Source organism: Vitis riparia, chromosome 10, assembly GCF_004353265.1.
Source record: "Vitis riparia cultivar Riparia Gloire de Montpellier isolate 1030 chromosome 10, EGFV_Vit.rip_1.0, whole genome shotgun sequence".
In the NCBI taxonomy this organism is placed as follows: Eukaryota; Viridiplantae; Streptophyta; class Magnoliopsida; order Vitales; family Vitaceae; genus Vitis; species Vitis riparia.
The window spans coordinates 2,662,983-2,735,071 of NC_048440.1; the positions used below are offsets into that span (position 1 = coordinate 2,662,983).

Below are 72,089 nucleotides of genomic sequence, written 5' to 3' on the forward strand. Positions count from 1 at the left end.
CATGTTATATTGCTATTCAACCAACCTGTAAAGCTTCCAACAAAAGGAATTTCACCAAGTTATCGTTAAATGAAAAAACCATGAAACGTAAAAACCACAAATCGGGGCATCGCCTTCTCAATCAGAATATCTGCCACAAGACATTTAACTAGTAAATGTGAGAACAAAAGAAGAGTCTACATTCAAAAGGTGCATATTACGAAAGCACCCCCATTAATTACATAGGTTAAACAACATAAATCGTCACTATATGATGACTTTTAGGATAGGACAAACCCCCTCATTGACTCTCAACACCCATTCCAGATTATAACAATTCATGCTTAAGAAAACTCATACAATATTCTGTCTAAAATAGTCTGCTGCTGCTTTTCATCCTAAGATTTATGTAGCCATGTGATCCATGCCTAATTTGCCAATTTTCATTAGCAAAAATGTAAGGACAAAAGAAGAGTCTACACTCAAACAACATATACAGAAACATCCTCGCTCATTACATTAGGTTAAAAAACAAAAACCATTACCAAATAATGACCTTCAGAGTACAACAAACCATCTCCCTCCCCAGTTGACTCTCGATATCCAATCAGAGGTTAACAATCCAAGCTTAATAACAAGTAAAATAAAAAATTAAATCTAGAACAATCCCACTGCTTTCAATCAATCCCAAGTTTTATGCAGCTAGTGATCTATGCCTAATTTTTAAAACATTAAAACAATGCTTCACATCCTAAACTCTGTTGTTAAAAAGGTTCATTCAAATAGTAGATTAAAAGAAAACAGTTTGAAAACACTTTTGCAAAGACAAACCACCAGCTTTCATGTCCCAACTTAATAATGCCAGCTAATACTTCATTTCATTCTTGAAATTTCATAGTTCATCACATCCACACAAATGTGCCAACTTCAATACTTTGGCATATCTGGTTTAAGTTAACTTCACTGATGGATCAAAACCTGCACCACTGGAGTTCCCATTAAATAGAGGAGCCCCCATACAAGGTAGCTCTTTTACATGTCTCTTGAAGACATACTTACCCATGCCCAAACCAAACATAATCCAAAAATCTGTAAGGACCAGGATGGACCTCAGAGATTCCCATCGTCCTTTCTATCACACTCATTAGCACCCTAGTAGGTTCATACACAAGGATGAGGATGGACCTTTCAAAGGTCTCTTCCACCTATATATTGTCTGGTATATAGCTGAGGTGCTTGCTCCCAGTCAATTACAGACGTATCTCTCTTCTGGCATCATATTCTGAACCAATTTGTATCTCAGAGCTACTAGTTGATGGAGGGGCTTTTGTTCTCCTCAACATAGTCTCAATTCAACAATGTTACTCTTTTCAATTTGAAATGTCCAAGTTGCCACCTTAACATCCAAACTAGCAGCCACTACAGATGGCATAACATTCTATCTAAAACATTATCCTCAACATGAATTTAAGTCCTAGACAATCTAGATCAGAATTGCTATTTCTGAGCAATTTAACTCCACCACAGTTCCAAAAATCCCTTCCTCCCTCCTTTCTCAAATCCCCATCCCAACCCCTTGCCACTTGGGCCAAGCCTCAAAGGCACACCCCCCATATAATGCACTCCACCATTTCTTTCAAATTGTAAAGGCAACTGTCTGACTCCTCTTCCACTCATAATGATTGAATAACCAGTGAGAGACAAATCCCAGTACCAGTCATGTGGGATCCTCCCTAAAAAATGTCACGTGGCTCTCTCTCCCTTGCACACGCAGACGGTCCCCCTTGCGACGCGCAGCATAACTCACTCCACCCGGAGAAGAATTCTGTCCGGCCGACGTTCCACCTTCTCCGGATATCTCACATCCGGAATTCTGTCCGGCCGATGTTCCACCTTCTCCGGATATCTCACATCCGGAATTCTGTCCGGCCGACGTTCCACCTTCTCCGGATATCTCACATCCGGCGCCTGACGCCGGATGGGAGAGGAGGGCGATTCAACTTCCCCGGTCAGACATGTCCGGATACTCTGATAGCGCTTACCCGGAGAACATTCGCAGCCGACAATTCAGATTCCCCGGACAACTTGGCTCGTCAGACACTCGCGATTCGCCGGATCCATTTCCGCCACAATAAAAAAGCAAACTGCGATAATACTGACGACCAAGTCTCCTGAACTGTCACTCATCTTTAATGCAAGATACGCTCGACAAGATATTCCCAAATCTTATCAGAGTGCCTGACACATTCCCGATATTTAAAGTCATAAATTGAAGTGACAGTCGCCACCTGGCACCAGAAATGTCATGATTGCTTTGCCACCCTATGAGCCGCAATCATGACGATGGACCCACTAGCACAGCGGGGCCATACTTTCTAACTCATATATAAACTCTAAGGAGACTCTCAGGAGGGTAAGCATCCTTGACGAAAATCACGGAGCATCGCTCCCAAAGGAAAACTCTATTTTCCAACAACTTCCAAAAGATTAACTTAATCATTGGAGGGTGTGTCTGGACAACCCATCCGGACATCTTTTTTGCAGGAGGAAGGAGGAATTACTACTACGAGTTGATCGAGATTCCGTTGCTGGTGACTACTATTGTAGCAGGGGAATTTTGCCATCAACAAGTAATGCACTTTTTCACTTCCAAATCAAATTCAAGGATCGAGTCGCAAATCCTAATCAATACCTTCCCATCAAAGCCTTTTTTACTTCCATGCCAGTACCAGTAAAACACAACCTAGAAAACATAAAAACCCAAACACCCGATACCCACATTCCTTGTAATCTCAAACAAAATCAGTAGCCTAGAAATCTTTTCTTGAAAATGAACTCAAACAAAAGAAACACCCACACAGCTCCTCTAACAGAGCCTAGAAATCCTAAAATTATCTTAAGACCTGCAACACATGAACTCAAAAACCCTAAATAGAGCACTTGCATATGTGAACCAGAATAGAAAATGAGAGTTTTAGAGAGAGAAGTACTGGGAAATGAGACTCGACTGCTCTATTAAAATCCTAAAACTCAAAATAAATTTGGGTTGAGGATTACCTTCAATCAGATCAACAATGTCGAATGAAAGTGGAGCGTCTTTCCAACTATGTAGTCTCGGATGAAGAGCGATGGAGGAGGAGAATGAAGAAATTACCGATGAGGTGAGGGTTGAGGATGCCGATTGTAGAAAGCTACAAGGGATGGGTGGGCTAGGGTCGGGTGTCGGGTTGAAAATCGTATTTGGGGAGGTTTCAAAAATTGGCTTTTTCTATTTAGAAAAAGCCAAATATTTTGGCTTTTTCCATTTAGCCAAAAATTTTAAAAATTTAGTAATAAGTCATTAAAAATTAAAAAAACAAACAACCTAAATTTTGAAAGCAAATTGCTTTAAGCAAAAAGCCAAAAAAACAAACACCACCTTTGGCTCTTCCCTTTTGCCTTTTCCTTATTTCCTAGGAAATGGCAGAAATTTTCAGATTTTCTCCTTGAATGTTTCAGTTAAAAGTTTTTGAGTTTGATTTTTTTTTTTTTTCTTTCTTAGTTTCATTGGGCTTTTTATGCCAATTGCTAACTGGATTTTTGTGCTCCTGGTGCCCTCAACCGATAAAAAATAGTATCAGGTGAGTAGGGCTTCTTTGGTAGCAGGAATTGGTGGGAGAAATGAAAATTATTTTTTTGTTTCCGAAAATGTCAAAAAAATTTGAAGAATCCATGGAGTTTCAGTTAGGGTTGCAAAGACTTAATTTCAGGTTGGGTTGGGCTAATTTGTAGAAATTACACCATTAATTTTAGTAGGGTTTATTACACTTTACCTCCCAACCTATAATATGTTTTGCACATTGCCCCCTGAAGTTCAAAATCGAGCAATGTATCCTCTATCTTTTATAATAGCATGTAATATGTATTTTTTGAGAGGCGAAGTTATTTTTTTGGACAAAAAGGCATGTGCTCTCCACATGATCGAGGGCAAAATGGTAAAGAAAAAAATTTAAAGCCCTAACCAACCCCTCTTCCTTCGTTCTTCTTCTTCTACTTCTCTCTTCACTCTTTCTCTCTCCTCCCCTTTTCCACTGTGATCGATGCTAGATAAGTATTTGGGCATCTCTTTTTCACCTATCAAAAGATACCCACCAACGAAAAGTTTTGGTTTTATTAAGTTTTTCTTAGAAAATTTGCAGAATTGCTAGAATTTCCAAATTCTTGATTTGGGTTTTTCCAAAAAGCTTGATTTTTTTGGATCTTTGGTTGTGAATCGAAGATATTTCAACTCCTCATGGCCATAGACTTGATTTTGTTGAATTGTGAGAGCTATTGGTTCGAATAAAATGGAATTTGGGTTTTTTGTTATTTTTCACATCCTTCCTCAAAGCCTATCTCTGAATACTTACTATAATTGAGGTTTCAAGTTGAAATTTCAAGAAATGCAATCATCCCAATTGGCTTTTTCATCAAAGAGAGGATTGAGGATTGAGGATTAGGGAGGAGAGAGAAACAATGAAGAGAGAAGAAGAAAAACGAAGGAAGAGAGGTTTGGTTAGGGTTTTTAAAATTGACCATTTTGCCCTTGGTCACATGGAGAACACGTACCTTTTCGTCCAAAAAAATAACAGCGCCTTTCAAGAAATGCACATTGCATGTAATTATAGAGGATGAATGGTACATTGCTCGATTTTGAACTCGATGGGAGTAATGTGCAAAACACAATATAGATTAGGGGTAAAATGTAATAAACCCATTTTAGTAATACATTTTTTAAAATGGGTTTTGAAAATTGTTAAAATATGTTTTTAATTATTGTTTTTAAATAATAATAAAATCAATTCTAGAAGTGTTTTTATTACCATAGTCATTGAAAATAATTTATACTAAACCTTGTTTATAAGATTTTAATCATATAAATATGTACTTGTAACTAATGTCGTGTTTACTTTAGTGCTAGGAATGAAATCAACGGGAGATCAATGGGAGTCTTGATAGATTACATTTATGACTTGTTTACTTAATTATAAGGAAAAGGAAGGAAATCATAATGATAGGAAAACTAAATTATACTTAACATTTTCATTAAAGTATGATATCTCATATGAGATAGTAGAGAAAATTTCTGGTACTATATAAGTATGAGTTTCTTTTAATTATGTAGATGTGTTTTAAATCCGTGAGAATCCCTTTGGATTAGAGCAAATAATATTTATACGGTTGGGTACAAGTTATTACCAATGGTATTGATTTAATCCTTATAACCCTAGTGTGGGGATACGTTTGGTTTTATGAAGAGTATTTGTCTATTTAGCCCTGTAATCCTAAGGGACATAATGAGGATGTTGTGTTCGAGTCCAAAGTGGATAATATCTAACGATTAGGTGTTACATAATGTGTTTATAAAATTGTTAAGAAACGAAATGAAAATGAAATAAAAATAATTCCTCCTGGGCTTTACAATTGGTAAGGAATCGAAATATATGCATTTACTGTAATGATTGGTAAGGAATCGAAATGTATGCATTTGCTTTAATGATCTTATATTAAAAAAAAATCGATTTTATTGTATATATTTTTTAAAAAAAAATAGCTCCAATTTAATATTATATAAATATGGTTTTGTCATAATTATTTATTTTTTAATATTTAAACATTTAAATATATAGTAAATGTAGGTTTAATTCCGTTTCGAGGAATGGGAATGACATTCCTCACTTTCAGCAAAGTAAACCCATTATTATTTACTGATTGTCTCTTATCTTTAAGCATAGTTTTAATTTATCCAAATCATATTAAAACTTTACATACCTTTATATAACTTTATATATATAGCAAGCATTTCCCCCTTTTTTTTTCTCCTTTATGCCCTTTTTCCCTATAGCCTTGAAAATGACCCAAAGTGAGGAGTCTTCCCTCAACCACCGGAAGAGTTCAATTGTAATGTTGTAGGAGTTGGAAATATATATTCCACGTCATTCTCATTACAAATGTTTCAAATTCGAAGTCTTCAAAAATTACTTTAAATATAAATGACTGTAAAATCCTCTTTATTTTGAAATTTTTAAAAAACCTGCCAAGTGATTAAGTGAGGGCAAATTTGTAATTTAAAATAAAAAAACCCCAAAACCCTAAACCTCCTTCCATCATCTTCTGTAATTTTTTCAAAGATCTTTTTCCATGACCTAGAACCCAAAAAAGCTCATTGCCCACTACAAATTCCAAGGAATGGAACCCCAAGAAGCCTCCCGCAAAGTCATTGACGACCTCCAAGCCGCCCTCTTTTGAGTCATCTCCTTCAGTTGCGGCAAGAAGGACCAGTTCATAGTGGATGCGTCAGGGAAGCTCGACACAGCCAACGCCCACCTCGCCATTCTCGAGATGAAGCTTGACTCCAAGCCCGGATACCCCCAAACCCTAGCCCTCGGGGTTACTTCCATCGAAATCACCTCCACGTTGCCTCACGTGTTTAGGGCTTTCTCCCAGATTTGGAGTTCTATTAGGAGTGCCAGTAAGTAATTTTGTAATTGCCAAAGTTTTTATTTGGGTTTTGATAACAGTGGATGTGGTGAGGGTTTATGGGCTCTGTTTGGTTTCTGAGAAAAATGCAGGAAAATAGAAGATGTTATTTGGGTATTTACTATAATCCTATTCTTTCATTAGGGGGAAAAAAAAATTAAAAATCAGAAAGAATATGAGCTCTATTTGGTTTACGAGAAACATGCAGTATGAAATTACAAATTTGTCCTCACTTAATCAGTCCACGCAACACATGACCTTCATTAAAGGGTCACACAACAAATATACATTTATAAAGTATATTGCTCAATTTTAAATTTGAAGGGACAATGTGAAAAATACGCTATAGATTGAGGGATAAAGTATAATAAATAAAAAATATATTTAATAAGAGAAATAAATTTATAAAATATGTGAAAAAAGCGTAAAATAAAGAGTTTAGTATTATAAAAGGGCACTTAGAAGAACCCTAATATGAAAGTGGAAGGAAGGATAGCATGTGTTAAATACTTTCAAATAATTCTCCCTTTAATTATTTTACCTTTTTTTAGTTAATAATGTATGTGATAAATCTTAAATATAAATATTTATCCACTACAACTTCAAACGTTTTTTAGAATATAAAACAAAAACTTTAAAAATATGATCATATAAATAAAAATATAATAGAAATTCACAAGATGGAGATTTGGGTTCAACTGCCCAAACTCAAACTCAATTCAACCCTCTCAATCTAAGCTTTGCATTTTGAAAATTAGGCCCACATGGGATTGTTTTCACAACTCAAAATTTATGTCTTCTTAAAATTTCCACTACTTAACATTTTAGAAGTAATTCTTAGAAGATTGTATATACTTTGCTTAGAAAAATTAAACATTTAGCAAAAATCTAAACAATTTTTAAAGACTAAAGAATCATTGGAAATGATTTTCAAACTACAACTTAGAGCCCCTTTGAGCTCTTTTGAAACACTTTATAATACTTGGAAGTTGGAAGCACTCCCTAATAATAATCAATTGAAAGAATCACTTTTAAGTGATTCTTAGATTCTATTTGACAGTTTCTTAAAAAAACATTTCTAACATAAATTTTTTTTGCAAAATTTAAAAAGCACCATTAAAATATGAAAATTAATTATAATACTTTTTTGAGAAATATTTGATAGATGATTTTTCTAAAAATATTTTTAGAGCATCAAAAAATATTTTAATTAAAAATATTTTAAATATTAATACTTTTGCACCGATATTTAGAATCTGTTTAGTAATTATTTTAGAAAGTATTTTTAATATTTTTAACACTTAAAAATTTTTACTTTTCAAGTATTAAAAAGACTAGAAACGCTTTTAAATATTACTATCAAACACACTTGATATCATTTGGGACAATATTTAAGGCATCAACATATTAAATGTGACACTGTTGTCTTTTCAGATTCTATGGTAAGATTGCTTTTTCAAAGCTAAATAGAACTTGAGACTTTGAGAATGAAATGGATAGTCTCTACCATAAACCTAATGTGTTTTGTTGTTATAAATGCATATATATATAAAATGATTCGGACGAAAATTGACAAAAAAAAGTCATAAAAATATTGAAAAAAACTAGTAAATATTGAGTTTTTTTTTTTTTTTTGTCAATTTTCGTCCAATCAATAATTTTTTATAAAAATTTTCATTAATATTTTTTTATATACCTAATATATCCGTAAAAATCAACTATTGATATATTTATGAAAATCGATATCATTTTTTTATTATATAACACATTACTGAAAACACTATCAAAGTGCTTTTGTTTTAATTCAAATACTAAATGATTATCCTTAAGAGTGTTGGTAATGGAATCCATTATAATCATAATCATAATCATGATTATAATCTATTGATAATATTTTATTCAAATTTTTTTTTCAGTGGTAGTGTTTTTTCTAAAAGCATTTTTAACAACAATCACATTCATCACATTCCAAGTGCTCTCCAAAAAACAGTACCATGTTCTTCCCATTTTAAAAGTATTTTTCAAATTTTATCAAACCTGTGTTTTTCTCCAAAAAACACTTTTAATACTAAAAATGTTTTATAAAAACACTGTACTTCGTCCAAATTTTTTAGGGAGAATTACGGTGGGTTGGGCCGGAACAATTACTAGAAAGAGTGGCTTTTCTAATAATTCTTGGGAAGGACTTTAATAGGTTTAAATACCAAAATTGACATTCAATTAAAACTTTTAAAATTCAAAGCATTTAAAGCACTTCACTTGATTTGTCAAGACATTTATGGTGTGTGGGTCCCATATTTATTGTAATTATTAATATTCAAATTTTAAATCAAAATTTTGGGTTTAACCCTTACAATTATATATAATTTGTTATTTAAATTTACTATTTAAAACAAAAATACTTTTAAAAAATATTTTTAAAATATCATTTCTTGTTTTTTTTTCTAATTTTTAATTTTATTAAGAAAAAATGATGTATATATATATATATATATATATAATAATTTTAAATTGATAAATTATGTTTTTGTATTAAATTCAAAGAAGATAAAATGTTTAATTTTTCACTCAGATTATCTAAAAAGAATAAGAAAATGATTGAGAATGTTTAATCATTTTTTATTTTTATAATAAAATAATTTTTAAATTTTATATGATTTTTTTTCCTTTGCATAGTGTTTTTTTTTTTAATTTTCATATATAAAATTTTTTTTTTTTCAATGCATCATCAAGTGGATGATGTTAATATATTTGATATGTTGAATATTAATAAGGTATAAAAAGTGATCCTCAAGATTATTACTTTTATTATAAAATATAGGTACAACAAAAATATGTGATAATTACAATATAAATACACTTATATTACAATACATTACACTAAAACCTAATTAGGAAAATTTTGAAATTTTTTATAAAAATGATAATTTTATATGATCATACCATATTTCACGACATACCTATATCATAAATAATTTCTGAAACCAAATGAAATACTAATTTGAATTCACGAGACTCGTAGTTTATATATATATATATATATATATATATATATATACAAAAATTATTAAATAATTTCAATACACTAGATAAATGTTGTTAATATATTGATACAATGTGTTAATACCAATAAGATATGAATAAACATTTTTAGAATTATTACTTTTGTAATGAAATATAGGTACCACATAAATGCATTATATTTACAATATAAATACACTATCATTACAATATATTACAACATAATTTAATTATTTTTATTTAATTTTTTTCACGTGTTATATTACTCAATGAATAATTGTGAGTTATTTCATTTAATTGGTGTGTGTTAGTCAATTGAATATTTATATATTATTCAATTGATGAGTGCTCGTAAAAAATAATTATTCGTTATATTATGATAACAAAGTTTTTAATTATATGTTCCATATATAAAACGACATAATAACTTTAAGATATAATTTTTATTTATAAGATATTGAAAATTATTTTTTTTACAAGGTTCTTTAAAAAATCTCAATTTTTTTGAGGAAAAAAAAAACAAAATTTTGAACAATCACTTGATTGTTTAAAAGTGAACAACAATTTTTTCGGATTGAGAAATATACTATTGATTACTTATCAACTTGTACTTACCATCATATATGGACCCCACATCATTGACAATCTCAAATTTATTTATAAATAATATATAAAACATATTTAAGGGTAAAATTATCCTCTAAAAATCCTTGAGATGAGTGAATCTTCCTAATAATTATTCTTTCCAACCTACCCTATTGAGTGATTCTCCTTTTTTTTTTTTCTTTTTTTTATGTATTTCATAATAAAAAAACATTGTCAAACACTACAAGTTAAAAAGCGCTTTTACAACAAGTACTCCCGCATCGACCAATACAGGATAATCATACCAATGCGTAAGCTTTTTGAGTCTTGATATCCAACAAAAGGATTGAAACTTACAACAAGCTTGTATATGTTTTCTTTATAATTATGTCATTACACATAAATGGGCATTAAAGCTTCCTCGGCTGCAACATACCTACTTTGGAGGAGGATAACCAGGTCAATGTCTAGGCTTTTTGAGTCTTGATGTCCAACAAAAAGATAAAAACTCACCCTGTACCCTTGAAAATGGCCCAAAGTTACAGGTGCTCACTCAACTACGAGAGCCCACAACCACTTTAGTTATAGCATGTGGCCCATTTATAATCGCCAAGGCCCTCCAAATCTGGGCCAGCAAGCAGCTCTCAAGCAGTTGCAACTTGCAACTTGCCCAATGAAGATGGTCAAAACACAATATTATGACAACTTTTTCACTTTTCACCGTGCTAAGTGTCTTCCAAAGGGGCCCATTTATTAACCATTGGGGACCCATCACTTTTGCTTTCTAAGTGATTAATCCCTCGTTTTTGCAATAATCAACATGTATAAAAGTACAAGACATGTCAAATGATGAATTGGGGGTTTTGGGTTTTGGGTTTTGTGAGCTTTCTCCCCTTTACTAGATTCTAGGTGGCATTAATTGTTCTGCTAAATCAAATCATTCCCCATATTATTGCCTTTCTTGTACTTATTTAAGATAACCCAGTTGAACTAGAATCTGAATTTAGTAGAATTATCACCTATCTCACTAGCATCTTCTTTTTTTTTTTTCTTTTTTTTTTTTTTTTTTTGCCTTAGGATAAGCAAGAACTTTATTGATATGGGAAAAGATTATTATAAGATAAGGCCCTACAAAGGAAAACAACTCCGACCACAAAGTCACAAACACCACAAAACACAGACTAGGAGGCAAGACACACCCACCACTACAAAGATACCATTATGGGCCAACCCCCCTCAATTCACCTTTCTTTTCTCCCCTTTTTCCACTTCTTTCACTGTGTCTCTACTGTGTTCGCCTTAACTAAGTCGTGTCCCTGGGATTTTCTAATTCATACTCATCTCCATCACCAGTTCATCTTCTTCCTCTCCTCCCCTCAGCATATGCCTTTTATGCACACAGGATGGGGTTCAAAACCCGGCCATTTCTCCTGTCAAGGAAGGAAGAGGAGGTGGAGGAGAAGTCATTTTAATGCAAAACCCGAAAGCCCCACAAGGAAGAATAAGGCTCTACAAGAATGAGTTTCCATGAAACCAAACAGAATGGAAAGCATTCCAGTTTTCAAACCACTTATCTGGGTGATCCAGCCAAGTAGAATCAGCTTATGGAGTTTCACCTATTTCTCGGTTTTCATGTCAACTACTTGATCTCAAATCTGTGAAGAAAAAAACACATAAGAAATCAAGGGAACAAAACCAATTGGAGATAGAAAGAAATGGGGCACATATGCAAACTCAAAATTAGGCAGAATAAGCAGTCAATTCAACATTGAGCAAAAACAAAAATGGCAAAGCAAAGGAAAGGGGAAATGAAAGAAACAGATGGGTTTTTTATTCACACCACAGGCACCCGTAAACAATCCACATACATACAAGGAAAACACATTATTTGCACGCTGATAAATCTAAGAAATGGCTAAGAATACAATGAAGATTCAAAACAGAGGGTCTTACAGAGAGGAACCAGAGCATTTTTTTTTTCCCTTACACACACCAGTCTCCTTTGAGATCGCCTAGCAAGAACAAAGTAAAGGGTGAAAGCCAAAGAGTGAGAAAGAAACAACCCCTGCCACAGTCTGCTCTAGCAAGTTGCCCATTTGACCACCCTTCGCAAGCATGAGAGTGCCATCCAATTTGAAGGAGACCGAATTTCCCCAGATTGATCCAAGCTAGATGGCACATAATGCCCTGAATTTCAACCGTTTCAATCATTGCAACTGCACCCAATTATTCAAAAATAGGACGTGCAGAACCCATCATAATTCAACAAATTCTTCATATTCATATCCAACCCCAAAGGTAGTCTTCAACCCCCAGCGTTTGCTTATAGAAGTACCAAGAATTTATCCACTTTCTTTTTCAGGAAAACTTCTGACAATGTCAAATCCAAGCCACTAATTGCAGTAAACCATCTGAATTGCAGAGGAAACCAGCAGAACCTTTCATCATGGGATTGATCAGAAACCCCAATTCTTCAATCTCTCTTCTCTCTCCAACAAAACCCCAAAAACCTAGACAGTAGACCGCTAAAACCCTAATCTTCAACAGGGGAGAATGCAGATGAAACAAAGCTAATTGAATCCATTCGTTCATAACCTAGTCATATAATCATAGTAATAATTCAAATTAGGACAAACCCTAAATTTTTTTTTTCCTCCCCTTCAAAAAAACAACCAAACCCTAAAACCCTAACCCTAGCTTCACTAAAAATTCTCATCTCCACACACACAAAAAGAACAACATACATAAATATCAACACCTATTGAAGATCAACGTGGATCGTCGTCTCTCCTCCCCGACGATGCCGGAGCTCCAGACAACGACGCCAGCAAATTCAGATGTCCCTGCGCGATCGGAAGATAATTCCCAACTCTAGCCGCCGACGCCTCTCCCATCGGCTGCTGCATGAACCTCCCGGAGATCGTCGGCTGCGATGCCATCGTCGGCGCCTGCACCACCATCTCTGGCGGTGCAGCAGCTGCGGCCGCGGCGAAGCTCCACACCTGCCCGAAATCAGGTCTCGCCGGAACCGCCCAGAAACCACCGGCGGCGGCGGCAGCAGCCGCGGCAGCGACCACCTCATCTTTGGCCCCGCCGTCGACGTCGTCGTCGCCCCGTAGACGCTTCCCGAGAATAAACGGCGTCGGGCTGAGCAGCGGCTGCGACGGCTTCTGGTCCAGTGCCGCCGAGCTCGTCGAGCCGCCGCCGCGAACAGAGACAGAAACGCTCGAAAAACTCGCAGGAGTGGTCCCCGTCCCTGTGGCCGCTATGATCGACGGCTCCGCCTGCCGCAGCAGCCACTCGATAGTTTGACCATCAGATTTGTGCCCCAGCTCCCGCGTCAACTGGAAAACCCTGGCGGCGCAGATGATCGGCATCCGGATACGCCTGCCCCGGCCGTCGACTTTGCTGTGGCGGTCCTTGGCCGGCGGCTTCTTTACCGCCAAGGCCCCGTTACCGGGCTGCTGCTGCCTCTGGGAGTCAACAATAGCGCCGTTAGTAACGCCGTTAGCCGCTCCATCTGAGGTAGACATATGTTTTGAAATTCCCTCAAAAAAAAAATTTCTTCTTCCACCAACTGGTTCTCTTCCTTTGCCCGGTGTTTGGTGTTTTTGTTTTGTTGGTAGTATGACTCCGAGTATGAGCTGGTGTTGCGGTAACAAGATGTTTAGAGAGAGAATGAGCAATGAAGCTGGTAGAGAGAGAAAGTTTGTAGAGAAGAGCTCTAATCATTGAGCGGCAGGAGCTGGTGGAGACAGGAGGAGGGCACATGGGTGGCGGGCCCCCCTCCCCCAAACCCACAGCTCACGGCCACTCTCTGCCCTCCTTCCCACGCTCTCCCTCACGCGCTTCATTGTGGTCCACTCTGGAATTTAAAGTGGGGTTGTCAGTGTGGGCCCTCCCTCCCTCCGTACTCGAATTGAAGGCTCAGCTCATCTCCAGCTGGGTCCAATTACTCCCCTTTACCCAATCCCCTTTTGCCACGTCATCATCCCTAACTTAATAGGATCCTTTGTTAGGTGCTTCATTTCCTTGTTTTTTACTCTATTTACTAAAAAGTTTTTTTTTTATTACATTTCTGATCATTTTTAAAGTAATTATTTGTAGGAAATTTTTATTTTCTTTTTTCAAAAATAAAATAATACCATTTCCAATAATTTTAAATAAATACAAAAATCATCCCGATGATTTAAATTAGTAGAAAATTTAAAAAAAGAAAAAAAAACTATAGACCGGAGAAGAGTGATGATGAAAGAAAGGGAGGGAAAAACGTGAAATGCATTGGAGCGTGAGGAGGAGGGGAGGGGAGAGGCGCGTGAAGGGGAAGGAGAGGAGGATATAAAGAAGTGAGAGTGAGTGAGTAAGAGAGTGGTGGAAATTGACACCTGGCCAACTGTTGAATTACGTGTTTTTGCCCCCTTTTTATTCTACACACTATGCCCCCCAAACTCTAACTCAAAACTATTGCTACTGTCATTCCTTCCGCATACATATACATGTATTTTTTTATTTATTCAAAATAAAATAAATGTTGATTTTTGGATACATTTTCTATTTTTCTTAAAAGAAAACAATTATAATAATTAGTATATAAAATATTTTATACAAAAAAAATGTAATTTAATTTATGTTCTCAAAAGTTATTTTTAAATTTTTTTGATTTTGAGGTGATAAAGATTTTCTAATACCTCAAATTTTTTTAAATTTTATCTTTTTAATGTAAAGCATTAAGGTTATGTTTGATTGGGGGTTGTTTGTAAATTTAATGTGATATTTTTACATTATGTTTATATTTAGTTTGTAATGTGAATAAAAAAATAAAACAAAATAAATATTATTTTTTAATGTTTAAAATAAAAATGATGTTGTATTATAATATTTTCTATTTTAAAAAATGAAATTTTCTTTGACCTTTGTCTCAACTTTATCATCATCATCATCATCATATTTTGCAAAGTCCCCGAACCAACCTTTCATTACTCTTATAAATGCTGCAAAATCAAACATACAATTCTCTACTCCAATTGAAACAGTGTTAAAAGAAATATAACTTAAATTAGATAAACTTAATATTAATGGTATTAATCAAAATAATAATCAAATTCAAATTATAACAAAAGATAAATCAAGAATAGAACAATTCAAAATGTCTCCGGATTCAATATTACACCCCCTCAACGGTTAATGCAATATCTAATAATTTTGCGAGTAGAGAACATTATTATTCAAAACCCTCTCTTTCAAATGTACAATTAGAAGAAAGAAATTATCAATTAGATGTTAGTTGTGATGGTAATAGTTTTTATGAATGAAATATAGATCGAATGAGTGAATATCAAATAATTAATTTACTTCATGAAATGACGATGACTGCTAATGTTTATAGAATCAAGACTAGTAATTCTAATTTTCGTGTTATTGGTGTTTTAGTAAATATCTCATCATCCAAACATAGTCTAAGAGTTTCTTCATTTCTTATAAAAAGTCAACACTATTTTTTGTTTTGTAAAAATAAAAAACAAAAGTATAACCAAACAACATCTTAATATCAATTTATACTATTTTTGTTTTCTAAAATAATAGTAAATTTTATATAAGGTATAACAACTTTTGAAATTTTAAATTAGAAAAGTAATTGTTTTAAAAATTATTTAAAAATGTAATTATTTTAAAATTTGTTTAAAAAATGAGATAACCTTAAATTTAAATTTTCTTAAAAATATAAGGTAAATTTATATTTTTTTATGCAAAATATTTTACTTTTATATAGAGATTTCTAAAAAAAATAATTAAGAAATGTATTTGAACAGATACTTTATAAACTAATATGGGAAGCAAATTTCTTTATTTTCATTATAAAAAATCAAAAACTTTATTTTCATTAACAAACTCTTGATAGAAAACCAATAAAGAACAAAAAAATAATATTCTTACTAAAAATCATGTTTAGCAAACTTTTTGATAGAAAATAGGTTTCTAAGAATTCCTTTTTTAAAATATATAATTTTTTTTAGAATAAATTATAGATTCTTTTTAAAAATATAATGAGTAATAATCGAAAATATAGAGAGCACTTTAAAATTTTTTGCCTTACACATAAGTATGTACCAACTTATGAAGAATAAGTCTGAAAAAAATTATTTTTTGTATTTGAGCTTGTAAGCAAAATATTATTGTTTTCAAAATTATTTTTAAGAACCGTTTTTTAGAACATTATCAAATCATTTCTAAGATTTGTATTTTATTCTTTTCATTTTGTTTTCATTTTCCTTTTAAACAAGAGTTTAATCCACGGTTTTGACTACACATACTCTATTAGAAAAACCATCAAAAAATATTTCAAATATATTTTAAAAAACAATCTACTTTTTAAAATAGAAATCATTTTCAAGAGCAGTTTCAAATATACCTCTGGTTTTCCATTTAAAGCGTGAGTAAAATCTTAATATCAATGCAAACATATTATTCAAAGCTTATTAAATTCAAAAATAAACTTGATATAGAAATCTATAATTTATTAAAATTCTACTTTGAAAAGTCTCTAAAACACTAAAAGTGGTATTTGAAAGTCAATTGTTTAAAAACTATTAGAATAAAACTCTTAACATCTATTTTGGTAACTATTTTCAAAAATAATTTTAAAAAATAGTTTTTAACAACAGTTTTTAAAAATAGTTATTTTTTATGTTTTGTAGAATAAAACTTTGTTTGGAAACTTAAAATATTTTTAACATGTTTATAATATTTTAAAATATGTTTTAAAAGTAATTTTTATGTCTACTATTTTATTTTTAATTATTTTATATATTTATATAATTATTTTTCAAAACAATCATTAGAAAATAAGTAAAAACAATAGAAAACCATTAAAAGATATTTTTTGAAAATATCATGTTTTCTATTCTTAAAAACAAAAAATAAAAAACAATTTTTGATTACCAAATATATCTTCCTAGTTTTTTGTTATAGAAAACAAAAAATATTCTTAAAAACCGTTGTCCATCGTATGCTTCATTTTTTTAAGTAATAGAAATACTTCTATTTTTCTCAAACTTGATGCTAGTAAATTTTTTTATTAAAATTTGTATCAATACCAAAATTATCTTCAACTTTAATAAAAGCATTTGTAAAAATATAATTTTTTTAATTTAATCTCAAAATAATTGTGACAACTTTAATTTTCTTCAATTTTTTCTTCAACTTCTAATCAGATAGGTCAAATATCATCACAAACAGAACCTAAAACTACATATGCAAAAAATGCATTATGCCTTAAGAGTCAAATAAAAAAAATTTGCATTTTTAAATCATTAAAGAGTTAAAATAAGTTAAATAGATTTAAAATATTATTTAAAAAAAAATACTCACTTTATATATATAATTTCATTGGTTTTTCTTTTTTCTTTTTTCTTTTTTTCCAATTTTTCCTTTTATTTTATTTCTGAATGAAAAATAAATTCAATTAAAGATTGAGTCATATATTAACATATTGAAGATATTAAAAGAAGCAAAAGTTAAGAAAATCCATTAAAAATGGAGTAATATTGAAAGGAATATAGGAGAGGGAGACGTTCGTATAAGTTATACATAATACATTTTGTATGAATGGCATAGATTTTTGTAGATAACAGAATATATTGGTTATAAGTTTCTAGAGAAGCAATGATAAGCAGGTATGAAGAGAGAGAGAGAGAGAGAGAGAGAGAGAGAGAGAGAGAGAGAGAGATGGCTTAGAATAGAGAAAAATCGCATGACTCATTCCCACTTTCATTTTTTGTATTTGATTGATTTTCGTCTTATTAAAACGAAGTTTCCTTGAAGATTTCTTATTGTTGAGCTCCTTTTTCAAGTATATGTATATTGGATGATTTTATACCACTTTCCCAATAATATTTCCTTCTCTCTTGGGGTGCGTTTGATGAGTAAATTTAGAAATGAGAGTAAAAACAAAAATAAAGACGAGTTATAATATGAAAAGGAGGAAAGAAATCAAAATTCTACGGGGTGTTTGGTGAATGGGGATTGAGAATAAAAATGAATATTTTGTTTTTATTTATATTTTTTATTGAATGAAAATGAATTTGGTGATTTCATTTATAGTGTTAGGATGAAACTAAGAATTCAAGATTAGAATATAATAAATAATGAAAAATAAAATAAATTATATGTTATTATTTCTTATTCTTATGTGTCAAACACAGGTTGGTAATAAATTAATTGGTTAAAACGGATAAAATAAGTAAATCAAACCCTTCTTTGTTTTTACTTGAAAAATAAATTATTTTTGACATAAATACTATTTATCATTTGAAATATGTATATATAATTTAAAAATAAATGTTATTTTTACAATATATATATCAAAATATGACCAAAAAAGAATGATAAAAAGTTAAATTTCCAAATCCGAGTTTTCAATCAACATTTTAATCAAAATAACTCTTGGGTAATTTGAGAACAAAACAAAAGGGAAATGAAAATGAATTACATGAAAAGAATCAAAATCAGACCACTTGGTTCATTTCTTTATCATAATGTTTCAAACATGTTTTTAGATTAAAAATATGATTTAAATAAATAATTATATATATAGTAAATAAGTACTTATTTATAAAACTAGTAACTATTTTCAAAAAATAATTTTAAATTTTTTAGATAGAAAATAGTTTTTAAAATTGTAAAATAAATTTGGTAAATTTTAGACTAAAAACATTTTTTTAAAAGAATTTATTCTTAAAAAAAAACATAATATTATCCTTTAAGTTCTCATTTGTTTTTTTTTTTTTTTTTATGTATTTTTTCAGGAATCAAGACAATATAGAAAAATCATTTTCTCACTTTTTTTTTCTTTTTTGTCATCATCTTTTTCTTGTCTTTCATTTTATTAAAATTTGGTGCAAAACAAATTTTTTTTCTTGAAATTTGATTTTTGAGAAGATAAAAAATGTCATAATTTTTTGAGGTTTAATTGTGATGAAAGAAATGTGAAGAGAATTTTCAATACATTTTATAGAATAATTTATAGTCTACTTTTGTGACTTAAAAACAGTCTTCCTTTTTTAAAAACAAAAAACTATTTTTAAAAATTCATAACATTCTTTGAATGTTGTTCTCTAAGAATAATTTTTAAAAATAAAGTGAAATATATAACAATTTTTAAAGAACAAGTAAAAGTTATTTTCACCGAGTTTTAAAAAAATATAGGTTCGTTTGACCATATTTTTTTAAAACTTGTTTTTAAAAACTATTTTTAAAAACAAAAAACTGTTTTAAAAAAATTCGTAACATTGTTTAGTCATTTTTTGAAAATAATTTTTAAAAATAAAATAAAATAGAGAACAAATTTTAGAAAACAAGTAGAAGTTGTTTTCACCTAATTTTTTTTTTTTTAAACAAAGATTTCGTTTGACTATGTTTTCTTAAACTTGGTTTTAAAAATTATCTTTTGTTCTTTGATTTAAAAACAAATTTTAAAAATAAGATTCAGAAAATATGATCAAACAGACCTGATGTATTTTTGAAGTTTTTGTTTCATATAATAAGTATGAGTAAAAAAATTAAACAAATTTTTATTCTTCGTTTTCTATTTAAGAATTATTAATAGTGAGAATAAAAATTATTTTTTCCCTCCCATTTACTTTGCAAAATATTCATTTTATGTTATTTTCTTTTCTTTTCTTTTCCCTTTTCCCCTTAAATCCAATGTGTTCCTTTCCGTGGAAAGGAAAGTAAAATAGAAAAATGAAAAGAAAGAAAAAAAAGGGGAAAAAATAAAAATATGTTTAATTTGAATTATTATTTTTTATACAAATTTTAAATTTATTTATTTTTCTTCTTTTCTCTTTTGTATAATTTTTTTTATATAAATAATATATAATTTAAAACACGTACATTTTTAAATAATTAATTTTCATAATTTGAGTTTTCTTCATTATTCTCCTAGTAACTAGAAAGAAATCAAATACTTCTTTCTTTTCTTATGGAACCTATGCTTTGTATGATTCAAACAAAAACTAAATTTGAACTAAATTTTTTATAACATGACTAACATTATCGCACTAAGTTATTAATTTTAATCACAATATTGTGTTTGGTAGACCAACTTAATAATTTAATTTAAGAGAGTATTTTTTTTAACTTTTTTTCTAAAAGTAATTTGTTTTCAGACTTTACATTGTTTATTTTTCTACATTTTTCATGACTTATTATACATTTTTTACTAAATAGAAAAAAAAAATATTTGACTTCTTCTCAATGAAAAAAATAATATGTTGATTTTTTTTTAATATTTAATAAAAATAAAATATTATAAAAACAAACAACTTAATACTTAAGAAAACACGGTTTCGTTTTAAATTCTATTTAGAATTAAGTAAAAGAATAAACATCATCTAAGTCAATGTTTGATAAAATAACTTAATACTATAACTTAAAAGTAAAAAAACAATTTAAAATAATAAGTAAAAAATAATTAATTTATTTTTAAGTCCATATTTTTATTTTACCTTTTTACCCTATTTGTCATAATTACCTTCATAATCTCCTTTGCTACTCCACAACTTCCACTGTTACTCAACTTCCTTTGCATTAGTTATAATTTATAACAATAAATATGTTAATGTGATGATTTAAAATAAGTTATAAGTTAATTTTATTAAATAACCTTAAGACTTAAAGTAAGAACTAACTAATAAGTTTTAAGTTAATAACTTAAGTATAATTTAATTTAAAGTCAACTTAAGTCATTAAATAATAAATATTAAGTTTTATCAAAATCTTCTTTACCTAATAATTGAACTTTTTAGGAGATGGATATGTTTGAAACAAAGATATTGATTTGTCTTATTTGGATATTCATAATTACTTTTTTAAATCTTATATCTAAATTTATATAAAGTTATGTACATGTTTTTAAAAATTTTAGGTCTCTTATTCTTTGATTAATCAATGATTAATTTTTAATTTGAAATGGGAAAATTTTCACAATAATTTTGAAAATATATTAAATTATTAATAAAAAACCTAAAAAATACTACTATGAAAATAAAAACAATACAAAAAAAATATTAAAATTAAATGATTGAGTATGATGGGGTAACACTTCATTGGAAATAATATTATTTTGGATTTTCTCTTTGGGTTTCAATATTTTGATTGTCTTATATTGTTGTTGTTACCATTGGAAGGACATAGAAACTACTCTGTAATTTCTTAGTAATAATATTATAATAAATTTAATTTTTTATTCAAATAAGAAGAGAAAAAATTATTTTTTTTCCAAAAAAAAGTAGGAGATTATATAGAATTTTATTTTTCACTTTAGTCTAATTTAACTTTATAGTTAATTATTTTAACAAGCATGTTTGGTTTTCAATCAAACTAAAATTATAGGGCTAATATTGTTCATTTTTCATTTATGCTATTAAATAATGGATTAATATAAAGGAGGGAAAAAATTCTTAGTTTTTTTAATGTTAATATAATTTATAGTTTTTTCAAAAAAAATTAAATATAAATATTACTAGTGATAAATAAATAAATAAGGGAATTAAAATAAAGTGACTTAAAAGAAAAAATTTAAAATGTTCATAATCTTGTACATGGAAACTATGGATGAAACTTGGACGGACCAACTCGATCCAACCTGACCTCAATCCAGCTTTTGGGTGAATTTAAACAATCATTTTCAATACTCGGGTTGAGCTTGAGTTATATTTTTTTCAACTTGAACTCAATTTAGATTGGGCTCGGGCTAAGATTTGGGCAGTCTAAACCTAATCCGAACCCGATTTAATATTTTTATAATATTTATAATGCATCTCATCATATACCATAATATTCATTTTCTTTTTCTATTTTTAAGATAAAAAATCAAATTATATCATATAGTATGTTTTCCATTATTTTTAGAAAATATATAAATTCAATTTATGTTAATTCTTTAATTTGTTGCCATCTTGAAAATTTATCCTATTTAATATTTAAATTTCATATAAATACATTAAAATAATATCTTTAAATTATGCAACCCGATCAATTCGAGTCTAACCCAACCATTCCGAATCTAATTTGAACAATTCGAACTCAACCTGAGTTTAAAAAAACGAGGTTGAGTTGGGCTTGGATTGAGTATCTCGGGTTAGAGTTCAGGTTGATTATTTTTAATTTGGATTGGATTTGAGTTAGTTATAAACCTAACCGATCCACCCAAGTTGTATGTTTAATGCAAACTAATTATGTATAATGTTTGGCAAAAATAAATCATTTTAATTTGATTATTTCATATATTTGATTTTAATTAATTCATATTATTTTTTTTAAAAAATAAAAATTATGAAAAGGTGACATAACTTGATTACATATCAACCCTTGCAGATACTAAAAAAAAATTCATAATGCCTTAACATATCATACTTCCAAAATTTGTATTTTTGAATAATTGAAAATTAATTACAACTAATAATGAGGATTGATTTCAAATAAAGATGAATAAACAAAAATAAAAAAAATTATAATCGTTTTTAAATGATAGAAAATTACAAAAATGTCCCATAAATCAAGTCCAAATATCAAATAAATACTTTTATTAAGACCTTTTTTTATTAGCAATAAATGAAAAAACTCAAGTGATGAACACAATCATAGGAATATTCAATTGATAATTTTTATAATTTAGGAAAAAAAGAAAAAAAGAAAAAAGAGAAGTATATTCAATTGATATTCATTCAAGGCAAAAGTACACCTTAACAAACTAAAAGGAATGTGGTGTTTTGTACGGACACTGTGAACCCAATCAAATCCTCCATTCTAAGAGTTAAAATAAAAAAAAAAAAAAAAAAAGTGTGGGTCCTACTACCTCTTTGGTACACCATTTGTACGCTCATACCAGTTCCAAAGATTTCATTTCACCTTCTTCAATCATGTCTTTATGTCGGCCTTCCATTTCAAACTACATGTGACTTATGATTAAGATTAATCATAATTAACCAAACACTAATTACCAAAATTTATTAAGGTAATTAATTAATATTTCTCTATCCATGCTTGTTTGGTTCATGATTATTCATGATCTTTGATCGACCATAGTTGTTTAATCGATTTTCTTTTCCGAATGTATAGTGATTTATAAGAGTTTTAATTAAAATCAATCATTTACGTTATTTAAATGTGCATTTGTATATTTAAAAGACAAATTAAAATTATACATGTGTAAGATGAGTCACGTGTTCAATATAATGTAATTGCATTTGAATCGTTTTTATAATAATTTTTTATTTGATAGCTCTCGATTGATCGTAAATTTGGACATAGTTTTTGAATTATCATAGATTTTAAAATTACAATCACTATGTTTTTTTTTAGTTTTCATTAAAAAATATATAATATAAATATCAATTGTCTAACTATTCAACCATTCATCATATCTCATGAGACATATAAGAAAGCATATTTTTGATATTATAATAAACATTGAAGTTGTTTCTTCACGGGAGGCCTTCCTACATAGCCCCTCATGAGTCATATAACCTATTATAAATTTTAGGAGCTATTTGAAAATTATTTTTCAAAACCATTTTATGTTTTTTAGAAGAAAAAATCATGTTCAACAAATTTTTAATAAAAAATAATTTTTTTAAAAATAAAAAAATATTTTTAAAGCGAATTCTAGATGTTTTTGCTTCTTACAAAAACTTGTACTCATCATACCTAAATATGTACAATTAAAAATAAGAATAATATTTTGAAAACTTTTTATGCAATATTTTTATTCAAAATAAATAGAAAAAAATGGACTTTTATATTGAATTTTGCAAACAAAATTTTATTTACAAAAGTAGTGAATTTTTTTTTAACGGTTGCCAAATTCTTTTTTTTTTTTATGAATTATTTTTGAAAACATTTTAAAATACTGTCTAACTTACTTTTACAATAATTTGATTAAAAAGGTAATTGAAAAACGAAATTTAATCCTTTATATTTTTTATCACATTTTGATTAAAATATCCTCATTTTTTTTCTGTATAAAAACAATTATTTCTTTTAAATCTATATGTAAATATTTAAAATAATTAAAAGTATTTATATAAAAAATAAATTATTTTTCAATAAAAATATTAAATTCATAAATGTGATCATTATTGTATATTTTAATCGATTTTTATTTTTATAAATACTTAAAAAATGAAAAAGAAAGAAAGAAAGAAAAGAACATGGAAGATTCTAATCATTAGGCCCACTTGGGTGTCGCAACGCGGACGCGAAAATCAAAAAGCACACGGGGCACATATTCCATGTTCTAACTTCTAACAACGCGACTCATGCGTAGAGCTTTGGTCCTAATTAGTAATTACTCAATTATTGTTGTAACCACTACTATAGTCCTAGTCATATACCTCACCAATTATTTAGTCAATGGGTGGTCATTGAAAATAGAGCTCAAGATTTGATGTACTTATGTTTATATTATTTTAAATTGGATGATGGGGACATTCCTTGGCCACCCCCTTTATAATACTTAGATCATGATCTTATTCTTAATTATTTTATAAGTGGATAATCATTTTATATGTCAATCACCCAAATGGGCTCCTATTTGTATCATGTGGGTATTTTTCCTATTCATGCTTGCTTCGTATGTAAGATTATAAAAGAACAAAAAAAAAGAAGGGGCAGTTGGAACACAAGAGGCAAATCAAAACAAACAATACCCAACATATGGAAGTAGAACAAGAATGGGTGTGCATATAGGAAGGGGACATATCCAAATGTGGAGGTTAGAGAACCAAATCATGCCTTAAATCATGCAAATGTTTCATTGGAAGATTTAGGAATCTTTAACCTAACTTTTATTCTTAAATTTTGGTTATCGGCTCATATAGCATCATAATGGGGTATGGTTTTTCAGGTGTCCTTAATGAGATGTGTTTAAAATTTAAATAAATGAGTTGAGGATAGGTTTGAGATTTATTTATTTTTTAAATCCTATACGGGTTCGAATATTGCCTTGTCTCCCCTCATTATATACAAAATTAAATTTTTTATTTTTATTTTTATTTATTTTTAATATGTATAAAATAATAAAAAATTACTTTTCAATAAAATAAGTTATAAAAATTATAATATTTTAATTATTTATAAAATATAATTATTTAATGTAATTATAATTTTTTTTTAATTCTTTTAAAATTTAAAAAAAATTAAAATTTTAAAAATAAATTGAGAATGGAGCAAGTCGAGAATGAGAAATTTGCATACCTACCCGCCCACCCTACCTCACACCATTTGATTTTTGTAATTGAATAGGGATGAAAATTATTTTAAATAAGCGGAATGGGTTAGGATGAGGGTGACATCGTTTTGAACTTACCCCTGTCATCCCTAAACTCATAATCCTCTTTCTTATATATATATATATATGCTAGTGTTATCTTGTATCTAATAGAATGAGTCTAAGATGAAGATAGAAGGGGTTTGAAAAATAATTGCAAAATAAAAATGAAATACTTTTTTGCTTGATGATGGATTGATTTTTTATTTAGCCTATTAGAATACAAAATTCCGTTGTCCATTTAGATGATATAAATTACAAGGAAAGGGAAAAAAAAGTAGAAAAAGAAAAAAAAAAAACCTAAGAATCTTTTATTTGATTCGTTAAAAAATTTTCCAAAAAGAAAATTAAGTATAACGAAAGAAATTTATAATTTATAATTTATATATTTTAAAATTTTTTATATTTTATATAGAATTTGAAAATAGAGAAATAAACTATAAGAAATATGCCAAAAAAATTTATTAAGTCTAAATTACATTTTTTTTATTTATCTTTTTGTCTTTATTTTCATTCATCCCTTTTTATTCTCGTTCCCACTTTCCCTTTTGACTCACTGACACTTTAAGTTTATGAATCTTCAAAAACCTTAAAATCAATCTCCATAATTAAATTTCAACAATCAAGTTTGATTTCGACAAATATCAATTTTAAAATGTCATGGCCTTTATTTTTACTATATTATGTGGAGTAGGCAAAAGAAGTGTGAGCAAAAAACTAAAGGTCTATTTGAGAATATTTTTAAAAATGATTCATAAAAAAAATAATTTTTTAAGAATAATTTAAAAAATAGTTCTTAATTGTTTTCAAGAATAATATTCTATTTGAGAATTCAAATAGGACAATTGTTTTATATATTAGTTATAATGCAAAAGTTTTTGAAATATTCTTATTTTTTTAATTATTGTTCAATACATTCTATAGAAATCAAATGAAAACATAAAAAAAATGTTCTAAAAAAACATGTTTTTAGAAAAAGTGTTGTGACTATGGAGCAAATTCTTTACGCAATCCTAGTATGCTTCTAGGGCAAGTAGGAGTTTGTTACAATTGAGTCCTTAAAAATAAGACATAATGTAACAAAGTTAGACATGAGCTTCCACTTTTCTATCTATCACTTACATTGATATAAATTTGAGCATTTAGACTTTTATTATTTGCATTGTACATGACTTGAGTGCATTAGAAGTTGAACAAAAGATACAAATTATGTGTTCCTTGTTAGATGTTAAATAGTTCATGTTCATTTCACAGATTTGAACAATCCAGTAGAAGTTGTAATGCACCCGTAATAGGATGAATAACTTATCTTAACTGTTAAGATGTGTTTCTTATGATGAGTGCATTAGTGTGAATAACCAATTGCATATGGGATATAACCAGTTGCATTAGTGAATCATGGCGTAAAACTATTGGATTGTCATGATTCACTAAACTATTATATTGTATGGACTCTCAACTTTGAGAGGATGTTGAGTCTATGCTAAAATCAATAAGAGTGTCTCAGTTGAATACATAATAAGAGAATTTATGACTCAAGGATTGGAGAGCTAATCTTGATGGGTTGATAGCACTACCATGTTAAATTATGGACACAAATTTGTGGGGAGTCTGCATGCAATGAATAATATGTCACAGACCCGAACTTTAGTTTATTGTAAGTTCATAAGATACTGGAGTACAATTAATTTTATTTAGTGGAGTTTTGAATTAACTTCATATTTGGATTATGAGGGAGTTAATATATTCCTATGAGTATTAATGGTCCCACTTGACCTCCTAGTTCATGGTGACATGTTGTTTTTGAGGGATTTGAGTTTCTGGTTCATGAGCGTGCATAAATGTTAAAGCAAGATTGCACTAAATCTTATGACTTATTTCTCTATATTAGACTAATTAATTAATTAGAGCCCAATAAGGCTAATTTATTAATTAAGATGCAAGTGAGCTGAATTAGATGACCCAAGCCTACAGGGAGCCTTATATATACCGTTTAGGGTTAGGGTTTTAGACTTTTTGTTTATCATATTTTAGAGTCTCTAGAGAGAAACCCTACATGGGAGAGAGAGGTTCACCCTTCTCTTGTGTTAGGATTCATGGAAGGAGAAATTGAGTGGAATACCTTTGGGTAGACAAGTTCTACAACGGGCTACCACAATTTCAGCATCTTCATTGGATAGAATTGTTAGGAAACCTGGATTACTACATTCTCAAGCCTTAGATCATTAGGGTGCATGAAATCCTATCCTAGGGCTTCTCTAGATCTATCACAATGGAAATATATGACTTTCAAAATCAATAATAATACCATAAATCCAAAAAATACTCACATACCTACGATCCGAATGTTCTCGAATTGATTCCTATTGGTGTAGAATACTCCAAAGCTGCAACAAATCTTCTAAACACAGTAGTCTTCTACCTGATGACTCCTTTTTGAGTTTAGGCACCGAGATGGTGTAGATCTTAATATTGAAGGTTAGGGTTCTCTCTAAACTGAAATAATGCAAGATTAAAGCCTTAAGCTCTAAGAGGGGTATTTATAGGCTTTTTACTAAGCTTAAGTGACTTAATCTCATCATGGGCTTAGGTCATTTAATCTAAATAAAGATTAATAAAAGTGTATCATTAAATAAAGATAAATAAAATTGAACTTGAAATATAATTAAATAAATAATAAATTCCAAATACATCATGTCATGCTTTTAAGGCCTTTATCCTAACAGGGATTCAATTTGGGTACATCCGTATCGTAGGTATCAAACTTCTAATCCCTAGGTTTATATTTTATAATGGTTTTTGTATTAATTGTTTTTCATTGTATTAGATTTAGAGAACCTACGGATGGATAAACATACACCCTATGAGATTCAAGGCAAATATAAATATATATATATATATATATATATATATATTTATTTAAGAATAGTTACTAAATTTGCACTGAAAATTGGCTTTTGACATCGAATACTCAATGACTTTTGACATCGAACACTCATTCATTTTTAATAAATGATTTGAACTCACTAATGCATTTTCATTCTTATTTCCATCATACTTATATTTCATTCTTATTTCCTTCATACTTATATTGACTTATAGGAAGTTTAAAGCTCTTATTTAACTACAATTCTTTACTTGTTTGACTAATGGCGGCCTAAAAAATATTATAGTATTAAAGACATAAAAATGTCACTTCCTCATCAAATTTCCATTTTAAGTTACGTGGTAAGATACTTTATGTTATAAAATTTTTATAATACAAAACTGTGTGTGTTTTTATTTATTTTTTATTTTTGGTTTACGACATAACTTTGACTAGGATTTTAACTTTCAATTAAGCCAAAAACAAAAAATCTATTATAAATGAGTCTTTTTATTCCTACATTCCCAACAAAAAGTGCAATTTTAACTTTCATAGAAATTCATCTTCTTAAAAAATTGTAGGGATAAAAAGTTTCTATTGATATGTAAATAAAATTTAAATTCATAATTTGTAATGCATTTCGCTTAATTTGATTGACAAGAATAAATTATTTTAGCATAATTAACAAGCACATTATAAAATTATTTAATTATTAAATAAATGGGTTAATTTTAATTAAGCCTATTAATATTTGATGTAAATACACTTAACAATCATTGGTTTTAAATTTCATTAGTTAACAATTTTATAAATTTATTTGGTTCATAATTTTTTATTTTATTTTTTTAGAGAATAGTCCTCTACAAAATAAATTTATATGTAAAATATATTTAAAGAGGTGCTAATCAATGAAATTTGAAACTACCCGTGACTTACTATATTTATGCTAAGTGAGTGTTTGGTAAACTGACTTAATAACATAAAATAACTTAATAACTTAATTTAAGTCATTAAATAAATTAAGTATGTTCGGTAAAAAAACTTAATGGTATGAGTTATAGTTAAAAATAAATTTAAGTAAAAAGTAAAAATAATTAACTTATTTTTAAGCTCATGTTTCATTTTACATTTTTATTTCATTTGTCTTATTTATCTCTACGATCTCTTTTGTTATTTTATGACCTCTACTCTTACTTATAAATCTCCTTTACCCTAATTATAATTTATGAAATTAATATGTTAATTTGATGATTTATAATAACTTTTAAGTTAATTTTATTAAACAATCTTAAATTAAAAATTAAGTAATAAGTTTTAAGTTAACAACTTAATTATAATTTAACATAAAGTCAATTTAACTTATTAACTAATAAGCATTAAGTTTTATCAAACACCTCCAAATTTTAAAATAAACATTAAATACATTAGTTTTTCGAAATTCCACCCAAAAGTTTGTGATTGGAAGATAACTTGAACCTAAATTGTACCATCAACTTGAACAAATTTCTTTGTAAAAAAAAAAATAATAATAATTTGTCAAAATTACCAACATTTAAAAATAACATAATTCCACGAACAACTACTATTTTAAACATCATCGCAAAATAGAAGTCTCAAATTAGAGTTGAAAGCACTTTGAATTTAAGCCATTGAAAATAGATAATAAACTTTGGAGTATTAAAAATTTTATACATGTCATATTATATCATCTATTTAATAATCAAATCGTATTTCTATTTGTAGTTTTAGCACAATCAAATAATTAAACATGTTATATACATCATATCGTCTTATCTATTTAATAATTAGATTGTATTGACATTTTTAATATGTTGGATCATTAACTTTGTCATGCTTAGATTTATCTATTTGATTGAATATTAATGTTATGACACGACATAATACGAATATGACCTATCAATATAAATCATGATCCGTAAAAGTATGGATTGTAATAAACAATTTGATATTAATTATTTAGATCCGATAACAATGTGGAAGAGATATCTATTAAAAAAATTAAAATCAATGGGATTGTATTATTATGTATAAATATTTAGTTCCTTTTGTTTTATATACGTTGGTACGTAGCTTGACCGTTGTTTATTTTTTTCATCCGATGATTCAAAAATTAATTTTTTTCATGACCTTTTCAGTACTGGAGATTGGGAGGCAGGCGCAGAATTGGTACGTTAGCTTTTTATGATTAATTTACTTTTATGCCCTTCCACATGTACCGCTGTAAAAGAAGCTCCCCAACAAACATTTAGATAATGACAAAACTGCCACTATAATAACTACTCGTACGAACCGGACCGTAATACCCAACAGAATTTGTAGGACAAGATTTTGAGGGTCACATTGACACGGCCTTTCCTTTTCTTTTTTCTTTTTAAAATAAAAAAATTCATTAATATTAGGGCTGTTATTATTTATTTATTTAGTTTGAATTTAATTTAATTATTTTTGGGGAGTGACCCACATCTTCAATAATTGCACACATTGCACATGTCTTGTGTTGCTCCACCCACACACATTTTCGGAGTTTCAACTCCATGAGCCATTGTGTTCTTTTGGATCATTTTTTTACTCTAGAGTTTTCTCCGGTTTATTTATTTACTTATTTGTTAACCTTTCTCATTTTGAATATTATACTTTTAAATAATAATAATAATAATAATAGTAATAGTACTTGGGTTAACTTGGACAGGTTGTTTCCCCGACTCAATTTGACATTTGACGTTTGGATGGACTCGAATAATTATTTTCAGTACTTGGATTGAATTTGTGTTACGCTTAGATTAGGTTTTTTCAACCCAAATTCAAGTTGAATTTGGATTACACTTGAGTCAAAGTTCAAACAACCTAAGCCTAATTTATATTTTTATAATATTTATAATACTTATCTAATAATATTCATTTTCAAAATATTTTTAAGAAAAAAAAATCATTTTATATTATATGTTTTCCATTTTTTTAAAGAAAAATATGTAAATTTATGTTTTTTTTTTTTTTTTTTTTTTTACTATCTTAAAACTTTTTTCTATTTACTATTTAAATTTTCACAAAAATAGATAGAAAAAAGCTTTTTTAAAATAATTATAGATGAATTTTGAATTATAAAACCTAAACTTAACTTGAATAACCAAATGCAACCCAAATTTAAAAAATTAAGATTAAATTAGGTTTGAGTTGAGTGCCTCAAATTAAAAGTTGAATGTTTCAAATTAAAAGTCGAATTGAGTTGAGTTTGAATTGATTATTTCTTAATTCGAGTTGGGTTTAAATTAGTCGTCAACTCGATCTACTCATCCAAGTTGTGGTCCTAACTCCTACGTAGTAGTAGTAGTAATAATAATAATAATAATAATTATAGTACCATAAAATATAAATTAACTATGTGATTATTGGATGTGAATCATATTATTATAACATCCATATACATTATTATTCTATGAGTATATTAGAATTTTAATTATTTTCTAAATATATAATTATATAATGATTAGTTACAATAATTATCTTAAATTAGGATAAGAAACTATATAATTATTATTAAACTAATAATTATAATTATATAAAATAATATTATTTTAAAATATTTTATAAATAATTATAATATTAAATATTTTAGTTATTAATTTATGAAATAAAAATTTGAAGTCCAAACAAATGCAATTTAGATTATGATTCGTTACTTAGAAAAACAGTCGGATAATGCAAGAGTTAGAATGTTAGGATATGTTCGGAGCTGTACTCAAGAATATATATATATATATATATATATATATATATATATATATATATATATATATATATATATATATGTTTTTTTTTTAGAAAACAAAACATGAAAATATGATTGGTTGTTAGTTCTTTCCATAACAAGTTTTGAGAATATGTTTTTAATTATTTTTACATTTTTTTGGGAAATTATTACAAGAAATAATTATACAATTGTAGAAAATGATGGAACATGAAGCACCATAGAATTATTTTTAAGAAATAAAAAATAAGAAAAATTAAATGATAACATTTCAAATTTCTAAACAAACTTTTGTTTTTTAAAAATAAAGAATTTATTGAAAACAAGATATTTTGAGAACCATTTTTAAAAACATTTTCAAACATGTCTTTAGTGCTTGATGTGTTGATATTTCAAATTTTCAAATAAAATTTTATTTTAGAAAAATAAATATCCACTTGAAAACTATTTTTTGAGAATCATTTAAAAAAAGGTTGTCCTAAAAAAAAAAGTTAAATTTAAAGTTAATATAAAAGATATGTGTCTCGAAGATTTGTCCATCTATTTTAATAAAAAATCTTAATAAAAAATATATTTAATAATTAGATTATGGTGTTTATTTTTTAATTGAATAGAAAAAAATAAAAATATTAAATATTTTTTATTCAATAAAAAATAATATATTGATATTAATCAATACGTCTAATTTGGTTATATTAATTGATATTGATAGGTAATTTTTAGTTGAAACTTTTTCTATCCTAGTCAATTAGGAAAGAAAAAAGAAAAAAAAGTTGGTGAAGGGGAATGCTTTTTTGTAATTTACCGGTGAAAAGCAAAAATAAATTTCTCCTACCTAAAAAGTCTGCATGTCTACTTTTCATCGTCAAAAATTTTGATCAGATATAAATTTCCAAATGATGGTGACCTCATTGACTCACATGCACATGCATTGACTTGCTTCACCACCAAGGCACACAATCAATGACATGCTACTCAGTTTTCCTTGGTTTTTTCTCCCTATCCAAACAGCAAGTCCACACAGAGCGACTGCATTTCACCTAGAAAGCAACTGGGCTTTTGGCCTTTTTATTTACCCTTTTCCAAGAGGGAGAACAAACAGTTTTACAGGTCAAGAAAAGAAAAGAAAAGAAAAGAAAAGAAAATGGTGAGATCAGTTGCAGTTAAATTCTAAAAAAAAAAAGAAAAAAAAGAAAAAAAAAAAAGAAGGAGAATTATGAGGGGATGAGCTAAAAAGGGTGGACAAGGGGTGAGGTAATGAGAGGGGGCCACAGCCACAAAACAGAAATGCAAGTTGGTGATGGAGCCATGGAGGATTGTACATACTACATAGCTGAAGCCATAAATTGTCAACATTTCAAACAGCTGGAGCCCATCTAACCAGTTTTTGTAGTTATTAATGATAGGGACCAGACCCCCTCATCACCTTCAACACTATTCCAACTCTGACCCCATCAACCACACCCACCAATTGGAGACCTTCTCCATTTACTTAGATTTGGGCTTAAGTGGGCTTCAACCTCATCTTGGTGGCCCATGCATGGTGGGTTTCCTTGGCCCAAGTTTTGTTTAAAAACTGAGACACCACAAACCACAGGGTGAATGGGAGTGTGACATGTCACCCAGATCATGGTTTTACATAAACGAGACTAATCAGTAATCACACACGAATTGGGCTGAAACTGAAAAGGTGTAGTGAAGTGAGAGAGGAGGTCATTTTGGATGGTGGATGGTGGATGTTGGATTTGGGTTAAGTGGGCTTGGACCCCATTATGAGTAGCCCATGGAGGAGTTTACTTGGCCCAAAATTTCTTTTACTTGATGAGTCAATCTAAACGGATGGGTAGTTATTTTTCACAATCTTCCAACAACAAATTCAATGTGTTTTTGGAACGTGGACAGTGGATCTAAGAACGGTTTTGTATTTTTGAAAGACATTTTTAACCTAAAAATTGTTTTTGAAAAAAATATTAAGTATTTGACAAAATTTAGAAAACACTTTTAAAAATTTGAAAAATCTTTAATAATATTAAAAAATCATTTATATTATTTTCTAAAAATATTTGACAATCTCTTCCTCTAAAACCACTTTTGTTAAAAAAATATTTCGAATAGAAACATTACCAAAAACACTCTTATTATTTTTGTAAGTGTTCCAAAAAATCTTGTTGTTAACTATTTCTAAATAAAATCATATTTAGAAATATAAACATAAAAAAAAAATAATATTTTAGACTTTTTTTTTTGTAAAAATATTATGTATTTATGTATAATACATTCTTGAATTTTTTAATTATTTCTTATAATATTTTTATAAAATACTCTAAAATATCTCAAATTATTTTATAAAATAATTTATTTTTAGAAGATTTTTTTTTTTAAAAAAAAATTTCCACAAACTATTTGTCATAAAAACCATTCTAAAAAATAATTTACAACTTCACGAAAAAAAAACTAGACCTTATCTCACGTTATTTGTTAATTCTTTAAACTAAGTTAATTCCTCATATATATTTTCTTCTATTTTAAAAATATCAACAATATTTTTAAATTTTTTGCGTGTTCACAAGTGCATAGTATCATAATGGAGAATAAATCGAAAAGGCTGTTTTCTATTTTTAAATCCCTAAATAAAATTTAGTTCTTAAAAATAGCTGAAAAATATTTATAATAATTATTCTTAAAAATTGTTATTAGACAACTATATTTGAAAACCTTGTGATCTTGAGATTTTTCCCACCATAAAAAAGCATGTAAGTTGAGTTGCAAGCTGTTATAATATGTGGTTTATAGTTGAGTTGCAAGCTGTTATAATATGTGGTTTATATGGAGTGAAACGAGAAAAATGGGCAAATGCCCGAGTGGAGCAGAGTTGTACGGTTCAGGGGTATTTTTGAAATTTAAGTACTTAAAGGTTTAGTAGAAATACCATTTTATGTAACCATATATATTGAAAGTCTTCTAACCTGTTCTCGTGGATGTAGACAATTTATCGAACCACGTTAAATATGTGTTTTTTCTTTTGTTTTGCTCTAATTTTCTTTAGTAGGAGTAACATCAATACAAGCTAACTCAAAACTCTCTATCTCTATGCCTAGATATGTATGAATGATTTGTGTAAATATATTTTCAGTGATTTGAATTTAGATAGAAACTCTCCTTTTACATTTTTTCAATCTTGTCAGGCCTTTCAATTTTTCACCCTCTTGGTTGAACAGCAGTACTCCATTGAATCAAATATAGCTTAACATGCTACTACAACTTTGGGTAAGCATAAAAAATTTGGCAGGCAGGCCCTGGTCACCGCTAAAGTAACCATCTAAGTTGATTATTCAATTCAACACAGGAGAGTTTGAAAAATGGTGGAATTTCATAGCTTGTGTGACATCCAACTCATCAAATCTCCCTGCACTCCTAATGAAAATTAAAATATAAATAATAATGATAATGTATTCCCTTATTATCAAGTTTCATGGATGAAGGAAGCAAGAGTCAACATTGAGAAATCAAATCCCTTTAATCAAGCAAATAAAATATTTTGAGATACCTGTTTCCTCAGCTGTTTCCCTTTCCCCAAACCATATCCACCCTTCTTCCACCAACTTCCAATCATTTCTAAGAAGGAAGAATTTTCTACTAAGAAGTGAGAAGGCATACCTCAAGTCCATTGCAATTATGAAATTAATCATCTCAGCATCTCATGCCAGCTTTGAAGTTTTGCCTCATGGCCTAAATTTTAGCAATGATTCTTGGACACCAACACCCCAATGTCAACATCCTTGACTCAAGCACCTGGTAAATTCTCAGCAGGGACCATAAGAAGTGGGGCAATTTGCTAATTCAAATCAGCTTTTACCCATTCAGATAAGAGGAAGTTACAAGGGTGTGTTTGGTATGCAGAAACAAGAAAGAGTGGAAATGAGAATGGAGGTTCGTTTATTTATTTCTAATAACTAATTCTAACATAGTAATGAATGAGAAATGGAATGAATTTCCCATTCTGAGTCCCAATTCTTAGGTACGTGAGGTAAAAATGAATGAAGCAAAGCACTCCTGAGGATTCAGGCTTCTGGAAAGTGAATCTCTTAGAACATGAAACGATTCCTATATGAATCAAACATTTTAGATGGAATTAACATCACTCATGTTTCTTGTTCATCTTAGCACATGGATAAGAGTGTCTATCATGAAGGGCCAACCACAAGAAAATCTTATGCTTTGAACGCATTTTAGACTGGTTTAAGAGAGATTATCATAAGAGCATTTATACGAGAGACTAATATAAAAAATCAGTTAGTGTTTAGGTAAAAATAAAACAAATGTTTGAAAATTTGTCAGACATCCAATTTTTGTAAGAAAAGTATGTTTCAAGCATTAGAAAGTGTTTCTAATATTTCTAAAATCACACCCAAATACACTCTAAACCATCATTATTTGTTCCGTTTTCTGTATCACCAACCTTTAAGAGGACTTCCTCTTCAGTTTTGTCGAGCATCAGCACATATGGACCAGTTACTAACCTAAATATAAAACTGAAAAGTAGGGAGTCCCACAGTAAGAATGCTTCAACAACTTGGACCTGAAGGCAGTTGTCTTCTTTCAAGATTTTTTTTAACCCACCTGAGCAGTTAGCAAGCAAGGTTAGATTAGCTAGGAATCATTCTCAGGTCCCCTGCACTTCTGTGCTTAGAAACAATGCCCCAGACCAAAACTGATCGGAGGACAGGCATTGCTTACCAACTTCATCCTAGCTTGTTGCAAGTTAAGCCACACGACCAAGTTTTCAGCTGTGCAAACCCTTGGATAAGGCTGGTCCTATACTGGCTAAACTATTTTTTTGTCCTTTTTGGACTGATAACCAGCTAAAAACAATTGATTAGCTTGTTTCCTACCAACTAATCTTTCCTGGACCTTCTCCAGAGCATGAATGCATGCTGCTATGGTCACATGGGAATGGGGAACAGAAGCTGCCAAATCATCGTTTAGTGATTTGGAGCAGCGTGTCTTGGAGTAACTGAGTTTCCACAAAAGACAAGAGACTTGGGAAGGGGTTGGTTTGGCAAACCAGATTAGTCACAGAAAATGAAGTGATGGCATATTAGGGGGTTTTATGTAATGAGTTCATGATGTTTATCTGGACAATTATATAAAGGAGAAAGACTAAGGGTTTAAGGGAGTTTTCCTTCACAAAATAATTAGCTGAAACAACCTCTCTCAGCCATTACACATTACTTTATACCAATCTCTTCAAAAATATCTAACCTGGCATTCCTCTCTTTCAACAACCAAAACTACAACAAAGCATACAAGGTTCAGAGCATTTTATCTATCACAAGGTAATGAGTACACCTTAGGCATTTGACATCAGTATCATTATCATAATCTTTATTGAGTTCAGAAAGAAAATTTAAAATATAGAAAATAAAAACGATACATGAGAAGTGTAGATAGAGCTATTTAAAAACATAAATGTCCTTCAATTCCGCACCAATTTCAGCATCGAACTTACATTTGGTAACAGTGTTTCTTCAACATCAAACCTATATAAGCTTAACAAATATGATACTACTATGAAGTTCTTGAGAATTCCAAATCTTAAAGTACAAAAGGACTCATATTCAACAACTGATTCATTTATGTTGGAAGATGAACATTTATAAGAAAAATATCTAATGATAATCGAACACTGGAGGTGAACATTAAGTAACTTAAGCCACAAGTTTGAGCCTTCCCACGAGGTGAGCCCCAAGGCAAAAGCCTGTTAAAACTATGCTTAATATATTAGTATTGTTTAGAAAGTCTGAAAACTTAAAAACCAGATTTATTTTATAATTTTCAGAGTTCTGAAATTTTTTTCTCTTTCTAAAAGAGGCCCCACATACCTGTAATCAAAATAAAATTAATACAAAAGCAATCAGCTTAGGTTGCTCATTCTAGATAAACAAAAAATTGCATCATACTCTACAGAGGAAGAAAGAAAAAAACACAAGAAATGGCAGGAAATATTTGACTGAGTTGTACAATTTTCCACCCATGAGTTGCTATTAGGTTTGGCTTTTCAGTTTATCGTCACTCAAACATGCATATGTAGTGTTAAAGTTTTGAATCACAATATCTCCTACATTCACTACACTCATCACACAAGAAGAGTGTGAAGTGTCTAATTCTGCTTTCTTCCATTCTATCCATTTGGAGAGACCAAAATGCCTTCATTTTCAAGTATGGACGAGGGCACATCAGTGAACTATCACATCTCTATGTGAGTGTGAGTCAAAATGGAACATTTTAGGACTCAAATTTATTTGAAATCCCTGCTATTTTCAAATTGATTATTTTATTATTTTTTTGGATTTAATTTAAAATTGATTATTTTATTTTTAACAACTATTGCCAGCACACCTAGCTATTCTGAGTTTTTTACAACTAGTTGCTGAAGCAAATGTCGAACCAAGCCAACATGAGCCAAAATGATGAGAGATAGAGAGAGATTACAGACTAGCTCTTGTGTTATCAAAGTTTCTATCTTATAGCCAAGCCATCACATAGAACGAAACTCAGATCACTGTGGTACTGAATTGATATAACTCAAACCCGGAATAGTGTATTAACAGAAGTTATGCTGTCTATGTATTCATATAACATGCTAAGAAAACTTGTGATGTCAGTGTACTAATATTATAACAAACTAAATCTGTATACACATAGTATACATCTTTAAACTAAAAAGTAAGCTACCATGTCAAAAGGCATTTCATTGAACTCTAGGGTGAAAGGCATCTAATTGTTGTACAAATTGCATGTGACACAGATATCCAGAAACTCTAGAACAAAAAGTGAACTACATAATCCATCCTGAGAACTGTGAGTGAAACTGAGCACATCAAGACTCACTTGGAAGAATATTGAAGAAATGATAAACCTCATCTTCGTCAATGGCTCCAACTTCCGTTGAGCAAACTCCACAGTGTACTGGCTTGAATGTTTCACCATCAACAGAAACAGGTACACTCTTATCAGACTCCCTTCCTCTTTTGCCCCTTTTTGGTTTTATGCTTCTTTGCGGCAACACTTGTTCACTCTTGATATTGCAGTTAACAACAAAAATGGCCCTGTACTGGGTCACATATTTCTCGTGCCTACAAGTTCCTAGTTAAACTCAGTTACCAAAATTGCATACATCTGGACTAAAGACACAAATTTCTCTGTTTTATCATCAAAAACAATATAAGTACTAATTGCAATGCATCAAGGTTACATTTAGATTTGCAGGATAGCAGATTCAGAAGATAATTCCAGAAATACACCATTATTCTCCTGTTAGAAACACTCAATAACGAGGCTCTGATTCATAGATCTCTAGGTTTAATAGTAAGGATTGGTTATGAAAGCCAAGAGATATGACGATGCAGGTGCTTCATTTCATGCTAGGGCAAAAAACTAAGGGTACTCATTCTTCCAAGATCTTAAAAGAAATTTTAGCTATAATAATGAAAATGGGAGTTTATTACACAAATATCACCTATCAGAAACTAGTTTTGTTGCATCTGAACATTCATAAGACCTTCCTAGTTTGCAACATTACAGCTATATTTGAAGATAGGGTACATTTCCTTGTTGTTTTGTCTCTCCTCCTTTTCTATGGATGTTCTTTGTGTACTACCCGTCTATGAGGGTTAGATGCCCTTTTAGGCATTAAATAACTAAACAAATAAATAAATATATATTTTTTTTTTGATAGATAAACATCAGAATATATTAGAAAAGGCTGAAAAAGCCTCATGTATACAGGGAGTATACGCAAAAGCCCAAAAAGAAGAGCTTACAAGATAAAATGAGGGAAAAAACCTCACACACCCTCAAGTGGCCGTTAGCCACTCCAAAAAGCCTAACAGAGAATAGGTATCCTCACCAATGTACACCCTAGCCCAACTCCACAAGTTACATACAAAAAAATTCTTGAATTTTTGAATGTCTAAAGAGCCTCCCCTAAAAGCTAACCTATTCCTTTCCTTCCACACCGTCCAAAATATACACAACGGAATGGAATTCCAGGTACTTTTTCTTTTTTTCCCCACAAAAGAGCCCCTCCAGCTAAGTAGCACTTCTATAACTGAATTTGGGAACACCCACTGGACTCCAAAAATGGTGAGGGCAATCTCTCAAAGAGTCTTAACCACTGTACAATGAACTAGAATATGATTCGCATTTTCCTCTTCACATCCACACAAAAAACACCAATTAGGGAGCTGCCACCCCCTTCTTTGAAGCTTATCCAAGGTGAGGATCTTCCCCCACGAAGCTTCCCAAGCAAAAAAAGACACTTTTGTTGGAACCTTTTCCATCCAAATGCGTCTGTTCGGGAAGACACAGGCTGAGGACCCCACCAGCATTTTGTAAGCCCCCTTAACCCCAAAAATACCATTGCCTTCCCTTTTCCATCTCACAGCATCCTCCTCAGTAGAAGTCCTAAAATCCCTCAGCAGATTCAGCATATTTCCGATCTGGTCCAGCTCCCAATCATTGAAATCTCTAGCCAATCTAAGATTCCAACCTCCTTGACCCATGCTAGAGTCCCACACTTCACTTACTTTGGCATTCCTATGCCCTGCCAAGGTAAACAACTGTGGGAAAGAGTGAGCAAGCGCCTCATTACCACACCACTTATCCGTCCAGAAAAGCACTTTGGTCCCCTTCCCTACCTTAAAATCAATGCTCTCCCAACACCAATCAGCTTCCTTCATTATCTCCTTCCACAATCCCACTCCATAAGGCCCACAAACATCCTTGGTCCTCCACCCACATCCCTCTTGACCATACTTTACCCCTATCACAATTTTCCAAAGGTTCTCTTTCTCGTAGGCATATCTCCACACCCATTTGCCCAGCAATGCTTTATTCAAAAAATCAATCTTTCGGATGCCTAATCCTCCCTCCTCCTTAGGGCTACAGACCACCTTCCACTTAATTAAGTGGGCTTTCCTCTCTAAACTTCCTCCCCCCCAAAGGAAATCTCTTTGGATTTTCTCAATCCTCTTTGTAACCAATTTAGGGATGCGGATAAGGGAAAGAAAGTAGGTAGGTATGCTGGCCAACGTACTCTTGATAAGAGTAATTCTGCCTCCCTTCGAGATGTATTGTCTTTTCCACTGGGCTAGTCTTCTTCTCATTCTCTCTTCCACCCCGTCCCAAGAAGAGGAGGTTTTATGGTGGGCTCCAAGGGGCAGCCCCAAATAGACAGTGGGTAAAGCCCCCAATCTGCACCCTAGATCAGCCGCCAACTCCTCCAACTCCTCCACTTGCCCCACAGGAATTAGGGCACTCTTAGCAAGATTAATTCTGAGTCCCGAAGCCGCCTCAAACCACGCCAAGATCCAGCTTAGATTGGTTACTTGCTCTCTTTTCGCTTTGCAGAAAATGATTGTGTCGTCAACAAAGAGAAGATGGGATACAGCCAGCTCCACACCCCCTCTCCCCCGAAGCCTGCAGCCGGAAAGAAATCCCCCCTCACCAGCCCGTCTAAGAAGGGTACTAAGAACTTCCATACCCAAAACGAAGAGATAAGGAGAGAGAGGGTCTCCTTGCCGCAGTCCCTTTGAATTTGAGAAGAAACCGACAGGCACCCCATTGATTAAGATGGAGAATTTAGTAGTGGAAATACACCACCACATCCACTCCATCCAACGAGCCCCAAATCCCATCTTCCGGAGCACCTTCATCAGAAACTTCCAATTTATGCTATCATAGGCTTTTTCAATGTCCAACTTACATATCAACCCTTTCTCTTTCCTTTTGTGCCAATAATCAATCACCTCATTGGCCACTAGGGACGCATCTAAAATCTGTCTCCCTCTCACAAAAGCATTTTGATCTACTGAGACGACCCTATCCAGCACCTTCTTTAGCCTATTCGCAAGGACTTTGGCCAAGAGTTTGTACAACCCCCCAAGCAAGCTAATGGGCCTGAAGTCCCCTAAGTCTTCAGCACCTCCCTTCTTGGGGATAAGGACCAGAAAGGTAGTGTTAAGGCATTTGGAAAAAGACCCATGCTCAAAGAATTCCTTAAACATATCCCCCACCTCCTCCTTCACAAATTCCCAACATTCTTGCCAAAAAGCCATTGTAAATCCATCCGGGCCTGGAGCTTTATCTCCCTTCAATTCCATCAGGGCATAGTGAATTTCCTCCTCAGAAAAAGGCATCTCCAAGTCTTCAGCTTCCCGAGGGTTTAGTTGATTGAGATGCAGCCCCTCGATATCCGCTCTCCACCCCTGCTCTTCTGAGAGGAAATTCTGGAATGCGTTCACAATCCCCTCCCTCACCTCTTGATCCTCAGTCAGCCATTCCCCATTAATCATTATCCTGTCCAAGGAATTATTCCTACGGTGGGCATTAGCCATCCGATGGAAATAACCAGTGTTCCTATCCCCTTCCTTAAGCCACAACTCCCTTGATTTCTACCTCCAATGGACTTCTTGCAAGAGCACCCATTTATGGAAGGCATCCTTGGCTTCCTTTTTTTGCTCAGTTTCAGCTATAGACAGACTCCTCTCGCTCTCCACTCCGTCCCAGTATTCCACTTGCTGAAGGGCCGAGTTTTTGTTGACTTCCAGCCGTCCAAACTCCTCCCTATTCCAGACTTTAATTTTTTGCTTTAAAAACTTCAGCTTCGAGGCCAACCTGTAACTTGCCCTTCCTCTCACCTCAATCCCCTGCCACCACCCCCTGAGAAGACCTTTAAAGCCGTCCACTTTCAGCCACATGTTCTCAAATCTAAACGGGGTGGGACCCCTCCTCAACCCCCCACCCATCAACAAAATAGGAAAATGGTCGGAAGTAGGTCTCTGTAGTCTGCATTGAGCGATCCCACTAAACATCTCCAGCCATTGCTGCGTCACCAGAAACCTATCTAGTCTAGCCCAGGATTGGTTATTCCTGCCCCCACTCCAAGTGAACGCACCCCCTTGCATAGGGAGATCCAAAAGTTCTAATTCATCAGCAGTTTGGGCAAAAGTTCTCATAGCGCCAGTCACCCTTCCCTGTCTATTCCTTTCCCTCTGTGACAGGATGACATTGAAATCCCCCCCTAAGCACCATGGCTCATCCCACAGCCCTCTGATCGCCCCTAGCTCTTCCCACAAGCATTTTCTGTCTTCTCTGGAAAAAGGCCCGTACACTCCAGTAAAAATCCAGATTAGCCCATTTTCCACATTCCTAATCCTACAGGATACAGAGAATTTCCCCACCTCCGTCTCCATCACCTCCAGGGATCTTTTATCCCAACACACCAATATCCCTCCTGCAGAGCCCACGACATCCAAAGCCACCCAATTAGACCACCTACCAGAGCCCAAACTTCTCACCAGGCCCTCCAACAAAGACTGAATTTTGGTCTCCTGAAGACAAAAAAGGTCCACCCTCTGACTCCTGATCACTGCCTTAATAACCCTTCTCTTGGAGCTGTCATTAGCTCCACGAACATTCCAACTGAGTAGTCGTAGCTTCATTTGACTTCCGTAATCTGGCACCCCCTTCCTTGCTCTTCACCATTTTGCTTCTTCCCCCCTTCGTAGTTAATGGAGCACTCTAATCTTTTCAGTTCTCTCTCGAATTTGGATTTCTCTAGCAGAGTTTTGCTATGAACTCTTTCCCTTCTCTTACGGATTTTAACCAAGAATTCCATAATATCCTTCTCCAGACCCTCTGTCGAAAATCCCAAGAAATTACTGAACTTGGTCAGATCGCTTTTCTCCCAGCTAAGCTCCCCTTCTGCCTTAGATACTCTTGGCACTATTTGGTCTGAAGTCATCTCCTTTCCCCCATCTTCAGTTCTGCTTCTGTTGACCTCCACCAAATCCCAGCATTCGACAGTCTCACCCATAGGAGACTTCGTGCCAATGAGCATTTGAAGCGGATTTTCTCCCTCATCACGCTCCTTTTCAACCCCAGAATGGTCGCAATACTCCCCCACTGGAGTCCGACCGAAAAAAGGAGAAGAGAGAGAAGGGGTCCTAATGATCAGACAATCGGATTGAAAGGAAATCTTATCATACCTCATCGCTTCCTCAGCCAAGGCAATATCAGTTATCGATCGCTCTTTTTAGATGAATTCAGCCTCGCTTAGCCTCCGCGTGCCCTCCTTCTCCCATAACAGAGGGTCTTCAGAGAGTGTTAACCTCGATCGGCTTGGGCCACAAATCTGGGCCTCACCAGATTGTAAGCTGGACTCCGTCGATGAGCTAGCTGTGGTTCTCAGTCCAGTACCCTCCCTGGGCTTCCATAATTTGGACCGACTAAGATCCACAAGCTCCTCTGGCCTAAAGCGATCCACAGAAGGGGGGGGGGGGGGGGAGGGTTAAGACCCTCAAGCCCACAAGACTTCTTCAAAAGGCCCATCGCTGAAGGCCCGTCCTGCATTCCCTCCATACCCTGAATCCCTAATTGCGACCCACCCATCCCGCGAATACAAATCATGGGCTGCCTCGACCCAGCTGTCAGCCTCCACGTCCCATCCGCCAGCTGCGTCTGGTCCTCGAGCCTTGGGCCCCCTTCAATCTCCATCACGCGCTTGCCCTCGCGTGACTGAACCTCGCCTTCTTCCTCTCCAGCTGCTGCAAGGGTTTTTCCTTTTTCATCGGCCGGCATCACTCTTAACGTCGGCCTAGTCTCCCACCACAATGCTAACGAATAGCACATGTTCTCAACCCATATGTCCACCATATTAGGGATTCTCTCTTCTTTGATCCTCACCCGAATCCTGGCCCATTGCAGCTCCTCCATTCTCTCGGTTTTGACATCAATGTCCAAGAATCCCCCACACCCCTCTCCTATCTTACAGAGGGTATCCCGATCCCATAAGGAGATGGGCAGACCAAAAATTCTCACCCATGCCTCTCTCTCCTTCTCTTCTTCCATCAAACAACCCGTTCTTTGGTCCCATTTCTCCAGCCGCATGCCGACTCCACCGATCGATACTACACCATCTTTTAGGGCTTTCTCAGCTTCCATTTTTAACTCAAATTCCAATAAGGCCTTGCCGTCTTCCATTTTGGCTAGACCTAAATTGCCCTTCAAACCCCACAGCTTTGACATTTGGGTCCCCCAGCTTCTCAGATCTTCCCCCCTTCCTAGCAATGGGTCCCAACTTCCAACAAGGCAATGAGCCAGCTTTTCCAACCTCACACCTGATGGCCTCTTGTCAACTTTCACCCTTACCACCTCTTCTCCGATGCTACGATTCTGCTTCACCACCTCCGCGAAGGATTTTCCCCACATGGGACTCCACACCTCCTCCTTATCTTGCTGTATCTTCTGCCTATCTGAGTCAGGCACCATCTCTCGCAACGCCTCCACCAGTAGGGCCCAGCCCCCTTTTGTTCCTTTGCCTTTGGGTACATAAATACAAAATCTTTTCCTTTCCCGATCTGTAACACCTAGGCGTAGGAAACATCCCCCCTTGTTTTCGCCGCGCGTTAGAGAGAATGTTCTCCCATTCTCCTGCCAACATTTCTCCCAATGTCTAGTCCTCGTATCCTTGATGCAGAAGACCAGGCCTTCCATGAGCGGCCCTAAGCTCGCCGGCCCCAACTTGATCCACGAGGAGACACCTCTCTTTCTTTCCACTATGAAGATTTGAGTCCTACCCTTTTTTCTCTCTGATTCGACCTCAAAGGTCTTCGATTCTACCCCAAAACTCCTTCTAAGAACCCCTGAATGAATGAAGCCCGTTGCGTCCCCGATCCCATCCTGGCCCCATCTCGCTTTCCCGTCTCTCTCGCCCACTCTCTCTCTAGGTCTTTCTCTCTCCTCCATTTGAAAAGTTGAGATAAATCACAAACAAATAAATAAATATCATATATGTATATATAAACATATAGAGGCATGCATATATATACACTTGTATACAACTGAAAACAATTAAAAAGAATATTGGGATGTAGGAATTTAGTGTTCAGCATATACATACAGAGTTTTGAACAAAAATAATCCATTTAAAAAAAAAAAATCCATAAACTAAGTTGAGTAGTAAAATATTTCCCAATCCAATACATTTCAATAATGTAAGCATCCATGTCACAAAACCATAGTTGGTAACTATGGTTTTGAATTTTTATTTTTTATTTTTTTTCAAATGAGCAAAATTGTAGTCACCATCTACAGTTTTAAGCTTAAACTTAAAGTCGTCGTTACTGATTAACTTACTTTTTTTTATACGTGTAAAATTTTGTTGTTTTTTTTTGCAATATTTTAGTTTATTTTTTAAAAAATAAATCTAATAACATAAATTTATTATATATATATGGTATAATGTTTTTAAAGTGTGATTTTTGGACCTTTTAATCTTTTTATAAGTTTTTGCTTTTGAAATTGGTTTAATTTTGTTAAAAAAAAAATTGGCATAGTTTTCCCATAACTCGTTCATATTCAGGCCAGGTAGATATCCATCACTTTTGTTGAATATGATATCCATTGAATGTGAACAAGTTTTGGGAAAACTATGGCTAAAATTAAAAATACCAAAGCTTCATAAAATAATCAAAGGTAAAAACTTATAAAAAGACTAAGAGATTAAAAAATCACACTTCAAAACATATATGATATATAAAACCAATTATTAAATTTCATATATTAATTTTTTTTTAAATGATCACATAAATTTATTAACCACTTACATATTAATAAATAGAAAAAAAATATAATAAATTTATTTTTTAAAAAATAAACTAAAATATTTCAAATATATATATATATAAATTTAAGTCAAGTTCAAAACTGTAGTCAACAACTACAACTTTAAATTTAAACTGTAGTTATCAACTATGGTTTTGTGACATGGATGCCCACGTGACTAAAATGCACTAGAGTGGGAATTATTTTGCTACTCAACCTAAATTATGGATTTTTTTATATTTTATAGATGGATTACTTTTCGATCAAATAGCTTTATTCTATTTTGGAGCCCAGAGATTCTCCTTTGTTCCCTTTGGAGATCATGCGTGCCACCTAAGGTGGCTTTCTTCACTTGGGAGGCATCTTGGGGGGAAAGTCTTAACTCTGGACTAGATTCAAAGGAGGGGGCACTATTTGGCAAATAGATGCTTCCTTTGCCTCTCTGAAGTAGAGACAGTTGATCACCTTCTTTTTCACTGTGCAAAGGCTCGGGTTCTTTGGAAATTTCTTTTTCCCTCTTTGGTGTGTCTTGGGTTCTCTCATGTTCGGTGAAGGATACTCTTCTTGGGTGACATGGGTCATTTGTGGGTAAAGCTCATAAAAAGGCTTGGCAAGCGACCCCTTTATGCATATTTTGGACAACGTGGAAGGAAAGGAATAGGTTAACGTTTGGCAATGAGGAGTTATTGATTCAAAGATTGAAAAATTCATTTGTATGTAATTTGTGATCTTGGTCTATGGTGTCTATAGATATGTGCCTTATTTATCTTATTAGCTTCATTGATTGGTTAGGCACTAAGTAAGGGCATGTGATGTTTTTTACTTCTTTCCTTCCCCCTTTAGGTTGAGCCTTTAGGCTTTTACTATATACTTCCTGTATACTATGAGGGCATTGTTATTGGTGTCTCTTTTTTACTTTATATACAACTTTTCTTTACCTATAAAATACACACACACACACACACACACACACACACACACATGAGATGCAATTATATACACCACTTGTTGATAACCTCAAAAAATGAAGAAGAATATCGAACACTTGGAATTTAGATTTTGATACAATAGTTAATTTGGGTGTACATATGGGGGTGTGTGGGTGGTTGTGTGCATGTGGATGTGTAGGTGCTCACACTTGCATGTTTGTGCATGTGTACAAGAGCAAGCTAATGTGTCTCCATACTTTGTGTCTAAGAAAGAAAGTGAAAGAGAGAGAGGGAGGGAGGGAGCGCGAGAGAGAAATCATTTTATGTTGTGTTTCAATTACATCTGCCATCCACTAAAAAAGAACTAAGAGATATTGGCACAACAACAGACAACTTTTTATATGAATCCTTATTGGTGTTTCAATAGAGGAAGGAACTCATCCTCCCATAACTATAACCAGAAAAGAAAAAATCCTTGTCACAATATACCCATTTACTTACAAGCATGAAAATAATATCATAGTTGCACCACATATATACATTCAATTAACTTACCTTTGGCATTCTAGGCAGAGGGTGGTAAAACAACCTGGGCAGCTAAGCACAGCATCAGAAGTAGTACGCCCTTTTCTTTTCTTCTGAACCCATAATTCATCTTTCTCATCAAGATCTGAGTCATAAAATTCTGGTTTGATGGAGTAGTCTATTTCATCGTCATCAGAGACTGAGGAATACAACAATCAGCATTCTGATTAGAATGATAAATTCATACAAGGACTAAACTTATTCAATAATATAACAAATAGACTAAACTAACCTATTTGTTCAACTGCATAAAGGTAAAATAATTTTTTTCTCATTTCCAATTCAAATTTCCTGGATCCCCACAAAACTGCCTTATGGTGGAAGTATATGTGAAACTTGCGAAATCTGTGAGAAATGTCATATAAAAAATAATGAAATCCTATTTCTGTAGGATGGAACAAGCTAGATATCATAGATCTTAAAAGTTAGTGTCCATGGGTGATAACCAATACCTTTACCTAACAAGCAATATATAGCAGCATCATCCAAATTCACAGTGCCTTGTCCATGTCAAATCTTATAACTCTTACCAAATGAGGATTTTTAACCATGGAGATTTGGAGGGCTCTAATGCCTACTAAAGTTACATTCTTTGTGCAGGAAATTCAATGATAATTGGTGTGTCATGCACTGATGACCTCCAAAATTGTTGCTCTTCCTCTGTTACTTTTCAGCCTCAGCTGTTGATCTAAATTGGTTTTATCAAGGTTTTGTATGAAAATCCTGGTCAGAGTTGTCTGGAAATCATCAATACAGAAATAATGTTGATTTTGTGGCACATTTGGACATTCCAGTGATCTGGAGTCCTTGGTGCCTATGAAGAAGAGTCATATGGTAAAGACAATTTCTTATGTGCATTTTATTTTGTTCTTATACAATATGACTACATACCAAAAAAAAAAATCTGCTTCATTCCAACATTTAATAAGGTGGCTGAGGTAAGTTTCTACACCAAGAACCGGAAAAGAATCAATAGATGGTTGAGTCAGCTTAATCAAAAGTTAACAAAAAAAACCAGTTGATCTTGGTGATAAAGAAAGCAGAAAACTAACTACAAAAAGAAATTCTTCTGAGATTATTAAGGGTACATTTGGCAACATTTTCCAAAGCAATTCTTAAAAAGCAATTTCCAATAACAGTTCTCAAAAGTCAATTTTTGAGAACAATTTTGTATTGTTTTCAGGAATAAAATTATGTTTAGAAACTCAAATATATATAACTGCTTCATAAAGAATGTCAATTTCTTTTGCCAGTCTTGGAGTGTGATGGAGACCCTGGCTCTAGTCTTACTGTAATTCTCCACAGTTTTCTTGGTCTATTCTCAGTGAAGACAATGTGCTTTTGTGGACAATGGAATACTTGAGGCCTATTCCCTATGTTTCTGACTCTTTCCTTGAAAACTCTACAAAAAATACCAGAAAAACGCTCTAAATTTGTTTTAAAAAATCACCGTCTTTAGACAAATTCTTAAGAAGTTGTTTTCCCTTTTTTTTGATAGACATTTTCCCTCCAAATAAATTTTGCCATGTGCACTTTTTGAAAGCTGTTTTCTATTCTAAGAAAACAGAAAAATGTTTTAAAAATCAGTTGCCAAACAGGTCCTAGGTTTTATTTTCTTTTCTCTTCTTTTTCTGTTTTGGAGATCTCAACATCAAATATCACATAAATCATAGTTAGCAATCCACTGTTTGGTTTCCTTACAAACAATGTGTTTGAAATTGGATCCAAGTTCCATCCACCCCAAATCCACAACATCTGTTTCACAGTTATTGCATGATTTTCGAATTCCATACAATTGGAATGCCAAATAAAATCCAATTCTATACAACCAAATGTAGCTATGCAGCCCCACATGATTCTCTCTAAAATGAGAGATCAAAAGTCAAGAAAACCTAAATTCAAAAAAAAAAAAATTCACCACATTTTTATTATTTTCACAGGGAGGAATAGATTTCATAGAATATCGAAACCCTAGACGAGTATAAACTCATAGCACAAAGAAACTGAAGTGCCAAACCTGAACTTAGGCTCCGTTTGGTTGCTAAGAAAATTTAGGAAAACAAAAGAAACTAAAAGGACTTGAAATAAACAAAAACATTCACTCAACCGAGCCTGATACGAAATCAAAGACGAAACTCAAAATTTTCCTATATATATTTTTATTTTCCTCCGTTTCTTAGCAACCAAACAGATGCAGAATTCGATGTGGAAAAAGGGAGAGAAGAATTTCACTTGTTTTCTGTGAATCAGTTGGGGACTTCAAGTGCTCTTCTCCTTCCATCTCTCTCGGTGAATCGGAAACTCGGCTTGACTCGGGTGGTTCAGTTTTCTGAGTGGACTCGGCCATTGTCTCCTATCAGTAGGTTTTGGGTTGCACTCTGCGTTTTATACGCGAGAAGGAAAAATAAATAAATGAACATATATTTGTTATTTTCCGGTCAAATATCCTTTGGCCCCTAAACTTAAGAGGGCGTGTTGTATCGATTCTAGAAAGGTTTTTAAACCTTAAGATAAAATTTTTTAAGGATTAAAAAAAATAAAAATAATTTTTAAAATCACTATCTGCTTGATAGTGATTTTAAAAAGGTTTCTATTTTTTTTTAAAATATAAAAAAATATTTATTTTAAGTATTAAAAATAAATATTTCTATGGCCCTTTTCGGTAGAGCTCATGAGTGCAAGAATATGAACACTTGAGTGAAAAGTGAGTATGAATAGTGAGTGGAATTAAGTGAACTCTATCGAAGAACAAAAGAAACCCACAAAGAGACACTAGTAAAACACGAACTTGCTTAGGCCAACAGACGAATACAAAGACTCTAAAATACTAAGAGAAAAGTGGATATCTCAAAGTGCCTCTAAAGCTACACCTAGGACTCAGGCTCCCTCTAAGATGTCTCCAAAAGTGACTTGTAGGTCGATGTTAAAGATGAGTAACGGTCAAATCACCTTGGAGTATAGAAAAGAATGTGCTCAAAGGAGACTGCCCTATGTGAGCCACATGAGAACGCTAAACATGGGGTACCTAACAACATGACTGAAATATGTGTCGTAAACTCAAAGGGAGGATAGAGTGTGGCTCAAGGCCGAACAGACTCAACTCAACTGATAAGATAATGACCGATCGATATAAGTGCGGTCTCGAAAAACAAAAACTCAAATCGACAGGATGAATGATCGATCGATATAGGTGCGGTCCCAAAACTCAAGCAGAACTGGCAAGACGATGAATGACTGATCAATATAGATGTTGTCCCGAAAGCTCAAACTGACACGAAAACGACATGGCATATGACCAATCGATATAGGTGCGATCCCGAAAAACTCAAACTGAACTGACGTCAAGAATGACCGATCAATATAGGTGCGGTCTCGGATACTCTGACATGAAAGATGACAGATCGATATAGGTGCGGTCCCGAAAACTCAAACTCAAACTGATAGGAAGATGGTTGATTGATATAGGTGCGGCCCCAAAAACTCAAATTAAACTCAAACTGAAAAAGTTGAATTACTCATCGATATAGGTGCGGTCCGGACTCAAACTCGAACAGACAAGATGATGACCGATCGATACAAGAGCGGTCCCAACTCAAACTCAAACTGATAAGAAGATGGCTGATCGATATAGGTGTGGCCCCGAAAACGTAAACTGACAAGACGATGACCGATCGATATAGGTGCGGTCCCAACTTGAACTGAACACAAACTAACAGGAAAATGGCCGATTGATATAGGTGTGATGCCCAAAACGCAAACTCAAACTGACGAGACGATGACCGATTGATATAGGTGCAGTCCCAACTCAAACTGAACATAAATTGATAGGAATATGGTTGATCGATATAGGTGCGACCCCAAAAACTCAAGCTCAAACTGACAGGAAGATGGCCGATCGATATAGGTGCAACCCCAAAAACTTAAACTGAACTCAAATTGATAGGAAGATGGCTGATCGATATAAGCGCGACCCCAAAAACTGAACTGACAAGATGAATGACCGATCAATATAGGTGCGATCCCGAAAACTCAAATTGACATAAAAGATGAATGACCGATCGATATAGGTGCGGTCCCAAGAACTCAAACTGACACAGAAGATGACTAATCGATATAGGTGCGACCCTAAAAACTCAAACTGAATTCAAACTGATAGGAAGATGACCGATCGATATAGGTGCAGCCCAAAAAATATAGACTGAAAAGACGATGATCGATCGATATAGGTGCGGTCCCAAAACTCAAATTGACACGGAAAATGACCAATCGATATAGTTGCGGTCCTCAGATACTCAAACTAACATGGAAGATGGTCGATCGATATAGATGCAACCCCAAAAACTAAAACTGAACTCAAACTGATAGGAAGATGACCGATCGATATAGGTGCGACCCTAAAAATGCAAACTAAAAAGACGATGACTGATCGATATATGTGCGGTCCCAAAACTCAAATTGACACGAAAGATGACTGATCGATATAGGTGCGGTCTCAAAACTCAAACTGACACGAAAATGATCGATCGATATAGGTGCGGCCCCAAAAACTCAAACTGAACTCAAACTGATAGGAAGATGATTGATCGATATAGGTGCGACCCTAAAAATGTAAATTGAAAAGACGATGACCGATCGATATAGGTGCGGTCCCAAAACTCAAACTGACACGGAAAATGACCGATTGATATAGGTGCGACCCCAAAAACGTAAACTGAAAAGATAATGACCGATCAATATAGGTGCGGTCCCAAAACTCAAATTGACATGGAAAATGATTGATCCATATAGGTACAGTCCTCGAATACTCAAATTGACACGGAAGATGGTCGATCGATATAGGTGCGACCCCAAAAACTCAAATTGAACTCAAACTAATAGGAAGACGACCGATCGATATATGTGTGGCCCTAAAAATGCAAACTGAAAAGACGATGACTGATCGATATAGGTGCGGTCCCAAAACTCAAACTGACACGAAAATGACCGATCTATATAGGTGCGACCCCATAAACTCAAATTGATAGGAAGATGACCGATCGATATAGGTGCGACTCCAAAACTCAAACTGACATGGAAAATGACCGATCGATATAGGTGCGATCCTCGAATACTCAAACTGACACGGAAAATGGTCGATCAATATAGGTGCGACCCCAAAAACTCAAACTGAACTCAAATTGATAGGAAGATGACCGGTCGATATAGGTGCGGCCCCGAAAACTAAAACTCAAAAGGACAAGACGATGACCGATCGATATAGGTGCGGTCCTAAAACTCAAGCTGACATGGAAGATGGTCAATTGATATAGGTGTGGCCCCGAAAATGTAAACTGACAAGACGATGATCGATTAATATAGGTGCGGTCTCAACTCGAACTGAACACAAACTAACAGGAAGAAAATGACAATGATCTGATCAAGTGGCTCAAAACCAAAGGATAACCAGGATAACGATGTAAGCAAACTCGGCAGGAGGAGATATGCCCTAGTATGACAACTCATGAGGATCAACAACTAGGTCAAAAGATAATGAAGCATGTGAAAGATCCAATGATCTTAGAGAAGGAGGGTATGCCCTAGTGTACAACTCGCAGGGGTCAACAACTAGATCAAAAGGTGAAAATCTGCTGAGACGTCTAGTACTCTCGGAGAAGGGGGTATGCCCTAGCATGTCATGGTGAACAAACTAAGATACAAAATGCCTCAAACCTACTATGCTTTAAAATATGCTCATCTATCATGTAATGAAAATGTCTAACCTCAAATAGGTAATGCCAAATAGAACTATGCACGTGATACCATGATAACAAAACAAAACTAACTGATGAATAAAAACAATGATGACTAGTGCTCAAAATGCAAAGAGCAAGTAAATTAACACTCAACATGCTAACTGTCAAAATGAAAGCATCATCACTAATAAATCAACAATTTGTTAGGCCCTGCCATCATGGAAGATGTTGAACCTAAAGTCTACAAGATGTATGGAAGCACAACCAAAGTGATTGGGGACTGATTTACATATCTTTTAATCGAGAGAGGAGTGTGAGGTCATGTGTCACGGTGAGATGTGTGGGATTAAAGAAGGTGATGATCAGGCTCTGGTAAGATAGAAGACATGATAGTATCAAGGGTGAAATGTCTAAGTATGAAAGGAAAGGTATGTAAGTATCCGAGATCATCCAAGTATGCTGAGAAGACTGAACCCAAGGTGTCAATAGCTCCATAATCCATCCAAAGCGGCAATCATAAACAGAAAGTCAAGTCTCGATGTCAAAACATCCAACTAGGTGGCTATGCCCCAGGATGCAATGGGGACAACATGAAACAATTTAATATTCTCCATATCACTCGTCAGATGCTCCAACGTCAAGAATCAATCTGATCTCCCTCCAAAAGATGGATATGCCCTAGTGTAAGGGATCCAATAAGGTGGCTATGATCCAGTGAAACATGCTCTCCATCTCGACTATGCCCCAGTATAAAGTAGTGTATTTGAGTCAACAACTGCTGAGAAGGACCATGAGTAGTGTACATCAACAAATCAATCAATCTCTACTCTTGGTGCCAAAAACGGAAACATCTCAACACAATCCATATGAATCAGAATCCTCGTGCTCTATGAATGTGAATGAAGCGACTATGCCCCAGTATAAACCATTTGAAGTGTCTATGCTCCAAGATAAATCAAAGTCCATCGCTAATGAGAGGGCTATGTCTCAAAATAAATCGTCATCTTAAAAATCAACCATCGATGAGAAGAATGTGTCCCAATGCAGAATATTGAGTAGAGTGACTGTATCTCCAATAAAAGCGCTCTTTGAAATGGCTATGCCCTAGTGTAGGGTCATCCCACAACTCCTAATCCATCATAACCCAAGTGAAGAGGTGAACTAGCTATGCCTCAGTGCAAGGCATCATCTCAAAAGAAACAATCATCGATGAGCGGGGTATGCCCTAGTGTAGATGATATCACCTCTAAAAATCCATCACTAATAAGGGGTGGGGGAGGGGGTATGCCCCAGTTTAAATCATATCATAGCTCCTCATCCATCATGCTCCACGAAATAATCTCCAACAAATCTCAAGTATTGCCCATGTGTGAGCTGTCAAGCACAATGTGTGAAGTCATGGCCTCAGGATGGTCTTAAGACACGGGATGTAACGTAGGCTAAGGAAATAGAGTGAAAGAAATGAAAGGAAACTAGGCTCAAAGATCCTAATGATAATAATCCCCATACCCCTCATGCATGAGATGCAATGCGTAGAAAATGTCATGAGTCGTAGACCTAAGGATTTCCACATGAAAAGTGATGATAAAGGAATGGACACATCAAATAAGCAAGAATAAAGTGTGGATGCTGAACCCAATTCAAACATCATGCGATGAGAAGAGAAAGAAATCAAATGAGGTAGAGTGAAATGAAGGAATAAAATAAAGATAGAAGAAGACAAAGAGATAGAAAAATGAGTGATGGTCAACCTGCATCAAAGCATGGAGATAAGTCGCATCCGAAATAGATGGGATGATGAATAGAGCAAGGATCCAAAAATCCTAAAGAGAGGTCGCTCGCCTTTCTCACAAAAATCGAATAGGCGACTCATACTATCACCTAAAACATATACCAAGATAGAATCTCAGAAAGAAGTTCCCATACGAACTCTTTCTAATGCATAAACTCAATGAAGCAAACTGGCACGTCCATACACATGCCCAATGGAGAATGACAAAATGAAGAATGCACTATCTTTTTTTTTTTTTTTTTTTTTTGCGCATACTCTGATCAATAATGAATGATCTCCCACAAAAATACAATCACATGGGTAAACTCTCCTCACATACTGATGTAACATGAATCCTCACTAACAAGACAACCGCTCAAAATGAGATCTTTGAACCACTGCCCATAAGGTGAACGGGGAAAAGAATGTGACTATCCTCCATACAATGACATGTGAAAAACCACCACTCAAGGTGAAAGAAGGATAATGTCGAGTAAGCAATGATGAGAGAAAAGACAAAGAATGAATATCATAAGTGGCGATATGTGATGCCGAAAAAAGTGATGAGATGATGTCAAAGTGGAAAATATCACAATGAAGAGTAAATGATGAGGATGAGGCCCGAATATGCATGTTAGGTCTAGGGCTCATGAAGCATTTAATCAAAGCATGTAAGCACTATAGGGTCCTTAACTCGGTGTAATAGGTAAACGAGGTGATGAAAGAAAAGGCTATGTGCTCGTGTGAGGCTCAATGGACTAGCAATGGATAACTCTATATGCAAGGGTGATAAAGTAAATAGGTTCATGAAATGATGACCACCCATCATTTGACCACAACCTCGAACATTGTGCTGTCAAGATCTCACATGGTCAATACTAAAGACTAGCATCTGTCCAACATAGTCATATCAACCTCTCTGAAATCGTGTGAGAGCTCCCATTCCAAATGCTCAGCGATAATCATCAATGCCATATGAAAATCAGCTCACTCTATCATCACAAGCCACTCACCATCATCTCATAAAATCACAATCTCTAATCATCTCGACTCTCTGAAGTCATGTGCAATGACTCAGATCTGGAAGCCCAAAGACAATCCATCTACCTCAACAATATCATCCAGTAGTCAAACCACTCTCTCATCGTGATCTATCTATCATCATGCAAAGCCCACCTCAGGTTTAACCATCTTAGATTCTACTTGGTCAAATCAAAGAAATGATGGAAGGAATAGGCAATGGTACTGTAGTGTGCTAAAACGGACAAGGATGGTAAAGTCGCATAATGGTACCAAAAGGTGGTGTCATGTCAAGCTCAAAATGGGTAGGTCATCAGATCTACAAAGTCAGGATACAAATATAGATATGACACTGCTTTGATCAAAAGGTGAAATGCAGCACAGTCTCGAACTCCCTAGGTCAATCTCCTAATCCTAGGTCAATGGCTCAATATCCTTCATGATAGGTTGGGCCAAAGTGATCATGATGTATAAGTGAAAAGATGTCTCATATCGAAAGCATAACACACATCAACACAATATATGTAAAACATACTCATGAGAAAAATGACACATACTCAGAATAAAAGATCATATCACTGAATGAACCAATGAGTACATCATGTGTGAAACAATAAAAGACTACAAACGACCGGAGTCTCAACATGAACTATAAACAACGACTTTGAACCAAACTGACTCAACAAAACAAAAATAACTCCGATGAACTAAAAACTGGACTCAACAAAATGGAAATGACTTTGATGACGACCATGATCAAAATGAAAAATGCTTTAAGCTGAGTTGTTGCGAAGTGATGTACCCATGTCAACTGATCCAAGTCCTCAACCCAGAATATCCCAAAATACCATATGACCATCAGTACCATCAGTATCCAAATCAATCTACTGAAGACTAGGAGAATGAGAAACTGCATGTGTAGAATGTGTAGGCAGGGGATTGGTGGTCACACTTGGCCTAAACAAGTGGACTAACCCTGAATCGATCAAGTCCTGTATCTCATGATGGAGTGCCGAACAACGCTCAGTATCGTGCCCCTGGATCTGATGATATAAGCAGTGCTCATATGAGCGGAAATGAGAAGGAATAGGATATGGAAAAGGGCGTGGTGCCAAAGGAACAATCAAACCAGCATCTTTGAGCTTATCAAAAGCTTTAGTCAAAGTCATGCCCAACGGAGTGAACTGTCTTGCAGACCTTGTGCATATGGTCTAGGTGGTGGGTGAGTAGTGGCTCTCGGATGTGGCGGTCGTGGCTGCATGCTAGTTTGAGCAATGTAAGGCTGCTGAACATAAACTGGTTGATACTGATACTGTGGATGAGAGAAATGTGCTTTGATTGTAGGAGGCTTGTAAGATGAGTGATGCGCGGGCCTCTGATGCTAATAGCTAATAATGCCAACCTCTTCAGATTTGGTAGATGATCCAATCGACTTCTTCCCCTTACAGTCAGGGGAAGGAGTAGTATCTGTCCATAACTCTCGAGCAATGGCCTCCTCAACACTAAAAGCTGCATGAACTAGACTCTTAAGATCCTGAAATGGGATGCCCACAAGGCGTCTAGCAAACCTCAGCTGTAGATTCCGAAGAACCATATCAATTTGATCCTGCTCCTTAGGCTGGTCTATCATACCAACCACATTTACCCTTCAATGACTGACAAAGGAAGAAATAGACTCATCTGGCCTCTGTCTGGTGGCCTCCAACTCTCGTCTAGATACATCAATGTCGACACTGAAAGCAAACTGAGTCAGGAACTCATGAGCCATATCCTCCTAGGTGAGAAGTCTCGAAGGCTCAACTGAAGCAAACCATCTCTGAGCTGCCTCACTAAGTGACATGGGGAAGAGGGCTACCAATTGTGCATCATCTATCCCGTGTGCTCTCATGACTGTACTGTATAGTCTCAAGTGGATCTTGGGACAACCAATCCCACTATAACGCTCAATGTCTTGCATGCGAAACTTGACGGGCAAGCTAGCCACCAGTATGCCATCTCTATCATCCTAAGTCAAACCTCCATCCTGTAATCTGATCTGTCTCATCTTGGACTCAAGCGCTCAACTCTGGCCTCATGCTCAGTCAATCTAGTATCGTCAGTAGTAGTAACAATGGGAGGTGGCATTGTGACAGTAGGTGGTGGAATGACCTCATAATGATCTGCTAGATAGAATGGAATACCAAGTGAAGCCTCAGGTGGAAGAGCCTGTGCTGTCTAAGATGCATGAGGAATTGTCTCGTCAGTGACCATGCCAACTGGATGAGGATCTTGGCGAGAACTCTTTATCTGATCCAAGCGTCTACTAACTCCTGCCATGAACTTCTGAATAGAAGCAAGCGTGGAAGCTAGCTCGTTCGACATCTCAACTGAACTGTCTGAACTCTGATATGAATATGCTCTGATCAATCGACCTCTAACTCTCCTCCAAGAATGTGACTCTAGACTCAACCGACTCCTAAAATGACTCCCCACAATGCAAACGAAATGGATGAAGAACACAATATAAGACCCTAAAAGACAATAGTACAACATGCAAGCACATGGTCCTAGGGTGGCAATCCAAAATCTGGATGTATGACAAGAACTCTAGAGTCATAAAGGTGCCCACTATGAGATGACTACAAATGTGACTAGAGAATTCCTATCAATAATCCAAGATGAAATAGGTGTGAGGAACACGCTATCACGAGATCGATACTCCATTTATAACCACATATCCTTGACTCAACCTTCAATTTGAGCTCCATAAAGAGAAAAAAATGATAAGGTGATCAAGGCGAATCTCTCGAAAGAATGTGAATGTGAAAACGTGCCTTTCACATTTCTATAATGAAAATATGAGCGTTGAGTCGAAAATTGAATCAATGATTAAACAAATAATGAGGTACTGAGCCCGCGATAGGTGTATAGTGTAAAAAGGTGATCAATGAACATATCTGAAAGCATCCAATAAGTGACAACAAAGTCAAAGGATGTGTCGAGCTAAGAAAGGAAGACGAAAGCCCTAGGGAGAAAACATGCTAAACTCATCAAATGGGAGAAAGAATCTAATGCAACAAGGCAAGAGGTGATCTAACCAATACTTAAACTATACCGATCTCTGAGCACTCTCAAATGGAAACCAAAATAGAAAACACTAGTTCTAGGTAATGACTAAGACGACTCTGAAGGCTCTCAGATGCACTCACGTGTGAGGAAGGAATCTTAATAAAATGATATAAGCTCATCCTATAGGGTCAAGGCGACTTTAAAAAGAGAAATGTAGGCTTTCAAGGGTCCCTAGCAGAAGCGATCATACCCTTCGACGATACGCAACCCTTTACACGCCTCCGAAGAGATGGGGCGCTTCCATGCAAGGTGGTCATCACCTCCACACATGCACTACCTCGCATCCCAGGGGGTTTCCTATGACGAAGGCTCTCCTAATGGCTAGCGTATCTCACAACTTTGATAACTCAGTGGCGATCTAAGGTGCACAGTGAATGGTGCGGGTGCATTCAAAAATCCTATGAAACTAAAAGAAAACACATTGGCCACACAAATATCCTGAAACCTAGCTCTAGGCTATACATGTCTTCAAAGATCGGACTCCAATTAGTGTCAATGTGTCGGCCTCTTCCAAAATGCTCCCAAACATCGATATAGCCCGTCGTTAGACCCTACTCCTAATCTCTAGCTCGGTTAGAGAAACAAACACATATAAGGCCTCATATTTGCAAAAGTAAGAGCCGAAATGAAGGAAATGACAGAAACCAGAGGGTTGGAGATAAGATGATAGATATGCAACCCACACAGACAAGCAACATGCAATCATACAGGAGAAGAGTAGTCATGCACCATACAACCATGCAAAACAGGTATATATCATCCAAATCTACACACAAGCTAATCGAGATGAATATCTAGCAAGGATAGCATGCCCAATAACAATCATGATAATATATAACCAAAAATCAATCATGTTAAGAATAACGAGATAAGCAACAAGAAGAATGTACATGTCAAGGTGAGTAGAGTGATCATACAGTGAGGAGAGTCAATATGTGAGGATAGACGAAAATATCAATCAATATAATCAACATGTCAATGCCTCAGATGAATACAATAACCAAACATGCATCAAGGATAATGATATCAAGAATTCTCGATGTGCAATCAACAATCAAGCAAACATACGCACAAAGAGAGGTGGGTACCCACTGATCGACCAATCAAACGCCACATTTGGTTCATCTTAAGTTCAAGCTTGACCTTCTAGTGATCCCCAGTAGGGTTGCATGCCAAATGTGCATAAATGGGAGTGTGAAACCTGGAGTGCAACAGTGTCTGTTCTATCAGTAGCCCATCTTCAGTGGAAAAATACCATGCGGACTTCTGATGGCCTGAAGATTCTTTTAGTGTTGCAGTGCTCACCACTTTCTCAATGACAACTCACTTTTGCTTCTCCTCGATCTTGAAAACTGTGAAACAGTGAGTTATTCTTACCTTTGGTTCTAGAACTTTAATTTGTATCGCCCTTGCCACGTGGGCCACCCATGACGAAGTCACCCTTGCCAACAACTCTAGAAGTCAGTACCTTGTCCTCCATACGCTAAGCCAAATCCAACTATGGATCCTTGAAATGCATTAGTAACAAGCCTTTCTGTGTTGTGCTGGTTGCATGGGTCTCCATCAGCAATGCCCCTGAAAACTCCAACACCGTTGCTATTAACACTGCTTGTAGGAGCATTAATGCTCCCGAACCCACCAATGTCTCCATGGCATTTGAGATCAATTGCCACTTTGTCATTTGTGACAGTCTCGTCGGGTTGGGTGGAGATGAAGAGAACGTGCACAAGTAAAGATATACAGTATCTTCCACCCCGATACCATGCCGCTCCTTGTCATCTCCAGAATTTCTTCTCTTACTGCCTTCATCATCACCATAATCAGATTGGGAATGGGCTTGCTCTCCATAATTGTTTCTCTTTGGATATTACGGGGAATATTCAGTCCGTTGAAATCAGAAGTTGACAAGGCCTTTGAGTCCTCGTTCTGACTGGAGCCATCATCAACTTGAAGCGGAACTGGGTAAGCATCTCAACCGGTTGTAATTTTTCCCAGCCATCCTCATTTTACCAATCTTCATAATAAGCTTCCATGCATCATTCGATAATTTCTGCCCATGCCTGAAAATGCCATGCGTGTCACACTGATAGAGGAGTGGGAAAGATGATAGAGAGATCAAGTTGTGGGTTGGGTACGGGTGAATGGCTGCGCGGGGACCATGGAGGGATGGCTAATGAAGGGTAGTGAGAGAAATGGGTATGAATGGTTAGAAAGGTGATGAGAGGAATGGGTCTAATGGGTATTTAAAAAAATGGGAATGCATGAAGAGTACATGGTGTGGAGAGATGAGCATGGTAGGTATGAGGAAGGTGGTGGTGAGATGGAGTGGGTTTGACAGTGGAGATAATGAGTTTGGTGGGTATGAATGGATAAAGAAAAAAGGGTGGCTAGGGCATAGGAATTCATGCAAGTGGACATAATGAAAATGAGCTGGTAGGGGGTGAACAACATGAGAAGATAGGCTAAGCAAGCATGGAGGGTGATTTGGGGTGGAGCAACTTAGGGTCAGTGCAAGAGAATCCTAAGAACAGTTGAATTTTGAAAGCTTTGGAAGTGTTTTGAATAGTAGTTTTAGGATTAAAGAAGAGATGAGAGAAATGTTTGGTGAAGATGGTGAGAGGAATGGGTTTAATGGTGTGGTGATGGGTGTATAATTCTTGAGAGAGTGGGAGGTGGAGACAGTTTATTGATGATGGGTATGGAGAAGTGATATGATGAAATGACATGATCATATGATGCTTCAATCTCCTCATCTCTTCTCGGATTGGGAATGGGAAACAATTAGTGACTTCAAGAACACTGCCAACAAATCTTCCTACATCAGAAGTTGTATGAACTGATCTGCTAGAGGGATCATGCACCACTTCTACTGATATTTGACTTGTCATCTAAGCAAGAATGGTTGGATGAAACCATGTCTAATGATTGCTCACTGATCTATTCCAGAAAAAGTAGGTTTTGTCTGATCAAAAGGAAGCTGTAGCTTGCCCTTGTAGAAACTTGAAAGTGCACAAGTAGCATTCTTGAGCATATATAGCTTTGCACGTTAGTTCAAATGTGCTAGCAAAGTAAGCAGAGCACCATTGCCAAGGACAAGATCACCGCATCTGAAATCTCATGATGCCACCAGCAAGCTTGTTGTCCTTTTGAAATCCATAGCATATCTCTTCAAGAATTAAACCAGGGGAAAAAATTATAGGACAATACCAGGTTATCAGTTAATTTCATGATTTAGATTTTGGAATTGAACCCATAAGCGTGTTTGCACTCAGATCCAGAGATGCTGTCTTCTTGCAATTGAAAAGGTCTAAAGAGATCTCTCCAGTCAATTGGTTCCCAAGTCCTCTCTTGAAATAGAATCATTTTCTACGAAAACCACCATCCAGGTAATCGTTGGACATTATGTTAGAATTTCATCACAAATGAATTTCTTGGTAGCACCATTAGTAGTCTCAGCAGTCAAGCTCACTGAATCAACTTCTCTACTAGCTTATTCAAGTGCTCAATTGCAGCAAGGAATTCACCATATTCTTATTGTTCTATTGTTGTCAATGTCAACTTCATCCAATGTTGTATCACCCTTGAGAATCTTTCCAAATGCAATCAATTGATAACATAGCTCAAATAGTGTCCACTGATCTAGCTTGCATAGCCTTGGCCAAAGGCACTTTTAAATGGACTCCAGCATAGGGCACAGTTCTAGGAGATACAACTGAAGCAACTTTGGTAGTGGTTGGAAAAGGACTCATCCTAGTGTCTCAACTACTCAACCAACATTTGTTTCCCCGGGAAAGCAAATGGATGAAGTGTTAACAACCTCACTTTTTCCACACTGTGCATACATATCTACCAATGCATTCCCCAAGAACAAGCCCAAGACCATATCTCTGACTGATTAATTAATCAATCCACATCCTAGATCGAGTGCTTAAAAAAAAAAAAACCAACGAGAAAGAACAGAAACCAGAACATAGGAGAACCAGAAAAAGCAAACAAACAATATATGAACCAAGAAAAACCACATCTGATGTTCTTTTGATGGCCTTGGACTGGTGGGAAGAGTACTAGCATATTCAAACAAGAAGAAGACAACCAATATCTTCAAATAAAGCAAAATGAAACATAGCTCCACTGAGTTCAAACAATACTAAAAAGAATAGTGAATGAAAGAATTACAATGAGCATATGAACAAGCCAGAAATTAACAAAACTCATGTGTAGCTTCTGTTATCCAACCAAACAAGCAAATGAAACCCTAAACAGCAAGAGGAGAAGATGAAAGAATAGTGGTAATGAAGATGAATAAGAGATACCCGATAAACTTACCTAAGAGCTTCTTTAAAGCAAAGGTTGCTCGACTTCTCAATGCTCCTTTTTTCTGGGGAAACCAACAAAAAAATGAAAATCCCCTGAGAGTTCCTTCACAGTTCTAGCCTAGCCCGAGAATCCAAAGCCATATTTTCTCCTTCCTAGCTGGTTTCCCTTCCCTGGGCCCTGTAACAACCTACATTCTCTCATCTGTGAGAAAATGCCTCTGCTACTCTCAACCTCCATCTCTCTCACCTGCAACAACAACCTCACCTCCATCTCTAACAACCTCTCTATCCCTGGTAATCTTTTCCCAAGGAAGCTCCGTCTCCCTAGCAAGCTTGTTTCCCAAGCTAGAAAAAAACCTCACTCTAACAGCCTCACTGCAAAAAGAACGCTCCTTTGTTGAATATTCCCTTCATCTGTCTCTTCTTCATTGCATTGTTTAAACCATTAACGTGATTCTCTGAAGACTAATCATGAATCGACACGTGGCTACCCAAAATTGTGACACCTGGCCAAAAGATCTGCAGGAAAGACACCCCAAAATGGGGGTCTACAATTTCTTAAAATTATTGTCAAATGCAATCTCTTAGAATTTTAAAATGAATTTTTAATGTTTGGAATCTTTATAAAATTCTTAATTCTATGAGATTGTTTGAGAATAACTTTTGATTAAAAATGTAGAACTCAAACTTGATTTGTAAATCATCGAAATTAAAAATGTTTCCTTAAGGTTATGTTTGATATGCGAGTATGGGAAGTGATAATTATTTTTTTTTTCATTCATTTTCATATTTGGAAGCCATAAGAATGAAATAAAATATTGTACCATTGAAAATGAAATCCTACTTATGATTAGGATTTTGATTCATCTCTAATTTGAAGGTATTTTGATTTAAATTGTTTTTAAAATCACTTTTTAAAAAATAAAAAAACCAAAAGTTTATTTAGATAAGATTTTTAAAATAATTTTTTATTTTAGTTTGTAAAAAAAATTGTAAATTCGATTTATATAATATAAACAAAATTTAATTGAATCAAATACAATCTAAAAGAATTCTTCATATATATTGTTTTTAAATTTTATTTATTTATTTTTATATTAATCACTTTTAAATAAATTCTTATAGCCCATCAGAGAGTGATTTTGAGAGAATAAAGAATATTTTCCAATGCATAGGCATATTTGTCAAATTAAAAATTGATTTTTGAGAAAATTTTTGGAAGGAAGTATACATTCTGAAAATATATTTTTCTATCACAATTCCTTGTTTATAATGCCATCAAATATAAACTAAACCTCATGCTGATGTCCCCTTTAAATATCATAAAACTCATATTGTTGCATCAGGATGAGGTCTGCAAGGTTGGTGTATAAATTGACTAAGAATGTGCATAACGTAATGTTCGACCTTGTGATTGTAAGATAAATAAGATGTTCAACAAATCTTCTATATTATGATGGATCTTTGGGAAGTTCACCATTTGATGGTGTGAGCCTCAGATTTCATTCCATGGGAAAAGTAATTGAAGTAGCTTCAAGGAGGCCCATATCATGAAGGATATCTAGCATTCACTTATGTTATAAAATAGAAATGCCTTTTTTGGAATGTGTTACTTCTCTTCCCAAGAAGTGTTTTAATTTTCTAAAATCCTTGATTCGAAATTGTTCATGAAGAAACCTTCTAAAGTGTCTATGATTGTTGCATCATTTCCTATTATTGTCATATCATCTACATAAATTAATCCTATAGTGAATGAGACTTCACATACCCTTGTGAAAAGCAAATAATCATGGATTGTTGAAAACTAGCTTTTTGATTATTACTCTGTCACACCTTAAAATACATTCTAAGGGCGTAACAATCATTTTACACCTTAAGACCAAAGATTCAAAGTTCGAATGACTCAAACAATCATCTTGTAACTAGATGGCTACCGATTACTAAATTTCTATTTAGAGTAGTAAAACATATTATAATCCTTAAAACTTAACTTTAAAAACTAACACATCAACCACTTTACTATTGTCCAAACAACTTCAAATAATAGTTAATTTCTAACATTTAAATAACATAAAAAATAAAAGTCTACACCAAAAAGGACAAATTCTCAACCTAACCATCACTCCTCACCCAAAACAAGAGTACTTGAAAAATTGTTAACAAAAGAAAATGAGCTTAAAAGCTCAATAAGGTTTATTGATATAGTTTCATGGATAAAAAATTTTCAATTATGAATACAGATAAGAAATACAATTTACAATTCTTTTCATAAAAAACTTTTGAGTTCAAACATATGCTAAAACATCCAAAAGTTTTAATAATTTCATATAAAATCAAATAAAATATTTTCAAAATATTTTTATCATAGCTATTAAATGAAAAATGGTGCCTCGATTTGATGGAACTTTATTGTTTGATTAAGTGAGACTTCACAAATGGGTGGCTAGTCTCAAATTTTTGCTTTTAAGGTAGATGAAACCAAATATGACTAGTATCAATAACCTTTAACTAAACCTCTAGAGGTTGAGGTTCAAAGCAATTTAAAATAAATGAAGAAATTTAAACACGAAAAATTTGAAAAAAAAATAAAAATTCATATAGGGAAAATGACAAGACTTCCTTCTACGTTACCCCTTAGTTGTCACGAGGAGAGGATATTTAAGGCTTTTCCAAATAGTAAGGAATCTATTATTCTATTTCCTTTCTCCATCCCATGATTGTCGATGCTTTTTGTAGTGTTTTTGGATGATTTTATCTATTATCTTAAATGCTAAGCCTAAATTACATATCAACTTTGGCTAAGAAAAAACAGAGAATGTTTTTTCATGGTACTTTGGGTATCCTCTTCAAGGATTGACCTATGGGAATTGTCAAAATTAGGTAAAAGCATATTGTTTTTTTTTTTTTTTTTTACCTAATCCTCTAAATAAGAATGTATAAAAACAATTTATATAAAATTTGGGTTTACTAAATATATCTTATCTAAAAAGTAAGAATTAATTGATTTCTGATTCAAATGTTTCAAGATTAAGAGTTCCATTATCCAACTTCAGGTTTAGGGCTTTAGGTGAAACAAGGACATTTTTTCTTATTATTATGGTATTCAAAATATGAGGTTAAACAAAATCAACCTAAGTTCTATAACTCAAAATTGTATTTGTCTTCAACTTTTAAAATTTTATTCTATTTTGAATTACCTATTAAATGAATGAAGATGAAATGTGGAATTAGGTCTAGGATTTTTAGGCTCTTACGACTTTTTATTTATTTGCTTTAAGGTAGATAATAATAACAAAACTTTAGATAACTAGGGATCAAGAATTACGAAGAATCTCTAGTATCAAGGAATAAGCAATTGTACCATCTCTTAATTCAAATGGGTATTTCTATTTTCATTCATTATGCCTTAACCATTCATTCATTCTATTTTTAGTTTGATTTTACCCATTGTTTACCTTAGGCTTTAATCCTAAGGTTTCATACTTCACATCCTAAGAAAACCTATTAACCTCTCACGGGTATATTGTCATATACACAATCTATTAAAGAAAGATAAAAGTCATTCTTGAAAATTAAGGAAATAAAAAACAATATATTAATTGATAATAATGAAGAAAAAACACAAACCAAGACCCTCTTTCTATCTTCTTTTCTCTCAAGAAATTCCAAACTTACTTGAAAAATATAAAAAATGAGTTTTTTTTTTTTTTTTTGTAGTTTAGGTAAAAATACTACGTGTGACATGTTCCTATTGGCCACTTATTTATAAAAGATTGCTTAAAAATAAAAAAAATTAATAAACATATAATTTCCAAATGTATAGAGTGCCAAAATGCATCAAATCTTGAGAATTTGCAAATGATGTTGAAATGGATTTTGACATCCGTTTCGACTTGGTAAGTTGTTAAATTTTGACATGAGGGTTTCATTTGACATGAATTTTGACAAGAAAAGTGGGATTTTGGCTTCCATTTCAACATGAACTTATCATGTTGAAATTTTCATTCTGAAGGTAAAAATTATTCAAATGTCTAAGCAATTTCAACATGAATTTATGCTTCTGCATTGTTTAGTTCAACTTACTATAACTTCTTCGTGTCAACTTTGATTTGCATACCATTTGAAGTGATGGATTCTTGATTTCTTGTACTTCAAATTTATATGTGACTCGATCCTAAATAATCTCAAGAAGTTATTCAAAATTCACCTTAAAAATGAAAGTATGCACAACTACCAAATCTTAAACTCCAATTCCCATGTTGAACTTCAAGATATGACCTCCAACTTTCTTTCTTGTGATTGCTTGCCCTCCATCTCTCTCCATAAAATTTGTTTCTCATTTCTTATGCTATACATTGCTTCATTTGTATTTTTCAAAGTTCTTATCATGTTTTACACTCTTGGAGCTTCTTCTAAACATACGTAGCCCTTTCTCTATAATGACTTAAAGCAATTCTTGCAACTTGCATCATTTTCATCATTTAGGGATTTAGTTGAGATATATGTTAGATTTGTTGGAAACTTTTGATTACTTCGTTCCTTGGACTTGGATCTTGTTATATATCAAGGTAAATGGGTTCAAGTGGGGACTATTGAGACCCATAGAATAGTATTGACTCCCTTAGAATCTAATTATAAAGTTAACTCAATATCCCACTATAAAGAGTCAACAACACTCTAATTCCCTATGTATATTACAAGGAGACACAAATTTCTCGGGTTCGTGACTTGCTATCCATTATATATAATCTTCTTATGAACTGGTGTTTGTAATCTAACTGTGGACCCGCATTTTTCACGTGCGTTCCCACTCAATGACGAGACTTGCTTTTGATTAAGGTGAAAAAATTTATTTTATAAAATAATGGAGTCGCCACTTACTTTTATTTATTTTTAAAAGGGAAATCAAGTAAGAACAAAATCCCTAAAAATGACTCCTGACTTAGAAAAGCTATTTACAAAAACCTGAGTCTGGGTTCGGGGATTAAGTTACCTATTGGGAAGGTACCTCCAAAAAGATAGTACCCCTTTAAGCCTTAAAATGGTCTCTACTAGCTAAGTTGAGGGAGATATGACAATTAACATTTGATATTTATATTATTTTTTTAAATTTTAATTTTTTGCATCATGTTATAAAAGACAAAAGCTAAAGAACTCATATATAATGAACAAGGATTGGATCAATCTTCAATTTCAAGACCCTCTTTTTTTGGAGGGCATTGAATCCTTCTTGAATTTTGCACGAGAAAATCTTTCAAGAAGACAAACTATTTTGTGCCCATGTAACAAATGTGGAAACCAACGCCTTCCATCAACCTATGATGATGTTAAGTACGATTTGGTTATGGTTTCAACTCAACATATAAAGTTTGGGACTTACATTGTGAAAGTATAACACTTGAGGCCAATGAATGAGCATCAACATTTCAACATCAATCCAATAATGAATTGATGGAAAATTTAGACCAAGATTTCATAAAGTCAACATGCAAAAGTGTTGATAAAAGTTCAAATAAAATTGATGAAGAGGAGATAAATATAATGTTAGAGGATAGAGAACATATCTTGGAAGAATTTGGCACATAATTTAGTGAAAAGGTTCAAGAGGCAATGATTGCTTTATATACTGGATGTGAGAAATTCACTGTGCTTACCTTCATTGTAAAATTATATGGCTTAAAAGTAAGCCATGGATGGAGTGAAAAAAGCTTTACTGAGCTACTTCAACTACTTCAAGAAGTGTTACCTTCAGGTAATAAAATCCCGAATAGTACATATCATGTAAAAAAGATTATAAATGCATTAAATCTTAATTACAAAAAAATAAATGCTTGTCAAAATAATTGCATCTTATATTGGAGAGAGCATGAAGCCAAGATTAATTGTCCAACATATGGTTCTTCTAGATATAAAGTAGAAAAAAAATCCAAACAAGAAAAGAAGAAAAGTGCCTAACAAAGTGTGGATCCGCATTTTTCACATGCTTTCCCACTCTACTAACAAGACTCACTTTTTATATCTAAGGAAAAATTGTATTTTTGTACTTGGAGTCGCCTTTTACTTTTATTTATTTTTAAAGGGAAAATAAAGTAAGAACAAAACCCCTAAAATGACTCCTAACTTTTTGAAAAGTTGTCTGCGAGAAACTCGAGTTTGGGTCCGAGGACTAGATCACCTATTGGAAAGGTACTTCCAAAGAGGTAGCACCCCTCTAAGCCCTAACAAGGTCTCTACTAGCTTAGTTGATGGAAATGTGGCAATTAATCAGTTCATTATGAATACCTAGATAGGTTAAGGTGATTTTGAAACTCTATTGTGACTAGCATGCCAAATAAGAATTCAAAACATAATCATAAGGAATGATAGTATACGTACTTGAATCACAACTTAGCGTTATCATAAAATCATCAAAGTTAGTTCTAATATTCAACATGCATTTTATCAGAGAAAATCAATCAAACATCGAGGTACTCAAGGACAGTATCAGACATGGGCATAGTTCACATTGACATGCGTATTCATGGAATTTCGAGAGTGGAGGATAAAGGGCGTACCTGAATAGCATAGATTACTTATAACGTACTTTCATAACACATGGAGAGTTAGATCAAAATTATAGTAATAAATAATAAAAGAAAGAAACCCTATCATACTTGGTATCTAAATAACATAGCAAAAATGATCAGAGTATACAAAATCATCAAATTATCACATACATCTTGCATATAATTCCTAAAAAATTAATGGTTATGATTACAACAAGTAGCAAAAGTGGCAACAAAGATAAGTTTTGAAAACAATCTTTCATTTAGGGGTTTCATCAAATTCCCATTCAATATCCATAAGTTTAACTTGTATATTCCCATTAGCTTGGGAGCACAAGTTCAAACCTATGTGAATAAAAACAAATTTTTGAAAACCAACAAAGGAGAATACAACTTAGATTGAAATAAGTTGTATAATTTTCAAAGAAAATGTGTTCTTTGCCTAAATCTAGAATGAATGTTTTTCTAAAGCCTTTTATTGGTTTAAGTACTTTTGAAAACAATTTTAGAGGGAGCAAAAGAAACCAAGCGATTTGATAAATCCCAATCTACACAAAATAGGTATTTTTGATTTCTTTCTTGAAAGAAATTGAAAACAAGAAAATGTCAACTTGGATCACCTTTTTGGCGACCTTTCATTTGGGTTCAAGGAGCCAAATTCATGATGGAGAAAAATTCATTTTAAAATTTTTTTCAAATATGCATACAGAATAAAATTGGTTGCATGAATTTTGGAAAATTGACCTTTATTAACCTAATTAATCTAGGATTAATTTTAAAATGAACTTAGAAGATTAATTTGGCTATATAAAAAAAAGTTGAAAACAATTTTTAAAAAAATTAAAACACAGAATCTCAAACACGAACTATTAAAAAATAGTGTAAGTGTGTATATGTGAACTCTCTAGTGTGCCAATGTGAAACTCAAGTGTTTAAAATATTAACCTAACATGCATCTGCATTTAAAACTAATAAATATCCTTCAAAAGTAAGTAAATAGATCCGAAACATATAAAATGCGGTTAATCTTGCGTTAAACAAGCTATTATTGCAAAAATAGGTGAATACAACCAACTATCATTAAGAATTTCATCTTTGGACCAAAAACAAGCAAGAGGCGGAATACCACAAAGAGAGAGTGTACCTAATAAAAAGGTATTTTTTGTAATTGGCACATGTTTTGTTAAACCACCCATAAGAACCATATTTTGACTTTTATCTGGAGAATATCCAACAATAGCTTCCATTGAATGAATAATCGATCCGGATCCTAAAAACAATAATGCTTTCGAATAAGCATGAGTAATCAAATGAAATAAAGCAGCTCGATAAGACCCCATACCTAGGGCTAACATCGTATAACCCAATTGAGA

At 33.4% G+C, this 72,089-nt stretch overlaps 2 protein-coding genes across 5 annotated transcripts; both read right to left on the reverse strand.

The window, feature by feature from the left end:
* Positions 1 to 11,156: 11,156 nt before the first annotated feature.
* LOC117923983 (transcription factor TCP7) lies at positions 11,157 to 13,796 on the reverse strand. Its single transcript, XM_034842515.1, has 2 exons — positions 12,037 to 13,796; positions 11,157 to 11,738 (listed from the first exon to the last, which is right to left on the reverse strand). Exon 1 carries the CDS (start codon positions 13,614 to 13,616, stop codon positions 12,852 to 12,854), a length of 765 nt encoding a protein of 254 aa, XP_034698406.1. The 5' UTR covers positions 13,617 to 13,796; the 3' UTR covers positions 11,157 to 11,738; positions 12,037 to 12,851.
* Positions 13,797 to 37,493: 23,697 nt separating this feature from the next.
* LOC117923970 (E2F-associated phosphoprotein-like) lies at positions 37,494 to 50,602 on the reverse strand. 4 transcript variants are annotated; one of them, XM_034842500.1, is made up of 4 exons: positions 48,457 to 50,424; positions 48,195 to 48,363; positions 38,935 to 39,179; positions 37,494 to 37,583 (listed from the first exon to the last, which is right to left on the reverse strand). In XM_034842500.1, exons 1-4 carry the CDS (start codon positions 48,635 to 48,637, stop codon positions 37,549 to 37,551), a joined length of 630 nt encoding a protein of 209 aa, XP_034698391.1. In that variant the 5' UTR covers positions 48,638 to 50,424; the 3' UTR covers positions 37,494 to 37,548. The 4 variants fall into 4 exon arrangements, with proteins under 4 accessions (XP_034698391.1, XP_034698392.1, XP_034698388.1 ...); XM_034842501.1 differs by lacking the exons at positions 37,494 to 37,583; positions 48,457 to 50,424 and adding exons at positions 37,658 to 37,810; positions 50,457 to 50,602; XM_034842497.1 differs by lacking the exon at positions 37,494 to 37,583 and adding an exon at positions 37,658 to 37,810 and having other exon boundaries at positions 48,457 to 50,425.
* Between the last annotated feature and the right edge of the window lie 21,487 nt (positions 50,603 to 72,089).

What these genes read in the sequence shown, in the direction of transcription:
- LOC117923983 (XM_034842515.1), bottom strand. Translation starts at nt 13,616, where the DNA reads ATGTCTACCTCAGATGGAGCGGCTAACGGCGTTACTAACGGCGCTATT.
- LOC117923970 (XM_034842497.1), bottom strand. Translation starts at nt 48,637, where the DNA reads ATGATATCTAGCTTGTTCCATCCTACAGAAATAGGATTTCATTATTTT. An exon ending in TTATGCAGTTGAACAAATAG is followed by an intron (nt 48,364 to 48,456) that starts GTTAGTTTAGTC and finishes TGTATTCCTCAG; the next exon opens with TCTCTGATGACGATGAAATA. An exon ending in TTTCTTCAATATTCTTCCAA is followed by an intron (nt 37,811 to 38,934) that starts GTGAGTCTTGAT and finishes TATTAAGCATAG; the next exon opens with TTTTAACAGGCTTTTGCCTT.